The sequence below is a fragment of the Schistosoma mansoni genome, chromosome 2 (assembly GCF_000237925.1).
Source record: "Schistosoma mansoni strain Puerto Rico chromosome 2, complete genome".
Classification (NCBI taxonomy): Eukaryota; Metazoa; Platyhelminthes; class Trematoda; order Strigeidida; family Schistosomatidae; genus Schistosoma; species Schistosoma mansoni.
Window position 1 is genome coordinate 22,548,280 of NC_031496.1, and position 64,553 is coordinate 22,612,832.

A 64,553-nucleotide genomic window follows, 5' to 3' on the forward strand; every position below is an offset into this window, starting at 1 on the left:
TCCTAACACATCGATGGGAAGAATCAAACAAGCAATACTAAATGAATTTAAACTTCACCCCATTACACAAGCAAGTGGCTATTAGGACTCAGTGGTCGAGTGGATAACGTGATGATGTTTGAAGCGAAGGTACTGGGTTCGAGTCCCAGAGTGAACATCAACTCTGAGATGCAGGTACATCCAGTTGACGAGTTCCAAATGGGACGAAACGCGCATCCCGGATTCCACTGCTAACCACTATTCATCTCTGCTTACCAATAAATAAAATATTAGTAATTACTTTAGTGAGAACAAAACAAGATGGGTGTGTTGCTAATTGTTTGAAAATATTTAAATTTCACGCCAAACTTTTGATTGTTTTGTTAAAAACATGCTCAATTTCCATCTAAAATACAAACTAATTGATACTCCGAAAGTAATCAGTCTCCTGTTGTACTTTTTTCTGTTTATTGAATATTATGAACCAAGTTATTAAATGACTACCAGTCTTGATGACTCAATATCGTGGTGTACTTTATTTGATGTTCGGTGAGCAGAGACTATCTGTAGTAACTTCAATTCAACCTAGGATTCATACTTATTGGTTGTGGTGTTTAGCAATTTGAATCTATTGATTAAAACTTAATCCTATGTTGTGGATATATGTTAATCTTTACTAATGTGCATACATGCTTTCATAAAATAAAATGTTAAACAAGGGTTTTCATAAACTTACTTACTTACCTACGCATTTTATCCCTCGTGGAGCATAAGCCAATAACCACGATTCGACAGTCTACTTTGCCTTGGCCACTTCTTTCCGGTTCTTACTAACTCCTGCTCGTTCCTCCGATGTCTTTCCCAGTTCTCAGTTCAATATGTTTATTGGTTTACCTCTTTTGTTTTTGTAACTGAGATTCCAAGTAAGGGTTTAGTTTATGATTTAGTCTGATGATTTCTACAAAATGTGTGATCAATTCACCTTCAGATAATTCCCCGATTTTCCTACTCAGATGGAAGCTGGTTTATTTCCTGACACAATAGGTGTTCGGCCACTCATCCACACCAGAATATGAGTGGGTACACCGTACTCCGTATCCCTTGCAACTGCTAACCAGCTTAGACCAAACGCTTCTCGACACATGGATAGCCTTCTAAATATACCTTCGAAGTCCTTCATTTCTGACTTCTGATTTGACTGGGTTGGCATACTTCGATTATTAAGATGTTACGTGTAAACTCCGAATACCTGTGATATGTTTAATAATAACACATGATTAAAAAAAGCGGTTGAAGGAAGGTGCAAATTTTTATTTATTTATTTATAATAAAAAAGTAGCGTATGAAAGTTAGACAATTACACGTGTATAACTAATAATATTCGATGAGCATATACTTTTAGTTTAATACCATCATCTTACTGAATATAAATCCATTTAGTTTGAAAGGAAGAAAATAATCAAACTATACCACTCTCAAGTAGTACGTAACTTACAAGACTAGCTGAAAATCTAAAAGGTTAGCATTTTTTAACCGCACTTAATTTGACCAAGCCTACAGATAGAAAGAAGAGCCCAGGATAGTGCAGATTGGAGAGTCCTAGTTGGTGGTTTATGCTCCACTAGGGGTAACAGGTATAAGTAAGCACTAACTGATTAACCTGTCTAATATTTATGTTGTATTATGAGTCAGATGATAAATGATGTAAATACTTAATCTGTTGCGGAAAAAACGCCTCTTTAAATTTGATTCTGTATGAAGTTAAAAATGTAGTCTCGAAAAATACAAAAGCTTCCATAACTAATTAAAGATTGTGAAGAATGCAAGTTCCACACTCATATAGTCTGCATAATCTCAATAATAACAAGTTAATAATTCCTTACTCATAAAATATTGATTTTGAAATGACTAAAATGTACACTCTTTTAAATTTAAACAAGTTTGGAGTGGAAATACATACCAGTGATAGTGAATATGTTACATCATGAACTAAATAGTGTTATATAATGCAACTTACTAAATTTCAGCGCAAAGCTATAATAGATAATAATAATAGGATTAAATTATATCGATAAACCTGAAGCATGTTCACAAGGCTTAACGATTAAGAATCGAAACGGCCATCCAATGCTTCCAAGTTTTCAATGATGGTCTAACAATGTTCCATACATTATATCAATCTAAACCCAACAATCTCCACAACCTTATACTGATAATCGAAGAAAAGTTTATTCGATTTCTAATTATTGCCAGATTATCACTATAAGACCATTACAATAACATGGGCCTTTCTGTCAAGTGTCTACAATCACCACATCATTAACACAATGTATTATACCATGATGTGAAATCACTTAACTAGTATAACCACATTACAACTTGACCGATAGAATTCCATCCACACTAAGAATTGAACAAGATAATAACCGTTACTACTAAATGGATATTTTAATGTTTCTTTTGATTTGTAACTAACCGGAAGTTAAATTTTTTTTTAGAAACAAATAATATCACTTTGAAAGTTATGAAAACTAAAGAAATATAATGTTAAGTTATCAACATCACAAAGAGATTATTTTCTCTTTTTAATCTAATTGAATAACATTTAGAAACAATAAAATCTGTCACTTTTGACCCTTACATAATTGACTGTTCATGTGTGTGTGTGTGAGAGAGAGAGAGGGGGGAGAGACCAGGAATGTGTACGTATTTACATGTATCTGTTTGCTCAAACATGATAATAAATTTGATCAATGTAACCATCATTATTATTGTTAACCGACTTTATTATTAAGAACAAATCAATTACATCAAAGAGAAAATTTATTGATATTGATACTGATCATGCCTTTGATATCTATATGACAATTATTTGTATCAATGAAGTTAGGACTAAATAAGAATTTGACATTTAAAAAATCTGATTTACATACAGAATTATATGTAAATATATTTATTAAAGTGAGGTTAGTGAGACTAGTTTGATTTGTACATTTCTGAATGATCACGTACTACGAAAAAACAGCTACTCAGTACTTACAAACAATCAGCAATTTTTTACTTATATTTTGATGACGAGTATGAGTTCCCTGAAGATTTCAAACACTTAATGAAAACAAGTTAAACATTGTGATGTAGTTCGATGATTTCTACAAAATGTGTGATCAATCCACCTACAGATAATTCCCCTAATTTCCTACTCAGATGAAAGCTTGTTTATTCCCTGCAACAATAGGTTATTGCGAATGGTGTCTTGTGAGTGGATCTGGAACATCCTACGTAGACAACTATTTATAAATATCTGGACAATCTTGATGATGGTTGTATCAGGTCTCTAATTTTCAACTCCGAGAAGTAGAACTGTCCTGATGTTCATATTGAAGATCATGACTTTGGTATTTGTTGACAGTTCTGTATTACCATCGAGTCACCAACCTATTTATATATACATCCATAAAGTAACCACACAAAACGTAATTAGGCAAATCATAGAATCTATGAAAATCAGGAGTTCACTGATATAAAATGAAGGTAGATTTAAGATTTTAAAATAACTGTATTCTTGCTCACTGAACAAGCAAATAATCTAATTCGAGGAATTCCTAGCACTAAAATTTGAATTCATGCCACAAAAATGAATTTTATCTAACAAAATGATATCCAGTAAGGAGGTACTTTAGATACAACTTAAAATATCATGTTGATGAATTCTCAAAAGCAAGGTTGGAACAAATGTTCTGTGCGAGTAGATTCCATACACTACTCTTTGAACTACTAATTAAATAATTTGTTATGTAATTTATAATCGATGATCTACAGGATCAACAGCTACAGTGTGAATGTCTTTCCAATTCTTAATCATACTTGAATCCCACGAATTAAGTTGTAATTTAGCCATTGGTCTAGATGACTCAACTTTCTGAGGCAAAGCGATTGAAGTCGGTCAATTTAAATGTTTGGGTTTGTTGTTTTCAAAGTGAACTCTGGATAATGCAGAATTCAATCCCATGATCATCAGTTCCCTGAATATTGCAAACAACTATTGATAATATGTTAAAATTAACACCAAAATCAAAAACAAGTTGATCTTATACACACATACTCATCAACCACATAAATTTCTGTCAAGTGTCACATCATTCAATCTCACACAAAACATGTGTAAACTTATTATTGTCAATTTATTCATCTTTGAAAACACAAAACTAAATAAAAACAAAACATTCTCTCAATCGAAAAATAAGTGGAGATGGAGGCTGAACAACCGATATCCACACAATTATAAGATTTCAAAATTAATTTAAAATAGGTGAATTTCTTCACAAATTATTCTACTGGTACCTGCAAATTGATTACCAATGCATTTCTCCTCCTCCCTCGCTCGCTCATTCAATTCCTTCACTCCTCCTTCTTCTCCCATTCACAATCCTCATTATTTCAATCATCCTCTTTTCACAACTGTGATCATTGATAAACATAAATCTCTTCACAAATTCATCTTTTGTTTCTCGTATATAGAAAAGAGGACAAAACAGAAATCAATAGAGAGAGAGAGAGAGAGAATGGAACTGGAACCATCTTTATTTGAATTTATTCAAATTGGAAAAAAAAGTGAAGCATGATGTGAATAACGTCAATGTTAACAATGTTGATTAGTACTATTACAACTAATCTATCTATCTACGATCAGGAAAATGTATATAATACTTATATTATAGTTATTGTTATATTATTATCATTATTATTTAAACCATTTGTTTATAACAAATAGATTTTATGCAACATTGAAATGGAAATGATTTTTCCCACTTTTTTTTTTAAAAAAAAACAAAATATCACGTGTCTGTCAATAATGTAAACTTATAATTTTGTTTAAGATCCCCCTTTTTTTTAAAAAAAAAAATGTGGGTTAGGGAAAGAAAAAAAAAACAAATAAAAATAGATGGATAAATCAGATAATCAGTTATGTATGGGCAACATTAAAACAAACAAAAAATTGTTGTTCAATGGTGAATTATTGAAATTTCATATTACATAATGACAACTATTTCGAGTTTATACAGATAGATTTTTCTTTTTACATCAATGATTGTTTAAAAACTAATAGATGATTAGTGAAATGGTTATGATTGCTGAGGATAACAATGATGAAGATGGTAACATGAAGGTGAGTGAAAAGGAAAACAAATGCGGGATAACTTAACAAGTAATAACATGATTTCATGTTTGTTTCATCATTTTTTATTTTTTTGTCATTTTGGCTTTTTCTCCTCCTTCTCCTTCTTCTTCTTACCAAAAAATAGATTTTGAAGAAAAAACAAAATGTATCAATATTATTATTATTATTTCTTTTAAAATAATGTACTTTTGATAGTGAGATAAAGATCATCATTTGGATGAACCAAAATCTATTAAGATTTTTTCATCACAAGGGGATTTTTGTGGAGATTTTAGTAATTTTATATAGTTAAGATCATGAGTCAATTTAAGCTAGACCACCATCGAAAACCTGGAAGCATTGGACGGTCGTTTCGTCCTGTTGTGGGACTCCTCAGCAGTGGATTGGTTGAGGTTAGACATTAACACCATTGGATGCCGGCCGACTCAGTGGTCTATCGGTTAAGTGCTCTGGCGCGAGAATGGTAGGTCCTGGGTTCGAATCTCGTGAGGCGGGATCGTGGATGTGCACTGCTGAGGAGTCCCACAGTATGACGGAACGGCTGTCCAGTGCTTCCAGGTTTTCGATGGTGGTCTAGCTTCAATTGACTCATGATCTTAACTACATAAAAATTTTTCTTCAGTTAAAAGTTGTATTGGTTTTTGAAGTGGATCGATAACAATTATGTGAGGAGCGAATATCGATAAAAACCAGAGATACGAACTAAAAAATTTTTTGAAAATTGAACATTCTTGTACTACGATAAGATAGCTATCTAATGCTGTCATTTTTCAACAATATTTTAGTTGGAATGAATGTATGATGGCTTACAAATTTAAACTAATATTTATAAAAAGCCTTTCAACTAAATTATTACAGTCAGCTCATTGCTGATTTATTTAAAATTGTTCCTGAAATATTAGTGATGAGTCGTGATTAATAGAGTTTCCACATGTCAGAAGTAAAACAGTTATCACTATCGAGGTTAGCTGATCTGTAAAAAACTAATTAAAATTGAGATTGTACCTTTAGATCCTGATTTTGGGGTTCTAATAGTCTGGCGTACATTAAGTAACTTGAAGTTCTTGGATTCAATCCCCAGTGAGGTCGTAAATGCGCACTTTTGAGAATGAAATAGTTGTCCAGTGTTGTCTAGTTTGGAATATTACCTTAGTCGAAACTAGTCTGTGATGAAAATAACATCACTTTTTCTTAGATAAAACAAACTTTTGAGTTGCATTCTTTGTGTTTGATTATCCATGAAGATTTCGAAGGATTTTCGAAAAAGAAGGAAATCAGTGACCCATTCAACTACGGTAGGAAATCCGTATTACTAAATAATATTATGTTAAAAAGTTACTCTTCGACAGATATTCAGATTATAAATATCCGAAAACATACACTGATCGATTACTGAGTAGTGATAAACGTCATGTTTGTCTAATCCTTAATACTGATTGAATTCTCTCGATCAAGTTACAATGTGATCACTAGTGAGTAACTCAACATAGCAGGCACCATATTTTAATCCTGAATGATAAAAGTCATCTAGTTTCCTGTTGACCATAAATGTTTTCCAATAATCAATATCTACAACCCATCTTCATTCACAGAGTATGTTACCAAATCCGCTGTTAAGGAAAAATTTTTATTCATCTATCAAATATTTGAGAGTATGGATTGAAATATAATTACCCCAAGTTTCTTTAGAGAATAGATAGAGAGGGAAATCTGCTAAGAGATATAGAGTTTGCATTGTAGTTTTCTATGACTTAGTATTTGTGATAGATTTTTATGTTTTTATGAAAACAAGTGAATACATACAATTAGTAATTATTCATACTTCAAACATATCTAAAACAGAGAAGTTATTAATAACATTCACCCAGTTACGACAAATCAACGCCCTTAAACGTTTGAAATAAATAGATGAATGCTTGAAAATTCAACTTCTCAATTAATTTTTAAACTCTTATAAATTTGCATAGTTGGAATCTTGAGTCAGTTGAAGCTAGACCACTATGGAAAACCTGGAAGCACTTGACGACCGTTTAGTCCTATCGTGGGACTCCTCAGCAGTGTACATTCACGATCCGCCTCGCAATATTCGATTAGGAAAGAATAAATATGATCATAAGTTTGTTTGTTTCTTAGTTTCTGACACTGATTATTTAGCTTGAATTAATTTTGTGAGTAATAATTTACTTTTCAAGAAAATGTATTGACATATAACAGTTTCATAGTTAATATCATTCTGTAATGAAAAGAATTTTTGAATTGATTTTATTTTTAAAAGAAAGGACGAAACGGCCGTCCAGTACTTCCAGGTTTCCCATGGTAGTCTAGCTTCAGTTGGCTCATGATCTCAACTACTGAAATTTTAAAACAAGTGTTTATTTATCAACTTAAACTTGAATACATTCAAAATCCAGAATCATTTTAAAAGATAAATTCATTTTGAAATGTTTATTCCAATCTTCTCATTGATGTTTAGGACTACAATTGATCAGTCATATGTTCATTATGATCAATTGCAGTCTTAAACATCAATGAGAAGATTCAAACAAGCAATACAAAAATAAATTTAAACTTTACCCCAGTGACTATCAGGACTCAGTAGCTAAGTAGTTGACGCGATGGCGTTTGAAGCGAACGGTATTGGGTTCAAGTTCCGGAGTGAACATCGACTCTAGGATGTAGGTACGTCCAGCCGACAAGTACCGAGTAGGACGAAACGTGCGTCCCCAATTCCACTGCTAGCCACCACCCATCTTTGGTTGTAAAAATAGTTTGAAATGATTTATATATACTGAAAGAATCAAATTAAACGGCTAATTTCCAATAATAGTAACAATAATGTTGATAACAATAATAATCAATATTACTACATTAAGAATGATCGTTTTATTCAATATATTTTGTAAAACATGAAATTTTCAACATATTCCCCTTACTCTTCATGAGTATCACTATATGTATCTAATACTTTGTATTTCATCGAAACCACAAACCGGTCAATGTTAAACCGTCATTGAAAACCTGAATGCACTCGACGGCCGTTTCGTCCTAGTATGGGGTTCCACAGGAGTGCATATCTACGATTCCGTAAGAAAATTCTAATTATCGTTTTCTAGATTTCAACTTATTGATATTGTACAATTGACATGAATAACCATAAACGTTACTTGTTCGATCATAATTACTGGTAAATATGTGTACATTTTTAACTAATCATTATGAACTAATCAAAAGTGATTATGTAATACATGTTGGCATTTCAATATTTCTCGAATTGTATAGAAATTTATGCTTTAATTTATTTACAATGTTTTATTATTGTAAGGTTGAATCTATCAGATAGCATTTTTAATTTAAATGACTTAAAGAAAAGGTCTCGTTCAGATGATTTCAGTGAATATTAGATTCAATAGATTAGTTTGATTTATTCATATGAACACTTATTAAGGATGAGTAGTTTCTTTTCAAGTATTCTACGGCTTCATAAATGCTGTTTTTATTGAATACCTTTCATTTGCTTCCAGCTGCGTAAAATCAAACAAAATATGCTATATCTAAACTTTTCTAGTAGTTGTCACACTTTAAACTTGATTGATAGAATTCAATCAGTGCTAAGGATTAAATAAACAATTAAGTGATTACCACTAACTGATTGATTAGTATAAATGTTTCAATACTACAAAAGATTAGTCATAAACCGAACAGTCTATTGGTAGCGTATCTAACTGTGATATTAGAGTGCGGAGCTTTAAATTTCACATGTAACACAAGTCCTCTAAATATTACAAATACATATTCCTGATGACTGTCAGCTTGGACGAAACGCAAGTTAAACAGGATTTTCTGTTAGATATCTCCGTTCACTGAATACCATGAAGTTTTAACTTATGATACGTTAATATCACCTTCTGTTGAACAATATAAGTAATTATCGTTAGTAGATCGTGGAGATTGTCAAGTTTCATCGGAATCACGAGCTGATTAGAGTTAGACCACTGTTGAAGACTGGCCGTCTCGTCATGGTATGGGATTACCTTGCAATGAGGATCCACGATCCTGTATGCGAGAATTTAACCCAGAACATTCAGTCTCGCGCACAAGCGCTTAATCCCTAGATTGCTGAATCGGCATCCAAAGGTGTTAATGTCTAACTGCAATCAACTCACTACTAGCTTCGGAAGATTTCCGAAGCTCTAATGAGAAGCCATGACCGGTGGAGTTCAACCCTATTGGATGTGAGAAAGTTACCCATAGTAGACGATGGAAATTTATAGTTTAATGTTGTGGATTGATTGAAGTTAGACATTAACACCTTTGAATGCCGACTCAGTGATCTAGAGGTTACACATTCGCACATGAGACTTAAGGTCCTGGGTTGAATTCCTGCATGCGGGACCGTGGACCCTCACTACTGGGTAATCGCACACCGTGATGAAACGGCCGATCCTAAATAGTGGTCTAATTTAGATCGGCTCATGATTTCAGTGAAATATATGTAATATTAAACAAGTTGACGACCTCTATCAGTCTATAGGTCTCATTAAACAGATAAGAGTTAATTTTCATGATGAATTTCATCAAAACTTCAGTTCACACAACAACTCGATAAAACAATAAACACTATGATTCAATGAAATATTAATTTGACCCATAACGTTGAGATCTATAGCTCAGGTGGATGATTTTAATCAAATTTTATTCTCCAAGATGAATAACTTAATCATGAAACCATGGAATTTTTTTTTCTTATCAATAGTTTAAAGAAGGATAAATTGAAAATAAAATAATAATTATCACAACGACTAGATCGACAATAATAAAAGACAAGACAATAACTCATTGAGAAATAGGTGAACAGATTTATTTTTGAATTTACCAAACCTTTGTTTATCTATCATCAATTATAAAGTAATAAAAAGAAATAAACAAACGAACACACACATATACACACACCCAGATACATACACATACACAAAATGACAATGATGAAAAACATTAATACTAATAGTTATTAGTAGTATAATTAAATTGCTAAACAATCAAAGAATAATTTGTGAGTATTTTCCTTAAAAATGAAAATGAATAATATTTATAGGAACAATAAATTAACAGTAAAGATGGTTACTATGTGATTAAAAAAAAAATGTTTCTTAAATCAAGGGTAAATACAGGTAGAAGTTAGAAAAATTCCAAAGGGTAATATGATAGATAAAGGAAAAGAATAACGATGAGGGGAGACAGTAAACGAAACAGTAATCAGATTAATGGTATATGAAACAATTACTTGAAGATCTGTTACAATAATGTTGATGAATATGAGTAGAAAATGAATTAGGTGGAATTTGAATACTTGCTAATAAAATAGGTTAAATTTATAAGTTTAATGATACATTCATTACTGCTAGCTCAATACTTTATCATCAAAGAATGATGTCAGTTAAGGTGTAGTTAAGAATCTAGGTGCATTGAATGAATGTTTTATTTTAGTATGAGACTCCACAACAATACGCTTGACTATGAGAACCACTGAATTAGAGTTCAGTGGTACAATTTCAATTTCAATCAGTTTGCAATATTGTGTAATAGTCATTCAGTGTCAATATTGACAACTGTTTCATCCCTATTTCTGATTTCTCTCAATCACAACTTAAATGAAACGATGATAATTTAATGTATTGATTTCAATCATTGATCGAGTGTTTGAGATATATATTGCTACAAGATTTGAAATGGCGATAAAACACCTATTCAGTGGTTCATGATTTCCAAATTGTTATGATAGCTATCAGAACATGGAATATGATTGATGGTTATCAGTAATTGTACTGTAGATATTTATATTGGTTATTCATCTTTCCAATGCAGTTTTTAATCTTGTAATTTACCATAATTTTCTCACTAGCTAGCAATTTAAGATCATATCACATTAATAAGTATATGTTCATTAAAATATCTTCCAGATAGAAACAATAATTTTCAGACTAAAATATGTCCGGTTGCGGGGTCGTGGATGCACATTCATGATGAGTCCCCTACTAGGTCAAAATGACCGTCTAGTGCTCCCAGGTCTTCAATGGTTATCTAAGACTGGTTTGTGATTTCTATAAAACTCGACAATCTACACAAACCTGTAATAACAGCCGAAATAGTTTAGTTTTGGTGATATGTACGACTAGTTTTCAATGTGAAACTGGTCATCATTATTATTTCATTCTCCTCTTCTACTCTTTTGGATGACTTCGACGAAAGTTCGTAGGTACATAGATTAGTTGGCAATAGTACTAATCAATATCATTATCATCAACATTATTCACGTCATGCTTCATTCTTTTTTTCAATTTGAATGAATTCAAATAAAGATGGTTCCAGTTCCATTCTCTCTACTACTTTCTGTTTTGTTCTCTTTTCTGTACACGAGAAACAAAAGATGAATTTGTGAAGAGATTTATGTTTATCAATGATCACAGTTGTGAAAAGAGGATGAATGAAGTAATAAGGATTATGAATGGGAGGAGAAGGAGGAGTGAAGGAATTGAATGAGCGAGCGAGGGAGGAGGAGAAATGCATTGGTAATCAATTTGCAGGTACCAGTAGAATAATTTGTGAAGAAATTCACCTATTTTAAATTAATTTTGAAATCTTATAATTGTGTGGATATCGGTTGTTCAGCCTCCATCTCCACTTATTTTTCGATTGAGAGAATGTTTTGTTTTTATTTAGTTTTGTGTTTTCAAAGATGAATAAATTGACAATAATAAGTTTACACATGTTTTGTGTGAGATTGAATGATGTGACACTTTATGTGATTGATGAGTATGTGTGTAGAAGAAGATCACCTGATTCTTGATTTTGATATTTGTTCCGGAGTGAACCTCAATTCTGGGATGCAGGTACATACAGATGATGAGTCCCAAATAGAACGAAATGCGCGTCCTGGATTCCCCTGTTAGCCACAAATAAAATTACATTATTTTCAGGAATAATTCGTAATTTTATATTTATGTAAGCATACTTTTGATGAAGATGTTGTCCAAACTTCAACAAATGAATAATACGGAGGAGAAAAAATTTGTTGACAAACTGATGTAAACTAAATGATCATTAATAAACAGAAAATATTTGTTAGCTATTTCGTCCTAGTGTGGAACTCGTCAACAATGTGTATACCAACAATATCTAACACAATATTTAGATCTCATGGAAAATATGATATCGATGATGCATTGATGGACAACCAAAATGATCACATCATAGGATTCTAAAGAGAAATAAAATCATAAGTGATAAAATCATGCAATGTTTCTGAATTGCCCACTCACTAGCTCAGTTTCCCTACTGATTACTTACATCGACCAAAAGACGTTTGACTTTCAAAAACATTATTATTTGGGAATTATTCTACTCATCTCTTGGTAAATGCTTCCTATTCGAAATGTTTGACTTCACAATACCCTGAAAATCATTCGAAGGACCAGATATTAGTGACTGAAGATGTATTATTTACATGTATTAGTCAGTCGGGTGTTTCGAGTATGAGACAACTGCCCTCCAAAGACAATGAAAGATGGTCGTACAATATCGTGGATTGGTTGAAGTTAGACATTAACACTACTGGATGCCGACTCAGTGGTCTAAATGTTAAGCATCCGCAAGCGAGACCGAAAGTCCTGTGTTCGAATTCGGCGCGCAGGGTCGTGGATTCGCACTGTTGAGGAGCTCTATACTAGGACGAAATGGGCGTCTATTGCTTCCAGGTTCTCAATAGTAGCCTAACACTGATCGGTTCATGATCTCACTTAAAAATAATTAAAATATTTTGTTTCCTCTACTTAAATTAACAGAGATTGTTGAATCACTATAAAGCAAGAAGTATTTCATTCTATCAAGTAAGCATAGAGTAGTCCACACCAACAAGTTTGCATATAGTTAAGTCGGTCGATTAACATTCAGTTACAATGTGGAGAATTAGTAATTGACATGTTTTTTTATTGAGAGGGTTTTGTGGAGATTGTTTACATTTATAGACTGTATTGGTCACTGATTATTCTCAGTTGAGATACTATTATAAAGTAGAGAGTGAAAGACTGATGTTTTTTTCTAATCTGGGACACCACAGAAGTGTTTACCCACAATCCGACCAAAGACTGAACCCAAGACATTTGGAAATCGTAGCGATCACATAACCATTAATATAGTTCTGCGTTTGCGTCCAACAGTACAAATATTTAAAAACAAAAAATCATTCTACTCAGTCTGTTTCTCAATTTACAACTCAACTGTCAAAAAAATATCTGTAGACTTCTTTTCGAACATGCTTAAATCACTATATGTATTAGTGATTCTTATTTATTAAGATAGCAACAATAATTTTCTACATTCATCATAAAATATGAATAATTTGATCATCATTCTCCTAACCCTTGATCTATCGTTATTCATCTAATCAGATCTTAACCTCTTTTTCTTTTTACATTTTTAACATAAATCACAATTTCTTCTCAAATAGATTATTGGGAAAATAATCTCAGTTGACACTAACTCGTGTAAATCTATGTATTGTAACTAAGGTAGCGAAATAGTTTTGTCAACAGAAAAACATCTCAATAATAGTGATGTACAGAAGGAAAACATAAAATAAATAACGGGTAAATAACTTAGAAGGAAATGGAAACAAGTCATCTACAATTAGACTAAATACATAACAAATATTTTGTCTGATTAAATCAAAACGGAAGTAAATTTATTGATCAATTAATATTAGTAACCAATATCATATTTAGATCATGATTAAAAAGACTTTGAATTATCTAGATGTTGATATTCAGTATTGAATTTTGATCAGTATTAGTTGACATATATGAACCTTGAGTGAATTGCCTTGATTTAACTCAGACAAATCAAAAGTGGGAAGGCTGCAGGACCTGACAATATACCAGCTGAAGCACTGAAGTCAGACATTAAAGTAACTGCAAACATGCTTCACATTCTATTCAAGAAGATTTGGGAGGAAGAACAAGTGCCAACGGACTGGAAGAGGTGGAAACATTCACGTACCTGGGAAGCATCGTTGATAAACAAGGAGGATCGGATACAGATGTAAAGGAGAGGATTGGCAAAGCAAGGGCAGCATTTCTACAATTGAACAACATATGGAACTCAAAACAACTATCAACTAATTTCAATGTCAGAAACTTCAATACGAACGTCAACACAGTCAGTTCTACTGTACGGAGCTGAAACGTGGAGAACTACTACAACCATCATCAGGAAGGTACAAGTATTTATAAACAGTTGTATACGCAAAATACTCAACATCCGTTGGCCGTATACTATCAGCAACAGCGTTTTATGGGAGAGGATAAACCAGCTTCCATCTGAAGAGGAAATTAGGAAAAGACGTTGGAAGTGGATAGGACATACATTAAGGAAATCAACAAACTGCATCACGAGGCAATCCCTAACTTGGAATCCGGAAGGGAAGCGGAAAAGTGGAAGGCCAGAGAACACATTACGTCGGGAAATAGAAGGAGATATGAAAAGGATGAATAACAACTGGAAAGAAGTGGAAAGGAAGGCTCAGGACAGAGTTGGATAGAGAATGCTGGTGAGCGGTCTATGCTCCTCGACGAGGGGTAACAGGCGTAAGTAAATAAGTAAGTAAGTAAGTAACTCAGTCAGTTAGTCATCTACAACGTAAGATCAGGCACAAGTATGCATCGGTCCAAGTCGCCACATCTCATTAGCACAACATGATGGACACCGAATTCACAGAAGTAGTTTCTTCAATGGTAGTAATATATATCAAAGAAAGACTGTGTATAAGGATATAATACAGGAAAAAAGAATAAGTTCGTAGAAAGAAAGGTATAAAGCAATTTTAATCTCATGGTTTAAGGGAAGACAAAGAGTGTCTTGACTGAACTATTTAAAGTCACAAGCTTTTAAAGTGGGCTGATGTATTTAGAACACACGTTTTTCGCTATTTGAAACTCATCAAGTGGAGATATTTACATCTCAATATTGACGTTCATATCAAGACTCGAACCTAGTGCTTTCTGCTTTTATAGCTCAACGCGTTATCCACTGAGCTGCTGTGTTCAGACAGTCACTAATCTATTCAACGAGTATTGTGTTTAGATTGTCATTAAAAACAATTTTAACCATTCTTTTGCTGATGAGTTTTAGACAGGACGAAACGCGTGTCCTGGATTTCATTGCTACTCGTAATTCATCTATTCTAATAGAACATTTGCCTAGTTCTTAGTGTTTAAATGAATATTTTTTATTACACCGTTGTTATCAGTTCAAAAAATGCAACACTATGTACTTCAGGTTTTCGATTTTAAGTATTTGGATAAAACAACCAGTAAAATTTGTTTGTCATATGTTGGTACTTATCAGTAAAGAATATTTGTAATCTTGAATGAATAGATACTTAGATGCGATTCAGGTTTGAATGGCATCTAAGCTAATAACTTGGTTTTCATTTACCTATTTAAGTATGATTAAATTACATTACATTGGAACCGTGAACCGATCCAAGCTAGACAACTATTAAAAACATGGATACATTAAACGGCTGTTTCACCCTAGTATGAAGCTCCTCAGCAGTGCGCGTACACGATCTCGCGTGAAGTAACCCAACTGATACATTTCAGTCTCGAGCGCGAATGCTTAATCTCCAGACCACTAAGCCGGTATCCAAAGGTGTTAATGTCTAACCCTGATCAATCCATAAAACTGCGCGACCTTCTTCAACTGTATCTGGTGGGTACCTTCTCACATCCGACTCGGATTAGCTCCACTGGTCACGGCTTCTCAATGGAACTCCGTAAGTTTCCTTTCGAAGCTAGTCACTAATGAGTGCATGATAATTGTCAATAGGATGTTGTGGAGATTGCTAATTTTCATTCAGTAGTTAAATTAATTCTTATGTAGACAAAATTAACTATCAAACAAATAGTTAGCAGTTTTCACATTACTAATGAATTATCAAATAAATAGAAAGTATACAAACAGAATACCTCATTTATTCAACATAATCTTCAACCCAATAAATGAAAATAGTTGAGTGGTTCTAATGAAAAATGGTACAATTCAAAAGTAATTATAGTGATGGCAAACTAACATTAACTGGAAAGTAATTGAAAGTCAAAGAGGGAGAATCCGACTTTGTTTGTTCCTTGTTTAAAACTTTTCAGAGATTGGCACCATACTGTCTCAGAATTTATATGGCTAGTATTCGTTGTCTCACGGTTTTTTTAAATCAGGCAATCTGTGATGCAATGTAATCTGAATTCGGTATTACTACTAAGTTACTGTTTTACTCCTCAAATCGGTTAACTTCTCAAGTCATAACTTTTAGAAGTTCTCTTTAGTTAACGTTGATTTGTAATGAAATATCACTTTCAAACTATAAAGAGAGACTAATATTTAGTAGATACTACATAATATGTGAACAAACTCTCATTCATTTAACAGTAGTATACATATAAAATCTCACACATAATTCTTAACGAAACTGAAAACTTATTGTTAAAAAGAGCCGCACAAATCATTTAGACCAGTGATGTTACTTTGACTTAATCAGTAGGATCTGACCAGTAGTACAGTTCAGACAAACATGATACTAGTTGTTACCAAGTAATCATTCAATCTAATGTTTACATTTCAGTACTATAAGAAATAAAGTATAAAGGAACAACTCTCTGCTTTGAAATTAAGTTCTTTTATTAAATATTTCTCCTTTTTACTTCATAACATGCTTCCCTTTGTAATTTACTCCTTAAATAAGTAGAACATGCAACAAATATGCGAAGTAATCTTTTAAATGTACCTTCTATTTTTATAGTATGGTTGTCTTACCTTGTAGTCCACTACTTCAGATAACCGCGGAAGCCCATAACAGTTGAGACTTTTGTCTGTCTCGTCATTTCACATTAAATAGTCACCATATTGTCCCATCTCTGCACGACTATTTCACATTTCTGGAACAAAATAAAATTTTATGCGTCGATCCTGGTGAGTTGAGAGAGTTATCCAGAGTGTTAATCGGATTTTGATTTGAAAACTCGAGATCAATCACTGATTGATGCAGAAGTGCATTGTCTTAATGTACCATTATTTCAATCATCACAACTTTCATTGAAATGATCAACCCACTTGAAAAAAAAATGTTATCCTCAGTAATATTATCTTCCTAAATAATATTCAACCTTACATAAAATTCACGTAGGTCACTAAATTAAAATCCTATCTTTCATATTCTTCATCTTCAATCGATTTATAATATTGTGCTAATACTGTTCAATATTATCGGTTAAATAATTATCTTAATATCAACTTGATTCATTTTACTAGTTATGATTTTTCATTAGAACTTCTGGGAAACCTTTTTCTAAGGAATTAAATTGAAAATGGTAATGTGTACTTCATTGTTCTGAATGTATTCGTCGTCATGTGTAAAATAAATCTCCTCAAACCACCCAAAATGATTATCAATTCACATTATTTTATCCCCACACCACCCCTATTGTCATTTTATATTTTCCTATTATTATAACTGTATGTCCTAAGTTTCAGCAAACCGATACATAAATATAACTACACTTAAACTCATCAACTTAATAATAATAATAATTGTGGTAATTATCAGTGCAAAATAGTCGTGCATTTAAGTCAGTTGCTACCCTGAAATTAGAATACTTAAATATCATTCTACTTGTTTCCTTGTTTGTCTATCTATCTATTCATTTTATGTCTGTTTGCTTATAAGATTTTTTTCCCAAAAACATTTATAGCTTAAAAAACTATACAAGTTGGTAATGTTACTAATACTACTACTACTAATAATAAACAAATAATTAATAAATAATGTGGGAGAATGCGGGCACTAGTACTTCTTCCATTAATTTTCCCCTATCTACTCATACATACTCATTCATTCCATTCCTTTGTTTCTGATCATAAATGCTAGATATATATATCTATACATACATATATATCTTCGAGTTCTGTCTTATATCTTCACGACTACGTCTCATTTATACATCTTCAACAATTTAGTATCTCTGTTTATGATCTAAAAATATAGTGTAAGAAAAAAAAGAAGAGAATGGAATGAATAAATAGAAAGGTGAAATATTAGAGTACAGTAATGGTGATGGTAGTTGGGTTGGCGGGCGGACTGTGAGGTAGACAAGGGGGAAAAAGTATATTAAGATTTAGTTGTAAAGGTTAACAACTATCTATATGTGCTGTTGTTATCACAAAATAAGTGAACTTATTTCCTAAGATATTTGTCTTAAAGCAAGTGAAAGAATTTTTTTTATTATTATTCTAGTGATAAATGATTGATTGACTGGGTATGTGACAAAATCTTGAGTATAGTTGTAATAAAAAATAGTATATGGGGTGAGGGGGTGAGGGGATGGGGTATATATATATATTCGTTATAAGAGGATTTGAGGAGAAATGTCACACATTGATTTGAATTAAGGTCATAATCTCAAAATCAGAATACAAAAATCTAGACATCAGAAGCCAAGGTAACAATAATAATAATAACAACAACAGCAAATGTGAAAAAACAAAAATTCTGTAAATGATGGGAAATTTCCATTGAGATGTAAACCAAGTGACATTTAACATTCATTATGTGTCTTCTTGTTGTGATCGTTGTTGCTTTCTTTCCCATATTCAATCTATCTAGTCGAATTACAATGAAGATTCAGATTAGATTAAATTTCTCAAGAAATCTTACTATAACTGTTTAGGATTATGTGAATATGTATCATTTTGTATATATATGTAGAGATACGAGAGAATAAGAACGGGGAACAAGACATGTTTGACCTTTTTTGAGTTGGAATATTGTTATTTCTGTATTACTTAGAAAGGTTAGGGGGGCATATCTCACCATAGCAACAGATTTATTTTCCTACTCAACGATTTTTCTCGTCTATATTACTGTTGCTTTTGTTATCAATAATGATCTTTAATTGTTTTTATAAATACTCCTGTTAATATACTGATGAAGGAGTTCTATGGAGATTGGTCTAATTTTTAGTTGATTATTATTATGCAGTAAACTTGGTATTGTTTATTATTTATTTTATTTATTTAAACACATAAATATTGGTACAAGGAAGCACCAGATAAATATGCGCCTCACAAATCTCATTCGATTTGTGTGAGGGCTGTGATATTGCCCAGGTGCCCAGACTGAAGCAGGTGGTTTTCTTAGGGGGCCACACCCGGAGCCTTTGACCTAAAGGTCTAGTCCACAAGGCAGTGGAGCATCTTAAGGAGATGCAGTCCCATGGTAGCCGGTGACCAACAGTTGGTTCATACGCCATTTGTTCCTTCAGGATACTGGAGCCCACGTGCACCATTGGTTTGGAATCAGGGTTTTCCAACTCCCCTAGGTGGATCCTCCACATCCACCAACCCGGTTAAAGCGCCGGACATTCGCTTTTTGTCCTCTCACTTTTGTGAACAACACCCCCACCACGAGAAGGCAGTGAGTAGGACTTCCCTGGTAGAGGCTATATACGCGTGGCCATATGAGAGCATTTCGAGAGGGAGAACAGACTCTCCCCACTCTCGGTCGTACCAGGGCATTTGGGGGCACTTGGTATTGTTGAAAATTAAATAGCACTAGTTAACTGTTTCGTCTTGTCATTGAACTCCTCTGTATAGTACACCTACTATTTTATCAGGGATCAAATATAGGGTATTGAGATCTTGAACCTAGATCCTAACGACTACACTATTAGGTTTTTACCTAATTGTATGCATTTTCAACTTCAATGAATCCACGATATTAGTGCAATGATAGTCTAATCCCATTGATGACAACTAATTCACTCTCGATATAACTGAACTCCACCAGTAACTACTGATGAGAAGTTCCATACTTGGACAAAACATCTGTTCACTGTTTTCTAATTTTTAAATAAAATTAACCTGCGATAAATATCACTAGTTAATTCATAGTTTTATTTGTAATGACTTGAAAATCAATTCCATCTCCAGCTCTCATCAGTTAGAGAACCAGTAAAAATCAAAGAGTATTATCTTTCTTTAATCCTGATATACGAATCTTCGCAAGTGTACATTCACAATTCTACAAAAAAGTAAAACTCAGTATTTCCCTTATATAGGTTGCTTTGTTGTTATAAAATGTTTTCACCTTTGATGATGAGGTATAGATGAATTTCAACAACATAGAACAGTATTAAACTTCAGAAAACTACAAACCACCTATAGATATTCAGCGTCAGATCTTTTAATCAACGAGTATGGAAGTATTAGCAAAAGGTTTTGGTAGACAGGCCAGTGACTGCTTGAAATCAATAGCTCAGTGGATAACGGGTTGGTGTTCTGAACAAATGATACTATGTTCAAGTCTCAATGTGAACAGCACCGAGATGCAGGTACATCCGGTGGATAAATCCCACAAAGGAAGAAACGCGTTTCCTGGATTACACATCTAACCACATACCAAATATAATATAATTTGTGATAAAAGGTTATATCAGTGAAAAACACTTGGGATGCGCAAATGTCAGCAATCATTAATAAATCCCAGTTCTAAGTATCAACAATGGCAATTTATCAACCTTTAATAATACTACGGATTAGGAGTGTTATAAATAAAACCTAAAGCGAACTCTTTTTCACCAAATGTTCTTTCACAGCTCCGATAATTCATATAAAAATGTAATTGTTAGGTTTAAGAAGTAAATTCCTTCATCTATAGTTAGACAATAGTTTCTACTTATTTTCATCCTTCTATAAATTGTATGTTAACTACATTAATAGATTTGATGTTGAATGATCGGACATAATTTGCAAGAAATCCTGATTTTATGTTTCATGTTAGTTAATCTTTATCAGAATATCGGGCATGCTGACAATCTTGATGGAATAAGTGCTCCATGATAGATTTGAATGCACTTACATTCGTGATTATATTGTAACCAGGTCGATAGGATCCGATCAACAATAAAGGATTAGATAAATATTGCATTGATCATTAGTCAATGATCAACTACTCGTAAATTAATTGGTTTGAAAAGAATGTTATCAACAGTGTCTCTTTGATAATTTTTGGTAAGGATTAGTGAATACTGACGGTGGTTGTTGTTTTTCTTTTCTAGAATTAAATTTTGGTTATATTTCAAAAAACATTTTTCCAATGGATTTATTATGCACTTTTATTACAATATGATTTAATTAAGTTAAATCACTCTGTATTATAGAATCATTCCATATAGTGTATAACTCCCCATACTCATAAAGCACAATTAATACAACCGAGATTATGCTATGCAATGACCGGTTCTAAGTAAGTTTAAACTAGAAATTATATTGTTAAAAGGTTAACTCGATGTAACTCAACAGTAAACTTCATCAAACTTAGTATTTTTAGTTTAACAATTTCCACAAACGCCTTATATTAATACATTTGTGACTCATTTGAAACCTTATTCTACCAACTTTGAGTCCCAATCATCAAACTTTCTAAATTTTATGCTTGTATTATTGTTGATTATTGTCGACTACTTTTCTTGTCGAATGTAAGTGCATTATATGTGCCTAAAGAGTTGTCGGCTCACTTTTTCCATTTATTCTTTTTTCTTTCAAACTTACACACCGGTCCTGATACTCCTCTAACACATAAGGTACCTTTAGGCTAGACGGTAACCTACCAAACGATAAAAGATATTCCATTCGAAATTGATTGATATTGTATAGTTTTCACAGTGAGATGATATGAATTAGATATATATTTGAAATTAATAAATAAAAGACCAACGGAGTACAATCCGTGTCAGGTAGAGACACGTATCTTCCTCAGAAATGGATGAATGGTTGTTCAAGATCATGGATCGATTAAAGTCAGACATTAACATCACTAGATGCCGGCTCAGTGGTCTAGAGGTTAAGCGTTCGTGTGAGAACGAAGGTCCTGAGTTCGAGTTCATTTGGTGCGGGTCTGTGGGTGCGCACTTCTGAGGAGTCCCATCCAGTACTTCCAAGTTTTCAGTTGTGTTCTAATTTAGATTGACTCAAGAATTCAACTATTGGAAAAAAAGAATAAAATACAATTGTTTCATCTGTTTCGCCTTCCCTAGCCTTAGGTAAAAAAGAGTTACATCCCACAAACAGCACCAAAATGAACAATTATTGTACTGAAGGACAAAATTTAAATAAACTCAATTTTAACTCACTGATTTTAATGTATCATACTGGCTGTACGATCTTAAATGATGTTGATTTCTATTCTTGACAAAAATGTATTTTCATGGTTGAAATCATGAGTCAGTTGAAGCTAGACCACCATGAAAAACCTGGAAGCACTGGAGGGCTGTTTCGTCCTGTCGTAACACTCCTTACCAGTGCGCATCCATGATCCCGCCTCGCGAGATTCGAACCCAGGACTTATCAATCTCGCGCGCGAATGCTTAAACACTAGACCACTAAGCCGGCATCCAACTATGTTAATGTCTAACTTCAAACAATCCACGAAATTGAGCAACCATTCACCAATGTTTTCAGTGAGTTGATATCTCCCAACAGACCTGATTGAACTCCACTGGTTACTGCTTCTCACTAGAACTCCAGGAAATATCTCATGGAGCCAGTCACTAGTGAGCATCTGATCAGTGCTTCCAGGTTTTCCATGCTGTTGTAGCTTCAATTGACTCATGATCTCAACTACACATCTATATATTTACTTAACCATTTATAAATAAATACATACTCATAAGTACTACTTATTAAACAAATGTAACTTACATTTTCTCCCCCGATGTAATTGAGGTAGTCACTTCTGTTAGAACGTGTATATAAACAATTAAATCAATGTGTCGATTATAACTGATTCATATTAAGGCTAATATATAAATGACAGATATTATCACAGTAACAAATTCATAATCTAATTAACTCGATTATTAACGATAATATTAGTGAGAGAACAACGGAGTAAGACATATACATACGTCTTTATCGAATAACTTGATTGATTTAATCCACTTCAATCATTAGCCCTTGGAACATAAGTAAAATTAGTCTGTCAACTTTGTAATTATTTCATTAAGAATATAAAATGACTCCATATTATTAGTAATGATGTTCAGATCACGAATAAACCTGAACATATATATAACGCACGTGTATATTCTCACTTCAAATTATATCTATGCATATAACACTACTAGGAATGTTACAAAAAGAAACTCAAGTCAAAAGCCTTGACATCTTATGATAAATTAATGTCTTAACTCCTTCACATACACACACACCACCACCACCATACATATACATAAAAAAAGATTAATGTTCAAGTATCTATGTAAATATCAAACACGATAGATTTTCTGTTGCTATACTATATAACAAATTGAGGGATGAATTTTTTCTTCCATCTCCCACCATAGTTCTCACTTGCTCTTTCCACGATCTCATGAACTAAAAAAACAGCGAAAATCAGTAAAACATGAGTATAAGAAGTAAAATAATAAAATAAATAACTTTGACATAGATTTTTTCTTATCCCCATAGTATTTCACCTCTCTTGTTTTCATATCTCTTCATTTGATTAATTCAACAGAAGTAAAATAAATTTATCAAATAGCATATATAGGGGGAGAGGGTGTAAAATAATAACAACATTAAGAAGACTTCTTGTAACCGTAAAGAATAATAAAAAAATTTTCAAGTTAATTGCTCATTAATGGATACTCATTAGTGGATGCGCACTGCTGAGGAGTCCCATAATAGGACGAAACGGCCGTTCAGTGCTTCCAGGTTTTCCATGCTGGTCTAGCTTCAATTGACTCATGATTTCAACTATGAAAATTCTATATAAGACATTATGATTACTTCCTACCAGTAATTTTAAAATATTTGGTTAAGAAATGTATATACCTATAAATGTATACATCTATCTATTTATGCTTATTATCTGTTCTTTCACCGTAAAATTTATCTGATATATCTTCTTTTCCGAATTCATTTATTTAGTTGATATACATCTAGGTACAAATTGACATATTACTTTTACATTAAACACGTGACTAATTACCCTTACTCATTTCTATGTGCATTTAAAATTGAACTATGCAACCATTATTATTGAATATCTATATATATACTTTTTTTAAAACTGGTGCATCATGTATAGATGTTGATGAATGTATATGGAAGTTATTATGTCGCTACGTTATAAACTACTAATTATAGTAAACTTAGCTTACCTCCACTCCCCCCCGTAATCTAACAATCATAATTCGCCACGTGTTAAGAAAAAAAGCTGATTCTTGATCCATTATTCGTTCTACTATTTTTTTGATTTAAATGTATCTTTATTTTTTTTAAGGAGATACAAATTGAAATGCTGAAGGCAATATATAAATGTTCATATAGAAAGAAAAAAACAAACAACGAATAAACAATACAGTATATAATGCTAATTAATTCATTTTAATAAATTATTTGCTTGAGTTTATTGTTGTTTCTATGTTTGTTTTTTCCAAGATACTATGTGAATGATTAGGGTAACTTTTCAGTTACATATATATCCTAATATTTAGAATTTCATTTTTAAATGAGTTTACTTACTTACGCCTGTTACCCCTCGTCGAGGAGCATAGACCGCTCAACAGCATTCTCCATCCAACTCTGTCCTGAGCCTTCCTTTCCACTTCTTTCCAGTTGTTATTCATCCTTTTCATATCTCCTTCTATTTCCCGACGTAATGTGTTCTCTGGCCTTCCACTTTTCCGCTTCCTTTCCGGATTCCAAGTTAGGGATTGCCTCGTGATGCAGTTTGTTGATTTCCTTAATGTATGTCCTATCCACTTCCAACGTCTTTTTCTAATTTCCTCTTCAGATGGAAGCTGGTTTATCCTCTCCCATAAAACGCTGTTGCTGATAGTATACGGCCAACGGATGTTGAGTATTTTGCGTATACAACTGTTTATAAATACTTGTACTTTCCTGATGATGGTCGTAGTAGTTCTCCACGTTTCAGCTCCGTACAGTAGAACTGACTGTGTTGACGTTCGTATTGAAGTTTCTGACATTGAAATTAGTTGATAGTTGTTTTGAGTTCCATATGTTGTTCAATTGTAGAAATGCTGCCCTTGCTTTGCCAATCCTCTCCTTTACATCTGTATCCGATCCTCCTTGTTTATCAACGATGCTTCCCAGGTACGTGAATGTTTCCACTTCTTCCAGAATTTCGCCATCTTAAATGAGCTATACAACCGAAATTTACCATTGAAGGTTCACACTAGATTATTGAAGACAGATAAACGAATATTACGAATTCTGTAAAATGATACAACAAATAAGTTTATAATCATTTATGATTCCTTCTGAATGAGGCAACAACGGCATCCATCAGTGATATGAATCCTGTCAATTATTTCCAAAAACTGTTTGCACTTATTGACATCAAGCAGTAGTCGGTTCTGTTTGTTTTGTTCTAAGTGCTAAGTAAGCTCTCTCAATCAGTTTGAAATGATGGGTCACAATCTAAATGATCAGACACCAAGCCCACCATGTTAGAATATCAAGTAATTGAAGGCAGTCGATAAATAGACAAGTATAACTAAAGTTTCCTGTCATCTGGCACTCATCAGCAAGGTGCATCTGAAATCTGGATTAAAAGTGATACTTTCCGTGAGATCCAAGGCCACATCACCCAGTTTGAGACATTACCAGTGTGCTTTTCGTTTAGCTACTGGCCAAAAATAAATATCAATTGATTCAGATTAGTTAGTATGTTATTATTTGTAAGAAGTTTTTATCTGTAACTTCAGTGAAACTTATATTCTTAATTTCTCTTGCTTTCTTTCTCGAAGGTACCCACAAATCACCCTATCCTAATGATATTTACTAACACTGACTGTAGTGATGAATAGGCTCACTGAAAATCTACTTCAATCCATTTAAAACATATAAAAACATTATCAGAAGTGTGAGTAAAGATTTTCATGATAGTTTATAGCTGATGAGTTGTAAAAATTACACCAGTTCAATCAATTTGACTTCGTTGATTTGATAACTTAGAACCATTTAACAATATAATAGTAGCTTTCGATTAATATCTAAAATTAAACTTGATTTTTTCCATGTTGGGACGAGATAAAACATAAGATTATATTTCGACCCACCACAATGCCTATTCAGTAGATCATTCTGTGAAGCTGAAGTGATACGAAATCGAATGCTTCAGAGAACATCAGTTCCCCCAAGATTACTTCTATACCTTGCTGAAGAGTGCCAAATAGCACGAGACCTAAGTTCGGGGTCTCTTGACGACTACTGTCAATCACCATCTTAAATCTCAATACAGTGAGCCACATAGACTAGTGTCACACGGCAACTTGATCGTTAGAATTCGATTCACACTAAATAAGGATTTGATATGTATGACAATGATCACTATTCAGTGATCAATCAAATGTAAAATGGTATCAATCATCTTTCTAAAATTTCGTGGTATTTGTTCCGTATAACATTTCGTTATACAATTCCAGTGCAAAATCCTATTAGATAACCATCATGTCAGTTATGTAACATAGTCGGTAACTATAATCTGCAAAAATCTGTACATAAATGAGTATATTTGACTAATAAGTTGTCATGTTTTGGAAAGTGTATAAAATTCATCTGTTATGACCTTCTGTCTTCCCACCTGTGTTGTTCAAATTCCTCTTGTGCTCGTTGTCCACTTTTTATTGTCAACATATTTTAAAGTTATAAATTCTCCTCATATGAATCTAGGTTAGTCACAATAAATGTATTTGACACCATTAGTGATGTAAGTGATGAATTCTCTACAAATAACTATCTGTTATTTTTCCCAACAAATCAATAGGACATATTCATCATTACTAGAAGTAACTGGTATCAATTAGGGAACTACTGAAAGTTACAGGGGAGATAAGTAGCTTGTGAATTTTCGTTTCAGACTCATCAGTGGTTTGCATTGATGAACGAACTATAGATTGCATCTTCAGCAATCAGATCTTTCAATTAATCCAATAACTTAGAACCATGAATTTGAAATCCCGTATTCCTCCTTTTTTACATTACAATCATAGTCAGTTAGATGAATTTCCTGAAGTTCTAATGAAAAGTTATAAGTAGTGACGTTACATCATGTCTGTATTAAGATATTTACAAGCAATTACGTTAAACAACAGTAGTGTAACATTGAAATCGACTAAAGTTGTACGTTTATATTATTAGTTTATTACTTAGGAATTGAATAGAAAAATGTTCACTGAAAGAACAGTTGTTAATGCATTTAATCCAAAGAAAAGACAAAAATACTCATTGCTAAGGAATTTCAAATCATTCTGAAACATCTACCCAATACCTCCTGATTTTTAACTATTCTCTAGTTGATGAAATTGATCAAATTAAACAAACTTTATAAATAAATCTAATTAACATGAAGGAAATATCAAATTACTATAATAGGACACAGAAAAATCTATTTCAATAATATAATTAATATTTAACTATTTACATTATAGAACTGTATATTCCAAATATATGTACAAAAGTATCCTTGTTCAGTACTTATATGCTCATTAGTGACTAGCTCCATGAGGTATTTCCTAGAGTTCTAGTGAGAAGCAGTGACCAGTGGAGTTCAATCAGGTCTGTTGGAAGATATCAACTCACTGAAGACATTGGTGAATGGTTGCTCAATTTCGTGGATTGGTTGAAGTTAGATATTAACACCGTTGTATGACGGCCAGTTTAGTGGTCTATCGGTTAAGTGCTCGCGCTAGATTGGTAGGTCTTGGGTTCGAACCTCGCGAGGCGGGATCGTGGATGTGCACTGCTGAGGAGTCCCACATCAGGATGAAAAAGCCATCCAGTGCTTCCAGGTTTTTCATGGTGGTCTAGCTTCAATTGACTCATGATCTCAACTATATAAAAAAAACAATACTCAAATGTTCATTTAATGATTTGGAAATGTTAATCATTAATAAAATGAAAACCCCTGTTTTCATGATTCTTATCAAATACTTAATTAAACTTAAAAATTCTTATCAAATTAAACTAAACAAAAGAAGATTAACTGTAAACACAATATATTGATTATAAGATCAGAGATCCTTATTGTTATCTGTTCCTTTCCTCTTCCTTCTAGATTATTTGAGCATGAAACAAACATGAAATTAACTAATCTTCAATGAGATGAATTAATGTTGATACTTTCATTTAGTTCGCTTTCCACATTCATTCTTTTCATTATGAACACGTGTCCAACAGGATGACTTTTTTTATAAAAAAAAGTAAATAAAATTAATCCAACTAACATGAGATTATTTCAAGGGAAAAGTATTAAAAATCGAAATGAGCAGTATTGGAAGATTGAGTTGAAAGTGATCAGGTGTAAGGAGATTTGGGATTATTATTATAAGTACTATTATTATTAAAACAGAAGTAAGAATATAAGACTGTGCTTTAATTAACTTTGAAAGTTTAATGTTTTGCTAGGTTGAATAATGTGTTTGAGCACGTGATCGTTGGATCAGATAATTACATGATCTTCCATTTTTAATTTATTACTATTATTACATTCTAGTTTTTTGTTCTTTTTCTGTACAAAATGATCGACATTATCATCATCATTATAATCATCTTGTGTTTACATAAACAACAGTATCATTATCATTTATTCACCAGTATCAATGAAATATTTAATCCTAAGTTATTTAATTAAAAACATGAATTAATTGATGTATATGTTTGGAAGAAAAAGATGAAAATATTCGATAGTGAATGTATAAAATTGAATTAAAATTAACTACCGAATTCAAATTCACACCCCCTAATCACACCAGCCACCCACCCACCCACAGTTAACCAGTTCTGTGAAATTCTTTAGTCCGCTTCATTACTATAATTAGCTTTTCAGTAAAACTATACCCCCCTCCCCTTCCCTTTGCAAATTAGAAGCTGTTTGGGAGAAAATAATAAAAAAAGTGAAAATTCTATACTTATTGCGTCATTGTTATTGTGTATGAAAACTTTAGCTAAAAATAATAATCTCTGATATATAACAAAAGTATATGTAACTGTAATACATGTAATAATAACATGTGTGTTTAGGTTGAACAAGTTCGTTGAATGTTAAAACTTAACTAAATTCACGTTTCATTCCATGTTTACGGTATTAAATTAAACATTATCAGTAAATCTAATTACATGTAAAGTAATTAGAAATAAATTTCCACAATAGGACGAAATGGCCGTCCAATGCTTCCAGGTTTTCCATGATGGTCTAGCTTAAATTGACTTATGATTTCAACTATATATCATCACTAAACGGGTCAATTAAAAAAAACCTTCGACTATTCAATAAACAATAATACAAAATTTTTTTCAAACAAAAAATAAATGAAACTTACCTATTGACATCGGTTGAAAAATCGTTGTAATTTTGTCTAGGAAAAAAAACACATTGAGATGGTTTGTATACAAACCGATGGACATAAATCCAGTCAAAACACTGGACAATCGTATTTCAAAAACTTTAAACAAACTTGCCAAAGCAGGAGAAATAACGAAGCAAGATCAATGGAGAATGAAATCCTATGGACCATTACTCCCTCGGTTCTACGGCAGACCAAAGATACACAAACCAAACATCCCACTACGTCCGATTGTAGCACTACCAGGAAAACCAACGTACAATTTATCAAGAGAAATCACAAGAATACTGAAATATTTAGTGGATTCGTCGAACCACTCCATTAAATCAGCCACACAATTTCTTGATCAGACATTGAGATGGTATTACATTGTAATTGAAACAGTAGTATATAACATCAATATTACCACTATTCAATTGAAATGATGATTTGTGTATGGTTTAAAGTCATCCGGAAACCATTCAAATTTACTTGATCAAAATCTGATAGTTCAGATTTTCTGTTTTCAGTTTCATTCGGGAATAAAGTTATTCTCGCCTAAAAGAATCGATATTAAAAAAAACCCGAATTCATTTCAAAAGAAACAGTTTCTTATTCTGAACTTTGAAAAACCTATTTGCGATACAAATTCTAACCAAAACAGTATTATATTCACTTGGTGTTGTATACTTGTATCTTCCCATTGTTATTTAGGTCTGCAATTGATCAGTCTTTTGTTGGCATATGTGCATCCTGTGCAGACTGCCTCGATATAGCCTAAAGTCACAAGCTTTATAAGCAAAGATGGATAATATTATTATTTGTACTGTCAATAACAGGTATGATGTTAGTTGAAGAATGTAATTAATAGGGGGTTGTTATTTCATATACTTTTCATGTTAAACTCTGAATTAAAGATTAAACAGTTGCTTATGCATTATTTCAATGTTTTTTAGTTATTAGATGGTCAATAACCAGTTATTATACTGATTGAAATTCAACTCATACATTCATGTAGTGTTCGAGGGGGAATAATGAAACTATGTTCCGCGAACTAACACAAAGGGACGATGGGAACCATACTAATCCATTACTCTTCTGTAATTTCGGATTAACCAATCTTTTACATGTGAAAGACAGCACAAACCCACTTATGCCTGTATGTGTGCTATAAGATTCATAGGACCATTTGACTCATGTACTTTAGGTGTGCATGTAGCATATATTTTCCTATAAAAAAACTGGAGTCCTTTTTTTCCTCACAACAGTAATAAATCCATGCACAGTGCCCCTTGGATCTAAATAAAAAACTGTTCATCATTGAAAATACACATTGTAATCTGAGTATGTATGTCACTTGAGCAAATAAAGCACTATCCAGGAAAGCTAATTAGCTTCTTTAATGGGTTCGATCAATCTTTATGGCTGGGACGGAAGCATCAATAACTGTACATTATAAAAGATGCTTTTATAGCAAATTCAATTCTTCTTCAAATCTTTTGGATGGTACAAGCAAACTAAATGAGTTAATTAATTATTAAATGATCACTTAAAATCTTTCCCTAGAGCCCATCTAAGGTTACTGCCGATCCCAAAATCGCGTGAAGAAGAGAGATTGGACGTGATGTAAGGAATTTCACTCCCTGAAAAAGAACCTTGCTTAAAGAAACTACTAACTATAAGAAGTATGTTAATTGAAATATTTTATCGTTAAAGCTTCTTCATCATAAAACATGAATTATTCAAGTTAATTTAACATTGAAATTCTCTAGTGTTTCCTTTATACAAGTAACACTAAATAGAAGTGTTAAAATAAACAATGGTAGTTCATTTAGTATTGTTTGTTTGAATCTTCCCATCGATGTGTTAGGACTGCAACTGGTCAGTCTCTAATTGGCATATGTGGCTATCAGGATTCAGTGGCTGAGTGGATAACGCGATGACGTTTGAAGCGAAAGGTACTGGGTTCGAATCTCAGAGTGAACATCAACTCTGAGATGCAGGTACATCCAGCTGACGAGTCCCAAATAGGACGAAACGCGTGTCCTGGATTCCACTGCTAGCCACTATCCATCTTTGCTAAGCGATAGTAGTGTTGTGAATTAGGATCGATGCAATCTGATTTTATCTTTATTCAATCACAAAACTATTTATAATTGATCTTAAATTCTGATTATCATCTGGAATGTGTTAAAATTAATAAATCATATATACATATATATCCTATCTGAAATAACGATGTCTATAAGTTACCATGGCTAAATCTTAAAGGGATATTGATAATAATTTTCACTTGTTTATCGTTGAACTTACATCTGACTACCTATTACTTATTCTTTTTTTTCATTTCCAATTAGTTCGACAAATGACATTTTAGAGAGGAAGAGAAAAAAGGTTGATGGAACATTAAACATAGGTCAATCATTTCATATACAAACAAATACACATATCATATGAGAACAAAATGTATTAATGTACAGTTGAACTATTATTTCATTTAACATAAAGTCCTTAACATATGAGATATGCAACTAACATACATTGAACCAACTATAAGTGGTGGTGAGGGATTTTCAATGTATGTTTATGATTGTCAACCCAGTTTTTGCTTGAGTATAGATGCAAGTGCACAGTCAACAATTATATACATGCGTACATATGTACATACATACATACATACATACATACAATGCAGTCTTTTCTAGTGATACTCAAGCACGCGATTTGCTCTCTTCACACATACTTATTGCTAATCACCAAGGTAAAATTGCACGAAAAATAAGGACCATAATGATCCTCTTTTTTTCGTTCTAATGTTGATACTGCTTCATATCCTCAATTGAATCACATCTCAGTCACATATATTCTTAATCCCTTCCTTCCTTTTTCCCCTTCTAACTCATTGTTTATAGGCAACAATCGTTTTGTTTTCTTTTTGTTTCTAAATACACAAGGATACATCTGTTAACCTACGAACGAACACATAAAATATCAACAGTTCGATCACTATACTCTTAATTTCGGTTTTTCTTCTCAGTAACTTCAGTTAATTCATGCGTTGTATTTATCGGAAAAAACTACCACTTGTCGAAAATCTCATACTAGAAAAACAACCAAACAAATATTAGCTTCCTCTCTCTCGTCTTCTCAACATCACCTTTACTCTCCACACACACATATACGTACATTCAGGTATAGTTATATGATTAAAAGAATAAACCCACATAGAAACAAAAAAACATTAGTATCTACCTTAAAGTAAAAAAACAATAACATTAGATCTCACATATGTGTATGATTATGAGATTAACCACTATATTTGATTGATGAGTTCAAGATTAAGTTAAAACACTTGTATAATTATCTCTAATCTTTCTCATCCAGAAACCGAGATACAATCATCTATGAGTTAATATTGTCTCTTCTACTTTGTTTTTCCCATGTAAATAATTCTTTGTTCATTTAATTTAATCTGTATATCTCCAACGGACTGCCACGATTTTGTTACTTTCAATGTTGAATTCATGAGTCAATCTAAGCTAGACCACTATTGAAAAACTGGAAGCGCTGTTGACAGGTTTCATACTAGGACGAAACGGTTGTGCAGTGCTTCCAGGATTTCAATGGTAGTCTAGCTTATATTAACTAGTGAATCAAACTTCAAAAATACTACAATCTCCACAAATTCCTGAAATTGATATTGTTATTTATTCACAAGTCTGAGTAATTAACTGGTGATGGAATCTATTCAGGATTCGTCATCAGCATATTCTTGCATCTCAATGTTGGTCTTCACACTTAAAGTCAATATTGATTAAATTCGCGCAAGATGTATATATGCCAACTGAAAATGATCAGTTATAGTCCTTAACATTAAAAAAAAGAAAATTACAAGCTCTTACAAGCGGGACATTTGACAGTTGTGCATATTAGCGATCATCCGTACTCAGTAGTTCAGTGGACGATCCTGTAATGTTTGAAACAATGGTTATGGAGTTTAAGTCTGAATTTCAGCATCAACACTAAGATGAAGATACATCCATCAGATTTCTAAAAGGGACGAAATATGCACCCTACGTTTCACTAATAGCCACTACTCAATTTTTATAAGCGCTTCACAATTAATTTACTGATCAGAGTGATTTGTGGAGATAAATTCATTTGAAACATACTTTTTATGATTGGTTCACATCATCAGAGAATTAGGATCAAGCCTATCTTCGGCGAAAAGAATCGTTATGTTTCACACCAAGTATGATAGAATTTAGGTCACTGGGTTACACTCTAATGTCTAACATTTCCGACTACAGTGAAATATATACCTCGACCAACGTTAACACCTATCTCATTTTCAATATGACGGAACCACACCTATTATGACTTCGCATTAGAATCTCAGGAATTCAGCTTGATGTTGAACAAAAGTAAAAACGAGATCATCTTTTAGTCTGAAGGTGGATTTTGACATAGACTGATATCTTGTAGAACTGTTAAAACGAAGAGGAGTTATATGAATATGCTTTCACAGTTGAGGATTCTCCATAACCATTCAAAGGACCGAATCCAGGATCTACAGGCCACCATATAATCGTTCATAAATAACTTGTTTTCATTAGTTATGTAAATACACAGGTTAGTATTGTTGGTGTTGATAGTAATAGAAGTAATATCCATTGTTACTATTATTATCACGATATTTTCGTATGTAATGACTATCAATGAGCTAAGAAAATTCACCAACATATAGTTGATGACGGTTCTTTAGATTATTTCTGGAAATTGTTCAGAGCAATAATAGTTTTACATTACAGTTCTAGTTCAGTTAAATAATCATTTTGAAACAGAAAACACTGGACATCAGCTGTTTCCTCCTGCCTTATGATTCATCAGTAATACACATCATCTGATCCTACCGAGGATCAATTTAGAAACCTCCAAGCCTAAAAGTGATAGCGTTATCTAAATTGAATTTCAATGGTCTATATTTTAAACTTCAGTAAACCTTCGACATCATTTGGCTAATGTCAAGTGTTTTGAGAAATTTGACGGGATACTGTTAATCCATATGCCATATTAGTAACAAATTTGTACCAATTGAGTTATGATTCAAAATCGAGGAGCTTCGAATAACCGCTCCCTTCTAATATGTGATACCACAAAAACACCCATAAAATACAACATAAGAAGTTGAATACATAATCTTCAGGTCTTTTTGTGATCGTCTAACTATCTGAACCACTGAAACCGTATCCAATGTTGCAGTCTCAACTTCCTGACGTTCTTTTGTGAAGTTGTGATCGATGAAGTTCAGACATGTTAGCAATAAAATCGTGTTTACTTGAGATTTTCGGCTTCTCAAGGTGACGAAAATCGTTGTAACATCGGATACGGTTTCAGTGGTCCGAATAGTCTGACGATCACAAAAAGACCTGAAGATTGTGTACTCAACTTCTCATGTTGTAGTTTATAAGTGTTTTTGTGGTATCACATGTTAGAATGGAGCAGTTATTCGAAGCTCGCCGATTTTGAATAATGACTCAATTGGTATAAATCTATGACGGATACGTATTGTACATATCGACTAATATAAAACGGACTATTCTTCACACTGTATATCATCAACCACACCCAATTATTCACTTAGGTTTAGTTCCATTTTTTAAAACTCATGAAGAGTCCCGTACTAGGATAGCACAACTAGTCAATGCTTTGTAAGCAAAGCTGGATGGTGGCCAGCAGTGGGATTCAGGACGCGAACGCAGTACCGCTCACTTGACACGCTATCGCGTTAGCCACTTATCTGCTGAGTCCGAAAACATTTAATTGAGTATTATACCATATTACAAGGTTTTCTTATTACAAACCAAATGTACTCAACTTAAATCTACAGATTTGATCTGTTCAGTATACAGTATATTTAATATAAGATCATGTTACATTACTAAATGACTTTATTCTTTGTTTAAAAACATGCTGTATTTATAAGTGACCCTTTATGTAATGTTGAACAGTAAACGATTCTATCCATTTCAATAAAGAACATTGTAAATATCTATTTCGAGTATGCACAATTATAAATACAAGACAATGATAATAAATTATCATATAGTTGGAGGTGCTTAGTAAAAATTCCTAGACCTAGGTTACGAGCTAGTTGATATTCGTTAGTAAACTTTACCTGTAATATTCAAGAGGAATTGATGATTCCTGATAGCGTCAAATATGCTTTACTCAACTTTAAAGTAAAATGACAATTTCGTCACAACAACTTAACCGACAGAATTTAATCTAAGCTAAATGACAGGCATTGTTCACTAATCAATGGTCAATTCATTTTAATATGATACATTGCTTACCATTTACCACTTTTTATCAATAAAATCATCCAAAGTTTAACTAAGTATAGTAATTTTATTAAAATGAGGATTTGTGGAAATTTTAGTATTTTTAAAGTTGAATTCGCATGTCAATCTAAGCTAGACTACCATTGAAAACCTGGAAGCACTGCACATCCGTTTCGTCCTACTATGGGACTCCACAGTAGTGCTAATCCACGAGGAGTCTCATACTAGGACTAAACGGCCGTCCAGTGCTCCTATGTTTTTTCTTCAAACTATTATCGTTAGGATGTTACCATTACTTCTTATGAAAAATAGTAATAACACATAAACAAGATCTTTTTACTGAAAAATCATCTCCCATCTGTAACTCTAATTTATCTTTTACGACATGAATTCCAAAAAATTGATAAATAAATCAACAATACCACATGTCAGTTAAAATTGTTTAATGAAGTTGTGAACTCAAAATACATAAAAAGGTAGAGCTCCAAAAAAAGCTTGACAACAACTTCACACCAACAACAATGACGAAGAAGAAAACGAAAAAGAACAATATTAATTATAATATCATAATAAAAAGGGAACTGTCTGTCATCTAAATTAATACTTGATTTGTAAAAAGATTGACATTATCATTGTAGACATATCATCAAGTATATATATATGAAGATGGCTTGATCTCCCACTTTGGCCTAGTCTTATCGTGATTTCTTTTCATTTAGACTGTTATTTCTTTTCTTCAAAGTTAATTCAAGTGTGAACAGATTGTTGACTGACTTCCTATACACACTTTGGTTTCATTTTCCAGTAGTTCACATCATTACAACTAATTACCAATTCACCTATTTATCCATCCATTCTTCTGATACTCACTTAAACATATACACAGTAGTTAGTTTAGTTTTAAATAATAATTAGTATTACTGTGGTAACTACATTAAATTAAATCTGATAGTCACGTGAATAGTTGTTCGTTTTTCCTGATCATAACAACAGATGTATTAATTTGCTTGTATTGTATCAACCTGAATGGATGTATCTTTAACTTTTGCTGTATTTGGTAAATAATAAGAATACTGTCAACAAATGGTATGAATATAATGATAACGATGACTGAGAACTTCATCTAATTTGTATAAGTGTGAAACAATCAAACTTATATTGAATATTTTTATAATGAAAAATAAGAATAGATATTGATAACAGTTCGATTTGTACAACAGATGCTTTTTCGACTCTCGGTCTTTGTTATTTTATCGAACAGAAACCACAGTAACTCTTAAGTAGTTGGTCACATTTATCATAGTGTCATAAAATTAATTTAACTAGGAAATGTTGAATGTTAAACGTTAGCATGAAAAAAGTCCTGTCTTGTGTTTGAGAAACTTGATTTCTCAGAGATAAGGATGTTAGATCATCTCTGTCTCTGAATGAATGACCTTATTCCGATGATAATATAGTGTAAATGATGTTTTGACTAAGTAAAAAATCGACTTGTAAATAGTAGACTGAATGACTTCATAATTAATGTCACCTTGAAACACTGGCTTGACCAATTTTTACACACTTTGGTCTGGTTGCTAATACTGGATAAACAGAGTGAACATCTTGGCAATCAATGGTATTCCACGATGAAATGAAGGATAGTTATTTTAAATTAACATCTATTATGTTGATTATGACTTCATGGATAAGGCCCCACGGATAACATCATTCAATAACTTCAGGCATTATCTAAATATGATTCAGAATACAAGATCATTGACAATCTTAATATACTCACATTTTTGTTAGTCATAAATAGCACGAAGTATCTAGCAACTGAACAAGATCTGTTTTGTTTAGTTGTGCTTCTTAATTAAAGTATATCATCTTACCATTAGGTAATCCCAATTATTTCCAGATTGATTTTCCCACTTCTTTTAGTTCGAAATATTCTCTTTTCATATCGGACAGAGTATTTTTGGATGGTCCTTATTATATTTCAACTAAATGGACGAAAAATCTCGTCCATTTTGTCATACCATATTCTGTTTACTATATCATAGTACTGAATTTATCAATTTTAAAAATTTGTTCAAATGGAAAGTGGCTTCCACCATAGATTAACATCGGTTGATGACTTACAACTCTTTTACTGTTCATTCTATATGTTCATGTTTCGGTGTGGGAACTCATTAAATTACTATCTATATTCCCTATCCATACACAATCTTCAATATGTTTCTTTTGGATTGTAATCAGCGATGAAAATGAGGATGCACCTTCTGTCCTATATAGGATTCTTCTGATGGATATACCTGCATCACAATGTTGATGTTTACACTGAGACTTAAATCAAGTATTTATCGCTTCAAAAACTCAGGCTCTATCAATTAATACACTCATTCCAAATGACTATTAACTAGCTCAAAGGGTCTGAGGCTGCACATGTAGTTATCTGTATTTCCCATCTCTGACATTAAAGACTATAATTCATCAGTCTCTCTTGGCCAATATAAAAACTGAGCAGATTGCTCCGATACTGTCTATGTGAAAAATCAATATCGAGATTCAGGAATATGTCACCGACGAATTCCAAATCAACTCCACTGTCAAACCCTATCCAACAGTATTTAGGAATTTTTGACCGTTATTATTATTTCTGTTATCATTATTATTATACGAATAATCAAACTAAGATGGATTCCAAGACGACTAGAATCCTTAAAAATGATGAATCCCTTAACTAATGTGGGCTGAAAGTATACAATTCTTATTGTTGCCTATAAATAACAGAAGTATAGTTTACTCAAAAAATTAAATTTATAATTTTCATAGTTCAAAGTGTGAGTCAATTGAAGCTAGACCACCATGGAAAACCTGGAAGCACTGGACGGCCGTTTCGTCCTATTATGGGACTCCTCAGCAGTGCGCATCCACGATCCTGCACTCGCGAGATTCGAACCCAGGATTTATAAAACATTAGTTAGTGATAGTTTAATGCACTAAATGATATTTGATTCTATTTTTCAAAACTAATTATTCATTCTCACATTACCAATTACCTAAAGATTTAATTTTAGCTTAGTAACTAACTAAATCAATTTAACAAAGAAACTATTTTCATCAAGGGTTTGAGCAACACACCTTTATTCTTCCTAACAGGAGAAATTTTAGTAAACAAATTAGACTGTCTTAATTGTTGCTAATTCACGATAAGATATTTTCCTAAACTTTCTATTGGTGCGCTTCATTAAATAATAAAATGAAAATAAAATTATTTTATTGGTCAATAAACATTATGCGCTTAGGATATGATAATTTTGTTTAAATTCCTATTTGTCAAAAATGTAACCAATCAAATAAGTACATTTTTAAGAAGCGGGTTTCACCCGCATCATATATAAACGAGAACTAAAGTTAAGGGACCATCATTTTCCTTTAAGGAATTTTCCAACTTTCAACTTACCCTAATTATGGAGGTTTGTGAAGCAACCAGTATAACTGGTCAAGGCTTCGTAGACACTGCCTATTTTCGTGACTTCTATTTGCGTGAACAACTGACTGATGTAAAACCGCATCTTCCAAATCGTGATTATCCATATCCAACTACACAACATCAGCCTTTTTATGAAAATGTATCAACATTTTCATTTCCACAAATCAATACTGCTACTACAATCTCACCTAGTGTTACTTCACGGAATTTCACTTTAAATGATTTTGGTCATGACAATCAACGACAAAGTAATCATCGTTTACAATCTACTCTACAAACGATGTCATCAACTTTTGAGAATTTCTATCCTAAAGAAATGTCCACTGATCACATATACACACAACATCAGTTTTACCTTCCACAACAACAACAAAGTCTTTCACAACATTTCCTTCATCAGAATGATAATCATTATGATAAAAATGTAATCGAAGATCAAAAAATGAATCAATTTAAATTTACAAATGAAACTGTTGCTATGACTACTACTTCCGTTATTGCTCCTGCTGCTGATACAATAACTTGCACTACCACGACAGCTTCCAATACTATTCCGTACCCAGTCAGACAAAATGTTGCATATTCCTCTCCTGTTCCAAATGAAAAACAAGACCATACATTGAACAACTTTAATTTATGTAGTACAATGCTACTGAATACAGATACGAATATATCCCAATGGGATGTGAATGATCCGAAATTACCAAAAGTAAGTAATAATGTATACTACTTATGTGTTACCTATAATGTATTAGTAGTACAGAGTTTCGATTTAAAAGTATTTAGTATCCATTGAATAGTAATGATATATATACAAATTTATGACACCAAAACGGGATCAAACCAACAATCTTCATGTTTTAGGAGTGCAAATTATTTACAGTTGTTTGTTTGTGATATTTTAATTTATTTAAATTCAGTTAAATAAACAAGTAAATGATTTCCTTATCAGACTGCTAACAAGTTTACTTCCAATATTATTAGGAAAATTGGCAACATTTTTGATTTCATGTTGTCTAGGGTAATAGGTGGCAGTAAAACTTACAGTGTTCACTTTATTTCTGCCCATATCACATACCGGTCAGTCCACCTTCTCAACTTAATATCACTTCAAATCCTTGATACTTAACGAATTATGATTACAATAAATTTAAAATTGTCTACAAAGATGGTTTATCGTTTCAACAAATCATCTTTAAGCCTGTTGTAACCAAATTTCGAATTTCTATGTTGCTTACTGCTGTCTAAATAGTCAGTCATTATACATAATACATAGTTCACTTTCGAATTTCTTAATTTGTGACTGATTGATGTTTACTCATGCTGTAATTATCATTCACTGATACTATCTAATATCAGTAGATTATTGGATTAAATTAATCGAGTAAAGCTAGGAATAACATTAAATGTAATTTGCTGGTAATATTTGAAACAATTAAGAGTCTGATTAAACTGCGAAAGATATTTGATTATATTAGTTTGATTGAACCAATAACGATGGAAAGAAACATTCCCAAGCTTTCATATGAATTATTTTATATGGATATATTACTTATGAATATACATAATTAACGTCTTTTTTTATTACTGTCTCTACGTTTAGATTCGTCAATTCGATACATTTACAATGTGGCCACAAGGGCATTGTCGTTATGCGTATAAAAAATCCCAATCTGAGGGAGCTCGACGTCATGCTAGCGGTTGGGCAATGCGTAATACCAATAATCATAATTCACAAATATTAAAAAAATCATGTCTTGGTGTATTGTTATGTACATCAAAACAATGCACATTGGCTATGCGACCAGCTATCTGTGATAAAGCAAGACGACGTCAAGAAGGTGAGTTGATATTCCGTGAATTCTAATGTATAGATTAATGAGGGTTTAATTTTTTCAGTCATAAAAACAAACCAAATTAATGAGAAATTCAACCAATTGATCACTGAATAGTAACCAATGTCATTTTTTCGTAGTCCCTAGTCGCTGACAAAACTCTGTCAAATAAGTTGCAATTTGACCACTTGTCTAAATGATTCATTATCTCACACACTATGTCATAATGTAAGTCATTTAAAGGTAGTCTCCAAGTGGTCCTACTTGACTCAGGTTTCAAGCTAGTAGGCGATCGTCAACGAGGTATAACTGTAATATTGTGGGGGTTAATGTTTTCTGTGAGATCCAAAATAACGTCATTAAGTAACAATTTTGATAGGACAACTTAGTTAATAATACATAGATACGTTTTGAAAGTTAATTATTATCATGAAAACTGCCATCGAACAATGTGTTTCGTCTTAACTTAGAACTTCATCATATAACATCTAGTTTGTCCAGGAACTCCGAAATCTTTTCCATATGTAATAGAATGAAGCAGTTGTCAAAAAGGAGTTGTGAAGATTGTTGAATCTCACTGTGATCATGAACCGATCAAAGTTGAATAACCATTGAGAACCTAGAAGTACTAGATAACCTGTTCTTGCCAGTATGGGTCTCTTCAGGAGTACGCATGCACGACTCCTATCGAGGGACTTGAAACCAAAGTCCTTGGTCTCGCGCGCGAACGTTCAATCTATAGGCTACTCAGTCGGTATCTAACAGTGTTAATGTCTAACACCAATCAATTTACTACTAGCTTCGAGGAGAAAATTTGTAAGTTCTTTTAAGAAGCCATGACTTGTCGGCTGTGAGGAAGGCACTCAACGTAGATGATGGAAGATGGTAGTGCAACGTTGTGAATTGATCGAAGTTAGACATTAACAACGTTGGGTGCCAACCCAGTGGTCTAGAAGTTAGACAATCGCGCGTGACCCAGAAAGTCCTAAGTTCGGTTACGACTCTCTGGGTCATGGATATACACTGAAACGTTCGTCCATTGCTTCTATCTTCTCAATAGTTGTTTAGCTTTGATGAGTCTGTGACTTGAATGAAATAAAACAATTATTGATCCACCTCTAGTTTTAACAGGTTCTCTGCCTGATATCAGTTCGTGATTCAGTTAACTAACTTAATATGCAAGGTCTAAATTTCTTTTGAAACTTATTTATTCTCTTCATGTCTTACTCTCTATCCACTGATAATATAAGATCAGCTTCCCCAAAAGTTTATTGAACATAAAATTTTCTGTCCATCTGTTAGGAAGTAAATTATATTCTCTCGTTCTCTTTATTCTTTTAACTATATGATCATTAACTAAGATTGTCATTAACATCATTAATAATCAATCAATTGATCAAAAGAATATCAAAAGTTTATATGTACTTGTATGTATGTTTTTCTCTGTTTTGTCTTCGCGTGTATACTCACTCACTTATACATCTATCTATATGTACATGTTATGTCACCAGGTGATAATACACAAATATATTGAATAACTCCCTTTGATATTAAATAAATACTTTCACACCTTTTTTTATTACTACTGATAATAATGATAAAAGTTTAGATCTTTTTTCTTTCATTCTCTCACTTTTTACTTCAAACTCAACTTGAAACACATGTTCAAATCATTAGATGTTTAATAATAATAATATTATTATTATTATTATTACTGTTTTATTGACACATGACCATATGATACGGTGTAGGTTATGGATATAACTCAGTTCCTTCTAGGTACATATATGTATCCATACATAAACACACAAAACCAAACAAAGTCAAACAAGAGATTAATTATTAAATTTCAGTGAAGTAATTCAAATTAACTTGAAAATAATTATATACTATCAATAAACAGTAATAATAATGGTAACAATAAAGCTAAGCAGTGAACACATGTATGTCAAGTTATAATGTGTAAACATTTGGATATCCATATAGTGTTTATGAAGAGATGATATAGTTCTTCAATGGTATACTGCTTCAGTTCATTGGTATTTACTGTTAGATTGTCTAAAATGTAGAATGAAATAGTTGTTCAACTCATCTACTTTATAGATCATTAAATACTGATCATATCTGTTAATGATTGACTGAGTCCTAGTGTGAAGAAGTTTAATGTATAGAATGGATATATTTAAGAACTAGATTTTATCATTTTATTTTAATAAGTGTACACCCACTACTCATGATTAATTCGATTTAATTACTATTGAAATCTTACTAATATACACAAGACTAATTACATTATCAGTAATTCTTATCATATAAATTGTTTTAATGCTATATTTTTACCAGGTGAATATAACTAAATATGTCTGACATAAATTCATATATATACAACCAATTCTTTTGTATTATAATCTAGGTCGACAATGTTGTATGCCGAATTGCACTGGACGTATTTATATTCAATCATGTCATGGACATGGAGGTTATCCTGTGACACATTTTTGGCGTGAACATGGTGATACAATATATTTTCAAGCTAAAGGTACACATGATCATATAAGACCTGATTTAAAACCAGTTCGTGATACAGCAGCTAGACGTCGTAAACATCAACAACAAAATATAGAACAAATAGAAAGTGGAAACGAACAACAACGACAACGTCAACAAAAAGTTTCACGTTTACACAATATGAAAAATGTTAAATCTGTTGGTGTAGTACAACAGCAACACGAGAAAAAATTGACGCTTATTTCACATCCTTTGAACTCACCTTATACAACTGAGGCAATATTACCACATACTAATACTATCAATAATAATAATACTCCGACTACTGATTATGGAGTTGATGTGAACATGGCAACGTTTCATCATTATGTTAACAATGATCAACGTTCCAATCAATTTCTACAAATGCATTATAATAAAAGAATAAATAATGACCATGGTGAGTTGTGTATTTTACAGTATGAATTTTTAAAAATTACTATCACGGAGGAGATTGTTGGATTTTGTTGAGATCACGAGCTAGTTCACGTTAAAAAAGAATTGAAAACCTGGAAGCACTGGGCAACAATTTTATTGATAGATCAATATTTCGAGCACAACATATCCTAATTGTGGAGTCATGGATGCACATGTTTGAAGGATCCTATACTAAGCTGGAACGGCTATCCAATGCTGCCAGGTCTTCAGTAGTTGTCTAACTTATATCAGTTTATGGTCTCAATAAAAAATCACTATTTAGTTTGATAAATTGTAAAGGATAGTTTTTCCCAAAATTTCCAACATCTATTCGACTAATATCAGACTATATGACCGAAATGACGAACTTTCACAAATTAGCGTACGAAACTAAAATAATTACGATCTTATTGATAAATTGTCAAGTTGCATACACATCAGTAATAATTAGTGAGATTTAAGCATAAAGAAACGTCTGTTATTCACTGTAACGTTGAGAAATGAATGTATAATATTGTGAATTAACTAAAGATGATAACAGTTGAACCGCTAGATCTCATAGTTTTACACCAAGCACTAATTTTAGCTGGAAAATCATTGAAAATTCTGAAATAATGGATATCGTTTTCATCCTCGAACGAAACGGCCGTCCATTGCTTCCAGGTTTTCCATGGTGATCTAGCTTCAATTGACTCATGCTTTCAACTATGATAATCCAAGTTACTTATAGGGAACTAATTAAAGTTGAAACATTGATTTTGGAATTATTCAAATTATAGTCATTGAGATTAGTTCAAATATAATGTTTACATTTAATGCCTTATATATACTCAGCGAACAATTTTCGTGCTAAATTATTCGTTAGAAAGTTTGACAAAATGTTCATTTGAAACATACTACTATATTTTAATAAGTAAAACTTATTAGAATGAATGATTAATTAATGTCTATTTTTATTTGTTATCTTTTAATTTTTATTAATCTAGATTTGAATAAACTAACACCAACAGTAAATCCTTCTTATTGCGATAATGTAATAACAAGTAAAGAACCAATATTCCCAGGTTCGAATCCATTTGAAAGTAATAATGAATTCGATTTACTTGATACTGTAACAATGATCAAAAAAGAAACATTGCCAACTACGATCAATAAGACTACTAATATCAATAATGCTAATGATACAATTAAAAATCGATTAACAGCATCGAAAAATGTTGATAATTTATTAGAAATAACTAAAAGTCCGTTATCACAAAATGCAATAATGAAACCATTAATCAGCAATTATAATGATAATCAATCATATGATACAACACCAACGACTAGTACATTTGATACTTCAACTATTTCACTCAATGATACTTATGTTACGTCACCAGGAGAAAGATTCAATTCCCTCTATACTCAACGAGATTCTATCGGGACTAATAATAATAATGATAACAATAATAATCATTATTATCAAAGTCAAGCGAACTTAACTCCAACAAAATTATCTACATCATCAGCTTGTAACACATTTTATCGATATCATTTTATGAATCAATTATTAATGAATTCTCAATTAAATCCTTTAAATACTACTTATAATTATCAGAATCATAGTAGTAATAGTAATACATGTGGTACAAATAGTGAATCTACATCAACTTATGGTTTAAATGCCTCATGGTCAACACCATCACCGCCAACATTTGGTGGAGTTGGCAATAATTCCAGTCTATTGAATAATAATAATAATAATACAGTGTACAATGGTACGACTATTGATGAAATTCCATTACATAATGAAGTATCGTTAGATTCATTGAAAGATCTACAATCATCTTTATTGAATAATATGCAAGAAGTAAATAATGCAGGGATTAATCATTATGATCCTGCAAATGTTTTTAGTAACAATAATGATAATATTAGTAATGTGGAAAGTTCCTCAACCTACTATGATTCGATGAGTCAGCAATTATACCATAATAATAATTATTACTCAAGATGTATGAATAAAATTAATTTAGCCGGTTACCAGTTAACTGCACCACATCATCAGTATGATCTTAATAATGTCAATGACAATTCAAATGATCATTTGTTATCTATCAATCAAACAGGTTTAACACCATCAGTATTTATGTCATCCAGTACGCCAATATCGACAATGCCATCAAAAACAATGTCTAGGCTGTATTCATCTGACGATAAACATACCTTTCATACACCTACAAGTAGAATGACACAAATGCCTGGAGGCATAGAATCAGACCCCAATCATACACATAATAATAATGTAGGATTTAGTTATATCGCTCCAATACCATTTTACTTGAATAGTAGTTCCGAGTCAAGAAGTACACGAACAGATAGTTCCAGTGATAGTAGTCAATCAAAACAAATTATACTATAGTATTATATTCCCCTATACTATGTATCATATATTATACATATATACATACATCCTATCAGCGTTAACTATCGAATCTACTTGAGAATGTACAAAGATTTCACATGTAGAGAATATTGATTTTATTTTATTGAGTAACACTATTTTTCTTTTACAGATGTAAATTTATCATTATTATTCTTTCACCTTCTATGTAAAATTGGTTTCCTGACCAATAACAGATCTATTAAAATATTTTCAAAATAGTACCCATAGATTCTAAGAATAAGAATAAGATGTATATGACTAAAACAAGATCTCCAATAAATACCCCAATGTATATTGTAAATATTATTATTATTATTTTCATAGTTTTTTTATAAACCGAAAAAATATATTTATTCCATGATTATTCATTAAAATCTTATTTTCTTATTGGTCGAAAAACTAACCAATCAGAAAAGAGGAATATGTTATAAGCAAAAACCGTAAATATATATAAAAGAGAAGAAAGAACTAATAAAATATTTTGATGAATGGTCAGTAATATATTAGTTATGTAAGAATCAAGAGATGAAAGTAGAGAATAAGTAAAATACAAAAATGGAAGGAATAAAATAATTCGAATCTCGCGAGTGCGGGATCGTGGATGCGCACTGCCACTGAGGAGTCCCATAATAGAACGAAAAGGTCGTCCAGTGCTTCCAGGTTTTCCATGGTGGTCTAGCTTCAATTGACTCATGATTTCAACTATGAAAATACTAAATTCTCCACAAAATCCCCTCTGATCCATAAAATATTTGTTTACTAAAGTTCTGCTACAAATTCCGCTATACCGATGGCCAAGGTAGCTAGAGTGGTTGTACAAACTTCTTTTGTATACAAAGGATCGGTTTGTGAATATGGATTGCGATTTTTTTTATCAAATGTCGAAATGGGAATTTTCACTATATTGAAAAACCGTAGATAGCCACTAATTCTTGTAAAATGAAAAAGAGATTTTTGAAAAAATTAATCAGTAAATAATTTTATTTCAAGCAATAGGTGACATAACAGTAAATTAGAGATCGCTAATATATATGTAGCAACAAATTTGATTAAGAATGTGATCGCTCCTAGAAACAAATGTAGGTTAAATCATACCTCTTTCTGACAAATAAGTCAAGTTTATTCAAATTGATCTCCATGTCAAGAAAGTGTAATTTTACTCTTTTAATAAAATTATTCTAAATATGATCTTCTCACAATGTTTAGTGTCTATTTCGTTGGAAAACAATGGTGTTATTTGTAGATTTCGTAAGTTACACTTAAATAATCATGAAGTTATATGCTCTAAGCATTGAAGAAGAAGACCTACAATTGTTAGATCTGTAAATTAATATAAATAAAATGAAAATTTGACAATGTGATATTCATACGAGTAGAAAGTTATCGTTAGCTGAAATTATTGTAACTTATGAAACGTTCAAATCATATCAGAACTAGGTTACTTAGATCATTTGGATTTTTTTACTCATATTTTCCTACAGCCAAAATGTGTTATACCTGAATTGTAAAACAATAAATAACAATAGTTAGGATTGACTAATCACTAAGTAGAGGCCAGTATCATTTTTCCATCATCTTTTTTTGGTATCTATAGAATTCGATTGATAGTTTCAATGTGACTATTAATCTAGGTAACTTGGATTCGTATACACTACGTTCAGGCATTAGGTGTTTGGAAATGGTCGGCAACTTAACTGATAGGATTCAGTCACCACTCGTAATAACTTTCTCCAATCATCCAGCATTTAAAGATAGAATATGTTGCGGAGTGATATCAGTTGGAGAACTATCTGAAAACCATAAAGCATTGAAAAATTGATCCCTTCTGACTTAGTACTGTTCAACAGTGTATCTTTACAACACTGCTAGGGATGGAATTCAGGTCTAACTAATTTGGAATTCAATGATCCACATTTTTATTTTCAGATGACTTTAATATAGTGAAATAGTCATTCAATAATCATTCTCTACAATACAACCTATAAGGTTAAACTTTGACAGTTATAATTTCATACCACAAAGCGAATAGATTGATCGATTGCTTATTTCATTCGATTCCATAATTCTTCATGAGGACCGAACTCATATAATTAAATATGAAGATCATCTGCATCTTTAAGACTCAAATATTATGTATTTAACCAAGTGTAAAGTTATCGGTGAGCAATATACATATACTGACCTGTTCTTATGTAGTCGTGTTATTGATTTTTCTTGTTTATTCATATAACCGTGTGTGTATGTCATTTAATAAATGTGTCTAAATCATTTGGAGACTGTTTTTAGTCAAACGATACTACTAAAAAGTAATGATAAATCTCAACTACTAACCTGTTTTTTTATCACTCCACATGTAGTAACATTATTTAAATGAACGATATGTTTATAGTACACACTATAATGACTATACTGTACACTAAATTGTAAATTATGCTTCTATTTACTTATTCATCCTTAGATGAAGTAAATTTCGCTATTGTTTTTTAGGATGGAAAAAATATCCTTGAAAAGATAAGTGAACCAATCAATCGATATGTTGACTTTCTTATCTATCTATATGCATTAATAGGATATATACATACTTTTACGCCTGTTGTCAAGGTATTTTTTTTGTCTAGTAGTAATAGTGATGATTTTCTTTACATAGTTGTCGGTATTAGTATGTGTATATTTGTAAATTTGTATGTATGTTAGCGTATACAGACTGTCGCAAAATATGATCGACCCCATTAACTATACATTTTACATTAGAAATATAGATAATTTATTAATATTACTAGCATTCCTGTTATAGTACAACCACAATCACGTACTGTCAAGTAAATTTTCATATTTTATAAATATTATAATTGTTTACAAGGGTGAGTAGTATAGTAGTCATAGTAGATCATTAGCTAAGAAGAGGTTATTAGTCTTTGACTTCAAAACATTAACTCATTTATATGTATTTATCGTTTTCTCATGTTCCGTTCCATGTTGAACTTGATTCGAATTATAAGACAAGATTATATATATACACATATATATCATTTTTATATGTACTATGCCTCATTGTCACACCCACCCATTAACTCCACAAATGAATATATATTCACACGCACACTCACTGAATATTGATGTATGCATCTAGGTAGTAATAGTAATAATAATAATATTGAAACCCTCCACGATTTAAATCACATTCTCATATCATTGAACTGTTGTCAACCTATCAACCAACCAACAAAAAATAACAATATATGAGAAATACAATGTTTGTTTGTTTTTTTGTTGAGAAAAAAAAGCCATTAAAACTAAATTATGCCTAATTGTCAAACTGGTCCTAATGTTGTCCTTCTTAGTCTAGTGATTATTATTATTATTATCATCAATAACTATTACTATAGCTGATAATATTAATTCATTGATACTCATTGAAACATTGAACACAGCTAATATGTTGACTGCCTTTAAGCACATCATCTGTAATGTATCCAAGAAAACGAGTTTAAACAAGTCATTCTATTTATCAATACTTAATTTGGATTTGATTTGATTTCAAATGATTAAGTGATATTGGCTTTGATGATGATGTCTGAGAGAATAAAGTTAAACATAGCTTTGAATAATATTATTATTATTATATTTTTCTTCTTCGGTTTACTCTGTTCTGCTTGCTTCTTCATCGTTTTTTTTCTTTCTCTCGAATTTTTTTTCTATTTATTGAAAAGGCAGGAATGTAGCAAAACTGTATTTTTCTTTCCATTTAAAATTCATTCAATTTGATTAGGCGCCAATATACATTTTACAATGAAAATGATTTTTATCTTAGTATGATTTTTAAGTCAAATCATTTTTTTTGGTTCTATATTCCATATGGATAGATTAGACCTAGGATTACATTGTCAATTAATTCATGTATTAACTGAATCGATAACAAAAAGAGCAAGTTGATTTTATTTGTTCTAATCAGATGAATGAAAAATATGTGTTTTGAACAAAAACTTTCTACAATTGGATAGTTGCCAACGATAGAATCTACGTAGCGTATTTGATCCTGCTTGAGACTTATCAATTGAATGCATAATCTGTGATTTAAACCTAGTATTCTTTGCTTGAAACACTAAACTCTTTGTTTATTGAATTATGAAATCTATCAGTAGAATACAGGTACACAAGTTGAATACAAATTTTACGAAATATCAAATCGGCTGACAAATTAATTTATAATCCCGAACATATACGTATATAACAGAGCAAGTGAGGTTAGATGTGAAAATTTTTCGTTATAATCAGATAACATATAAGTCGAGGGGAGAAAGATTTATATTATTACGTGAATGATGATAATGACGATGATGAATTTGATGTGATGTGAGCAGAAATTTCATTCTAAGAAGAAAATATCAAAATCACGAGAAGAATTCATAATTTCGGAGGAAAAAATCTCATCACTTAGTAACTATGATGATGATAATTATTATATTAAACCGACTTAAAAATATTTGTCAAAAAAAAACATAAACTCACGTGAATATTGATACACATAAAATTTAAAAATCTATATCAGTTACCAACTAGAGTAAAATATCTTTTCCGCTTATTTAAATTTGACAGTGATTTGATCAATGTTAATTTGTGAAGCGAATATAAACATACACAAAGACAGATACACACACAAATATGTACACACACACAGAAACAGAAAAACAAAAAAACGGATCCAAGTTCTTACAAAACACCTAATTACATTTAATCTGATATCATCATCGCTATAATCATCATTAAACTAATTATGATCACCGTCAAAATTTATTCAAGTAGCCAAGACAACAGAAATTTTATTGTAAAAAAAAGACTGATTAATTCACTGTTTATGGTCTGACATTGATGTTCACTATACCCATTTATTTATTTGTTTATTTATTTATTTATTTATTCAACCACCCAACTCATCTTCATACTCGTTAATCTATTAAAACACTGTTCATGTATCTAGAAAACTGAAATTATAAAATCACATCTATTTATGGTTCATTTGATTGAAATAAATTTTCAGTTATATATATATATATATATATATATATATATATATATATATATGAATATTATGTATCGACTTAGTTGACCGATTTCATTTTAACAATGATAATGAGATAATAGGAATTTTAACTATTGGATAACAACTGAGTAGTTTGAAGATTTACCGTAGGACGTGATCATAGATTCGATTTCAAATGAACTTATAAATGTACACTTCTGAGAAGTAACATGCCTAGTTTAAAAGTGATTTATTCAATTTCTTTTGATTTTCACTTACTGCTTAATTTATATCAGTTAATAGTGTAATACTTTAATTCAGACAATCTCTATAATCTCACTTGTGGCTGACTACAAAATAGGTTTCCTGGAGTTCTAGAGGGGAGTCGTGACCAGTGGAGTCCAATTCGTATCGGGCGATGACAGTTATCCACCCTAGACAATGGATGAAGGGTTACGCAAGGTCATAGGTCGACTGAAGTTAGACATTAAAACCGTTGGGTGCGTTCGTGCGAGAGAACGAAGATCCTGGGTGCGAGTCCCTTTGGTGCGGATCGTGGATGCGCACTGCTGAGCAGCCCATATCAGGACGAAACGGCAGTCCAGCACTTCTAAGCTATCAACAGTGGTCTAGCTTAGATCGATTTGTGAATTTAACTGTCAAAATACTGCATTATCCATAAGTCCCCATACTAATTTAAAAATTGTCTATACCCATAAACATAATTAAAAACTAGAAATTAATCGATTGCAATTAAGTTTTATCTTGTCCATAATTCATACACAGATTTAACGTGTTACATATGTTTCATTGAAATTAATGATAGTTAATTCATTTTCTTGTAAAGTCATAAATGTACTTACACTATTGAAGAATTTTTAAGTAAGATGAAACAATTCTTTAAATATATAAAATCATTTTTCTTTTAAAATTCAAAATGACATTTTTCAGTAACAAGTAACATATGATAGGTCCTGGGTTCGAATCTCGTGAGGCGGGATCGTGGATGCGTACTGCTGAGGAGTCCCACAATAGGACGAAACGGCCGTCTAGTGCTTCCCAGGTTTTCGATGGTGGTCTAGCTTCAATTGACTCAATAATAATAATTGTTATTTATGATAACAGTTGACTTATCTTTTTATAAATTTCAATTTTGTAGATTGTGTTTGTTACAGACTGATTTCAATTGGGATATCAGTGAGAACCAGATAGTATTAGATAGTTATTTCATACAAATTATTAAATTAATCAGAAGTTTCTAAAGAAAAATGATCTATAATTTAAATCAATCTTGACAAAACTTTCACAAATACTATAATTATGCTCACTACTGACTTAATATGTGATGAATTCCTAAAGTTATAGATGAAAACTTGTGACTAGTGGAGTTCAAACAGGTTGTCATTTGAGGCACTGAATGACTGTCAAGATACATTATGAATTGATTGAAGTTGTAATTGTATTACTGTATGCTGACGTAATAGCTCAGATGGTCAATAATAAAAATAATATATGGTTGTGTTTACAAGTAACACCAGAAATATTCGTGAATGTGTATTGCTGAAGAATCTCATACTAGGATGAAATATATATAGTAGAACGTGATGATTACTTGTTGATTAGGTGATAAAAACGTACACAAATTTAACCTAGATCACGAAACGACTGCAAAATGGAAGAATCATTCAAAATACAAAGACACAAAGATTAATCAACAGTTGTTTCATTTTAGCTTATTTCGATTAAATCCATATGATATCAACAGTAGCATAGTTTACATCTTATGATAAGAATAAGATACATTTAAACCACAGTGAAACAAAATCTATTGGCTTGCATTGATATTCCCAAAGTATATTACACATTCTTCACAGAATCGAATGTACTTCATAAATGGTTAGTTCTTATATTGGCTTTAATCTAACTTTTAAATTGATAATTCCGTTTATTCACTAAGTAATATAGACTGTAAAGTGTTGAAAACGATAGAAGACAATGAAATTATTTCGTTTTTATTTATTTTCTATAAGTAAGGCCTCATGTCTCATTTCATTTCAGAATGTCAATAATATGAAAGCTAAATCAGTAACAACCACAAAATAGACAACCAATCTAAAGTAATTTACAATCTAACTCATCTACCAAGTACAGATTAATGTACTCAGCTTTGAGCTACATAGGTTATGAAAGCCCTAAATGTACTGCTCGGATATTCGAGTCGAAATAGGTGGGTATCGTATATTCAAATTCCATAAAGAGCATGATGATAAAACTTACCTTTGAACTGAACATAACCTCTATAAATAATTCTAATTAATCACAATGATGACAGTTATTATCTAATACTCATGGATCAATTTATGCATAAATGAACTTATAGTTACATATTCAATAAATATTCGACTCATCTCACTAAACTACTGAATATTCGATAGAAACTGACCCATTGATAAACCTAAACAATCAATAAGCCATGAATAAACATTCAATAGAATTATTAAATGACTTGATTCATGCAAGATAATTATTACCTTAATCAGATTATCTATTTTCATATCAATATGTATATGTACATACGCTTAAATGAATCCATTGTAAGTAGTATAATATAAAAAATATTTAATCTTATGTCTAATTACCAAACAAATAAATAATTCATTGAGAAAAAAATAGGTAATTACAGATAACTTAATAAAATATCAATAGATTAAGGGCTTGTTCATATAATACATATGAATGAAAGTGAATTACACTTCTCTGTAATCAGCTATGTATCATGAGTAGTGAAGTGGGAGAAAAAAAAGAAACTGAAAGTTTATTACGATTCTTTCAACCATAATTTTTTTTTCACTTGGTATTGTTGGTTTGCATCTTCCCATTGATGTTTAGGTCTGCAACTGATCAGTCCCAAATAGGACGAAACGGGCGTCCTGGATTCCACTACTAGCCACTATCCATCTTTGCTCATAATTTTTTTTATATTTTAATTATATAAAGGAGACAAGAACACTGTGAAAAATAAAATAAGTTACCAACTGATAACTTTTAATAATTCTTTTTTTCTTTTCGATTATTTTTAAAAGGAATATTAAAGGCTTGTACAAATCTGATATTCAGTGATGATATTCATAGTTAATAGACTTTAGAATTAAACCAATTATAATACATAAATGGATAAGGATTGTAGCATTAAAGCCTGGATTGTGTCTGTCATTTCTGTTAAACGGGATTAAGCTTTACTGTTTGGGTTACTATCTGAAAGTTTGAATGGTGTCTGAGGAATCCCATAGTAGGACAAAACTGCCATCCAGTGCTTCTAAATTCACAATGGTAGTCTAGCTTGAATTGACTCATGAATTCATCTATTGAAGATTTTATTCTCTATATCTTGAATATTCATTCAGTGTGTTGTATCCACCACGTTCAATCATTTTTCTATCGTTTGTTACAATCAAAACTCTTATTCTGGTCTTTTCTTGAAGGTCTATTCATTAATGAACTCAAAACTTTCAAATAAATAATGGGAAAATTAAAATGCTAAATTTTATTCGTCCATTGTAAAGTAACAGTTAAGGGGTTCTATAGGGAATAATTGAAATAACATTTTTTGTAGTAAACTCTCAATTTTTTAAATTTCTAGAACGAAAATTGTAGGATACTAAATTAACTCAAAATAGAAACCAAGAACAAAATTATTCACAAATCAAGCTCAAAACCTACATAATCGAAACCCAGTAAGAGAGGATGATACTCATAATAGTGATTTTTAGTTAGTTGAGTAGTTTGATTTTTTAATAACATCTATTAATCGGATTATTCCTCCATAACTGTGTGTGATTTTTTATACTAAATATTTAATTTTAAGCGTGTGGGGATGTTAGTAACTGTTTGTTGTGAGGTTCAGGCAACGATTCAAGGTGAAAAACCCAAGGGTAATGATAGTTAGGGCTTGAAATGAAATATCTAGCGAAAATCACACTACAATACGCAGGAGTCACTCAATAAATGGACGGAAACATAGTCGAAAATGCTAGATATAACACATTTCTTGAGCATTGAAAACGTTCTGAACATTCTTAACCTTTAAGTGTAATCTCTAATGAGATCTTGAAATAATAACAATAATATTCTAATCGGTATTAAACAGAGATAATATACATGTATATTTATAAGAAATTTCGTCTAAATTAAACCGAATAGTTTCACAGTATTTGGGCGCCAAGTTGATGTAAGCCATTAAATAGGAATAATGTATTTGTAAAATCTCGCCGAATGAATTTGAAGTAAATCCAACGTTTCGCCTGGCAATCTGGTCCAAGCTTTTCCAAGGAAAGGTTGGATTTACTTCAAATTCATTCGGTGAGATTTTACAAATATATTATTTCTATTTACATGTATATATTCAGTTCGCCATAATAAATGATGCGATAAAATATGGTTAACAATCATAATTGTTATGATAAGTTGTTCGAAAAGAAACGATATAAATTCTTTCTTGATTTAAACATTGTGCTGATTAATACTTATCAGCGAGGCATATATTGGAAGGGATAGATTTTGTTTGTAGAATTTGAATTTCTTTATTCTCTATCACAATCAATCACTTTATCACTGAAATATCCAAGCTAAAACTGTCTTTAAGTTCTCAACAGTAAACACAGTAACTGATCATTGAGTAGTAAAGAATATTTTGTCGTTAATTCCCTAGTTTTGGTTAAATTCTATCCATCAGAATGTAACGCGAATACAAGACGAAGTAACTCGATATAATAGTAAATTTTATGTTCACTTAGGAGAGGTAGTTAATAGGAAGCTCTGTGGTTTTTTTCAAAAATGCTGTTTCGTGCTGATTTGTATTCAAATCAATAGAGATTTTCTAAAACATTGAATTTATCGATACTCTATGTCTCTATAAGATTCAGACTTTCATAATCAAGCGTCATATTCACAGATATAACGTATTGAGATATTTTAAAAACATAACTATAGTTTGACAAGAATGCTTCAATCTATCACTTACAGTTTAACTATTTCAGAGAACATAAAATTCTTTAAACTTTGTATACATATCGTATTACTATGAAGCGTTTCAGCAATAAACATGAGTTAGTCACAATTAATTAGTCACTTAGGTTCATGTTTGTCCAGTCCTTTCTAGTTCCAACGTGGTCATTAGTCTAAGTGACTCGAAATTGTGTGTACCATGTTGGACGTGGTTGAAAACCTGACTGATAGGATTCGGCCAGTAGTAAGGTACTAAATTAATATGATATTGATCGCTACTCAACTATTAATCAATTACAAATATATCAATTCTACATGAGATCAGTCGCGATTAGGATAGCTCAGTGGTATTGCCTCAGAATGCAAAGATTGGTGGTGCATATTTGGATGCATCAGGGAATATTGGTTCCCTTGAGAGTGAAATTACGCCATTCTATTGAGCGTCAACTATTATGAAACTTAGGTCCAGGATTTCCTAGTGACTAACTCCAATCGCTTAACACAAAAATTAGTTTAGTAAATTCATTTCCAAGTACAGATTGTTAAATGAAAATAATAAATTAATCAAAACGATGAAACGGAGTTTAAAACAGACAAATCAAAAACATTAATTATCTTGTAAATAAATAAATAATGTGACTAGCTCCATGAGGCCCTGGGCTCGAATCTCGTGAGGCGGGATCGTGGATGCGCACTGCTGAGGGGTCCTATAATAGGACGAAACGGCCGTCCAGTGCTTCCAGGTTTTCCATGATGATCTAGCTTCAATTGACTCATGATTTCAACTATATGAAAAATTACTAAAAATCTCCACAAAACCCCCTTCTAAAAAATAAATAATGTATTTGTAATATCCCAATTAGTCGAAAAATTAGATTTTCTGACGTTTCGCGACTCAGTGTAAGTCAATTCTACCCAATGCTCAATTTACTAGAAATTATCAAGTCAAACCTTGGTAATGATACCTAGAAACTCATTAGTTAATTATATTGATTCGAGGTCATAGATACACTGTTGATGAGTCCCATCCTAGGACGAAACGTCCGTTCAGTGCTTCTTGATTCATAGTGATGGTCGAACTAAGATCACTTCATGATTTAAACAGTGAAATTATCTTAATTTATCGACAATTTTTGTGATCATTGAAAGATAATTTCATATCGCAGTTGAATATTACTTGGCGAACAAATAAAAATCAGGTTACTTTTGTTGGAAAGAAATGTATCGTTTGAGTACAGCAATTGTCAGCGACGCGTACAATGTATTCAATGGTTTATATTGAAAAATTAATTGAATAATGAACACTTTAGTTATATACAATATAATATTAATATGTATATAGTTCATTTATATATATTTAAATTGTTTAAATTAATAATTCTGAACACATCCATCTACTCTGCCTCTCTCTCTCTTTCTCCCCCCCAAACACACATACATACATACACCCATGCATACTCATGCACATACATGTATATAATTGAATGTAAAATCAGATATACATGAGAACAGTTTATAAAATAGATTTGTAAATTGCTCACGTTCATTTTAATGGTTCATGAATCCAAGAGAAGTATCATAAAAAGAAAAAAAAAGTGAACACAACAGGAACATTGAACAGACAGAAATAGATAAACTTGTTGATCATGAACAGTATCATTAATCATTCATTTTGATAATATAATGATAATACTAATACCAATTATAATCATAGTAATGATAGTAATAAAAATTAATAGTTTTATAAGAAAAAAAATCAAAGTCGAAACTATACAAATTTTGCTTTATAAAAATAAATTAAAAACCTTAGTGATTAGTAAAGGACAATAAAATCTTTAAGTGGCTTCTCTTTCTCTCTCTCATGAAACCCATTCTCAGTTCTTCACTGATAGTATCCATGTTAAAGTTTCTCTAATATATGTATATGTATGTATGTATGTAGATAAGTGTATACATATACATATCCCTATATGAAGAATAAGTTAAAGTGAACTCATTTAACATATTAACCAACTCTTCATTTAGAAAAACGTGATCAATGATACTCATATTATCAATGAAACTATGATCTTGATTACGAATAGTTTAAGTCATTAAAGAAAAACTTAAAAATATACTTGATTTTTATTGAATTCTGTATGTATAATTTAACTTAATAAACAAATGGTATTAATATAAGTAGTATTAACAGTTACAAGAATAAGAAGAAGAGGGAAATGAAATAACCAGTTGAATTTAGTAACCACGACTTAAATCTGATCCTCTCTGAACAATTTCAATGAATTCCTTTACAATAACATATAGTTTTATTTTGTTTTTCATGGATTAAATGGTTTTTTGTATTCGTATTTGAAATGAAAGATCATTAAAAGAAACTCTTAATCATATTTTAATCGTCATTTAACTGGATTTATTGGATTAAAAAACTAATATTCTATGAACTAATATCCACCTATAGAAATAGTTTGTATTTCCCTTTCTTTTTATTAAAGATTTTCTTCCCTTTATTATAATCTAATGTCATTGTTGGGGATGCTAGATCGCAAGAACTCACTTGGTAAACATTTATCTTTGTGATTTTATTTTGGAAATTTGAATTTCTTGTTTTCGTATCAAAAGCGCCCATATTCACCTTCATATTGTATTTCCCACCTGGCAGTGCCTTAAATGTCATTAGTACTTTGTAACGTCTCCCAAAGACATTTTTCTGCTGAGTATGTAAGTTTGAGTTGTGCTTGTTGTTGTTCGTGCTTCTGGCTGCTTGTAGGATACATTTCCCCTCTAGTTAGCAAGGCTGGGACATATCGGAATAGTTAGATTATCTAGTCATTGTGTCGCAGAGTCTTCGTCCTGTCCGCAGGTTTAGGTCTTCTCGTAATCTCTTCAAACATAACAGTCATTTGATGAAGTAGCATGCTGTGATTTGTTAGTAATATCTGCCCGGGAAGAATAAATATAACCAAATACAGAAATTACAGACCTTTTTGAAATAATTTACTTCATAAAGTTGAATTCTATTATTAATTACTACTTCACTGAAAAAATTCGATAAACCTCTTTCAGAGCTATCTGCTAATTAGTGTATAAGTAGTATTTAAACGAGTGGTTTGTTTAACTTTATTAATTTACAGCATCTGGGTAAATGTAATAAATTATCGTCGTGCTACAGTGTAAATTGATTGTAGTAAAATTATATCATTGGATGTTGGCTAAATGGTTCTAATAGTTAAGTAATGTTATGGGTTAGATAATTGATAGATTTATGGGTACTAATTGCAGATCAGCCTGATACTGAGGAACAACAACTAGCCAGTGTCCTCTTAATTTTGATGTCACCACAATTAAGGTCAGTTTATGAAAAGTACTACTTACAAATTATTCAACAGATCATTATCAACTCGATATATATAAAAATCCGATTTTCATCATAGTGAAGACAGTTAATAATCAATATGCCTTACTTCATCATCATCATCATTTAACCTGTATTACTTCGAATGACTGACATCAACTTTAAGATGAAAATTTTTAAAAAAGAGAAGGAATTTAATCAAATTTATTTTTTTCTTATCATAATAAATAATGAATAATGAACAGAGTAAAATTCATTCCATGGAAGGTGGTGCTATACATTCCATTTCTCCAATTTCTTCGTTCCCTCTTCATTCATTTCATTGATTGTTATGTAATAAGTGTAATATCTTTTTTAAAATTTAATCACCTTTCTTCTCTTTGTCATTTATTCACTTATTACATAGCTCTTAACCTCTGATTACTGCATGGTTCCCTATCATTTTTAAATAATACAGAAAAAGAAAAATTAATAAAAAATGGGGGGTTGAAAAAGAAAAAAAACCCAACAGATTCCCCTTTATTGTTGTTGTCATTTCACTTTTTTTTAATCAAAAAAGGGTTTATTTTATCCGATATTCATTAAAGAAATAACTGGGATTCTTTTTATTAAGAAAACAATACAAGAGTTCTCAGTTCAAATTGACATTTTCACCTATTTTGATTACTTACTTACGCCTGTTACTCCCAATGGAGCATAGGCCGCCGACCAGCATTCTCTTAAGCATTCATCTATTTTGATTATATATATACATAAATGATTGACATATTGAACTAACAAGTTTTGTCTATTCGATTCTGAACCATACATAGTTGCTTTTTTACATTGAAATCTATTGAAGAGTAATAATAGATCATTTAAAATGTGGGATACAACTCTGGTGTATGCTACTGATATTGATAGATATAAGTAGTATGTATCATCAATAGAAAGTGAAATTCCTGACAGCAGAAGGTTAAGAAATCGAAGCAAATAGAACCAGAATAGTAAATGGATATTGTAGAAATGAAGGAACAGTGAAGTTTGAGATGACTGATTGACATTTGCAAAAAGAATAGTCAAGTTTTAGACAACTGACTGACATTTTGCAAGTGAATTATTTACTGTATGGTTCTCAGATCTTAATAAGATGTTCTGTAATTATTCCCACTTGTGTTCTCGTTCACTACATAATGTATACTAAAATGTATGAAAATTGTTGTAAATGAAAATAGATGTTTTCAAGGAATTCTTAAATTATTATTTATACGATTGTAAACACAATAAATAATACCGTCATTTATAAATAAGAAATATGAGTACACATGCTTGCATAGATACATATGATCTACCTATGCAGATATGTACTTGACAGTGATTTTTTATTCTCATCCTAGTTTTCTAAAATTCTCTTAAACTTGAAATCTCAACAGAAATTACAGGTGAAAGTTGTGGATAAGACATTGAATACAAAGGTGTTTATACGTATATAAGTGACCATAATGTGCTAAAGACTGCTGGAAACATGGTAAATTTAGAAGCGAAAAAGCAATTACTCAATCATAGTATAACATATAATCCTTCATGTTTCTAGAAATCTACAGAAAACTCCAGTTAAACTATTATTGGATGAAGTGTTTTAAGATTTTTCTTACATTCTTAAGTCTTTTTATAGGAGTTCACGAGCGTTCCCAACAAAAACACTCAACTGAATGATATTAGCTGGCCGAATAACAAATCAGCTAACTGTCCATTTGTTATAAGATAGTTAGAAATTATCTAAACGGGGCTTGTGATCCATCATTCCATTCACCCTCACGTCGATCGACAGTGATCTATTTCTCTATATCGTGTTTACACTGTTTCTTAGTTTATTACAAAAATGTTAATAAGTAAGGTTTATTTAAAATCTTAAGATTATTTTCTTTATGGAACGATATCAGCTAAATAGTTATTGTAAATAATCGAGGACTGGATAGGTGTTTTTATCCTAGTTTGAAAATACTCGATAGTATGTGCCTGCAAATCCTAGTGTAAGTTTGAACCTAGTGATTTCATGTTTCGAGGTAAACACGTTGATTTTCATTTAAATAGCCCATATCTTCAAATTTCACTCAGCCCAGAATACTGTGTAATCATCACACAACTTTGCAATCCAGATATAGCTAGAAGATAAAATATAAATTTATAGTGTTACTACTTATCATTAATTAAAATAATATACCCGTTCAGTAGATAGAGCATTAGGATCCGAAATTATTAGATTCAAGTCTCAGTGAAAATATCAGCACTAAAATGAATAAGAGAAATTCAAACGATAAGTCATAAGAATTCCTCTGACAGCTACAATTCATTTATTGTCTAAAGATCTGACAAAATGATTCATATTGAGGCAGTTATTGTAAGCTGCCAAAATACCACTGAAGACTGATCTAAATTCAGTCTTAAAGTTTCTTCTGAGAGTTCAGTGTAGGATTATAGGTGATTACTGTTAAGTTTCGAAATAGAACAAAGCACCTATTGACGTTTGGTATATTTTAACTTTCCTTACTAATATCGGTTTTTGATGATATATATATAAGTCATATTACGTTTTGCTTACACTGGTTTGGGTAACTGGGCAGTGCCATCTTCGCTAATTATAAAAAGTGTAACTCTAACCCAATTACACAAAACCCTTACTTAGTATTGAATTATACCGTTGAGATAAATTTGTTTTTATACTCCTCTTTATACTATCTTATACGTCTGAAAGATTGAAATTTTATATTTTCAATAAATTAGACAGCCATAATCACGTCGATTAATTATCGGGTGAAAAATCACGTCATCTTGTAATCTAGTCATATTCGTTAACAGAATCCTACTGGAACTAGCTGTAGGGTTGTCATTAGGTCATTAATTTGACATCAAGTTGCACACTGATTAGTGTTAAGTGCCTATCATTTGTCCGTAGGCCATTCTAAAGTTTAGCAGATACAAATATATCAGTACTAAATACGAGACAACACGATATTGATTACTAATCAGTAATCAATTGACGTAAACATCTAAGTCACAAGAAACAACCAACCTCAGGTCGGAACAGATAAATGACAAAGTCTTTGATTATTATAAGTAATCACACAGATACGGATCTCACAAGAAGGTTACCTCCACTAACACTGTAAACACACCTTATTGAAAAGTACTGAATGGTAAAAAACTGGGCTCAAACAATAATTTCATCTGACTCTACTCATCCATGTGACATGTTTATCTTCATGGACTTATATATGCATTCCCTGTTCGGTGATTAGAGGTAGTCTACAGGAAATCTCCGACCTAGGTTTCGTGTTATTTGCCACACGTCAGCATGGTCTGCTTGCAACCTTAAGAGAACTGATACGCCCTGGTAAATTTAAGCTCACGTCAATCAGTTTCATGGTCAAAGATTTTATCACTAAGTTACTGAGACCACTGACCAAAGAATACAAGTGTCAAATTGAACGAAACCTTAGTCCAGAGTTTTCTACCAACTATGCGCCAACCTCCTTAACATGAAAATATATTTTATTCAATACTCAGTGACATAGACTAGTGACCAAATTACAAATTGATAAATGGGATTCGATTAACCCTAAAAGAACTATACAAACATGACATTAATCAATAATCAGTGATCAGTCATTGTTGGATAGTTCTCTTTTGTTATACCGACAGAATGAAAAAAGAAATCAAGTTATCGTCAGATCACATCAATTTAAAATGTACTGCTTGCCGTTAGTTTTTAATGCAACCCCCATTTTTGTGCGTGTGTTCTTCACAAAATAGAGTTACTTCATAAATAATTTCTTTATATAAAATTAACAATTACTGTTGCTAGGATCATTTTTTTAAAATAATGTAAGATCTTTTCTTTTTCTAAAGGAAACTTTAAAGTATTAAATCGGATTAAAACGTTTAGTTGTTATTACTTTTGTTATTTCTGTCAAATACCTACCTGATAATCATTCTCTTCATTTTTACAATTATCATGCTTTAACATCATCATCATCATCTTCATCAACTGTTCATTAAAACAAAATAAGACGCAGATTTTGATGTGATTTTTTCCTTCAAAAATCACTATGACATGACATCAAAATTTAAATGAAAAAGAAATGGTATACAGGTGTAGTGAGCTAAATTTTGTGGTTACTATGTTAAAAATAATTCAAACACATAATGAAAAAAATGGGAGGGGGGCTGATGGGACAAATAAAGGAATAGGAAGGGGAAATCAAGCATTATCTCCCATTTCACACCTTTCTTTTAGTTTCATTTTGCTATCATGTCCTACCCCCTTCTCTTAAAGAAATCTATTCGGTTGTATAAAAATATGTTATCACTCACTAATTACAAACTCAAAACATATACACGGTACCTCTATAATGAAAACACCATTTTTGATGTAAGTGTCCAAGTGCATTCGTAGCACAATCCTCATTCACTAAATCTACCTCCCTCACTAAATAACAATCCATAACTCAAATATCATAAAACATAAATTTAGAAACA

General features: G+C 31.7%; 1 protein-coding gene across 1 annotated transcript; it reads left to right on the forward strand.

Annotated features, from left to right (window-relative positions):
• Positions 1 to 39,409: 39,409 nt before the first annotated feature.
• On the forward strand, positions 39,410 to 46,635 carry Smp_171130 (glial cells missing related; the record flags this gene model as incomplete). Its single annotated transcript, XM_018796105.1, has 5 exons — positions 39,410 to 40,141; positions 41,036 to 41,273; positions 43,681 to 44,214; positions 45,218 to 45,559; positions 45,707 to 46,635. The coding sequence occupies 5 exons, from the start codon at positions 39,410 to 39,412 to the stop codon at positions 46,633 to 46,635; spliced, it is 2,775 nt and encodes a 924-aa protein (XP_018650351.1).
• Positions 46,636 to 64,553: the final 17,918 nt, after the last annotated feature.